General features: G+C 36.4%; 2 protein-coding genes across 2 annotated transcripts; both read left to right on the top strand.

Moving 5' to 3' along the window:
* On the top strand, positions 23,045 to 23,971 carry LOC110256301 (olfactory receptor 5K3-like). Its single transcript, XM_021069480.1, has one exon. It carries the CDS (start codon positions 23,045 to 23,047, stop codon positions 23,969 to 23,971), a length of 927 nt encoding a protein of 308 aa, XP_020925139.1.
* Positions 46,494 to 58,163, top strand: LOC110256359 (olfactory receptor 5K1-like). The gene is made up of 4 exons (XM_021069838.1): positions 46,494 to 47,411; positions 55,165 to 55,232; positions 56,463 to 56,599; positions 57,970 to 58,163. The coding sequence occupies exons 1-4, from the start codon at positions 46,494 to 46,496 to the stop codon at positions 58,161 to 58,163; spliced, it is 1,317 nt and encodes a 438-aa protein (XP_020925497.1).

Raw genomic sequence — 72,089 nt, 5'->3', positions numbered from 1 at the left:
CTTTAACTAGCTGCTGCAAGATTTCTAGGGACACAGTAAATAAGCTAATTTCATAAAAATAGAATCATTACCACACTTCATTTGCTGTGAAGTGAATTCCTTGATCAGAAGCAATGCTGTATGAAATATCATGACAGTGGATGAAAATCTCTAGGTCCACAGATAGGTGTTTTGGGAAGCACTGCTGAAGGAAGGAAAATCTGTATCTAGGTGTCTATTCTCATAAGAAAAAACACTGATCCTTTCAGGATGGAAAATTGTCCAAAGTAATCAATCGTCACAAGATAGCAGGATAATCACCCAAGACTAGTGCATTATAAGAGATTAGTATTGCTTTCTGTGCTGGCAGATGGGCACTCAGAATGGCCTTGCAAAGCTGGCCATGCTGAATGAAGTCCATGTTGCTGAGCCCAAGCATAACTTCCATTTCTGCCATCAGCCCATTTCTTAACAGGCCATTTAAGAGGAGAGGGGTTCCTGAAGAATGATGTGATTGTTGTCAGAGAACTGAGTTATCCTAGCCATTTGATTTTTAAGGTCTTCTTTGCTGAAGTCACCCTTTAGTGAACATTCATGTGGGACAAAAATATCAAGGTTTTATGCATTTAGAAGAATCTATCCATTATATTTTTTCAAAGGTTTCCTTTGTATAATTTTCCAATATCATTCTTCAAAGTCCTTACATCCAGCTAAACCACTGGCTAAAGCCCATGATCATTATATCATCATAAATCTTCTCCCTCTAGGTAGAACACTCAAAGTTTTTGCCCAGTATGAGGATATTCCATCACGACAGTCCTACATGGATGTCACAGAGAATGTTGATAGTGCTGCAGTTGTCCACTCTCAAAAGGTGTTGGCATGTGGTACAGATTCATTGGAAAATCAGGTCCAGGTAATATATTTCTCTATCTATTATTACAGAGAACACTGTCCACACCATCATGAGGCCATAGTTCACCAGTAAGAGAAACTTACTGGTGCCCTCGGGCTTGCTCAGACCAGAGAGTGAACATACCACTTCCACTGATAAAGGAAAACCTTGTCCTGCCCATTTTGTAGCTTGGTGGGTCATATAACACCAAGTCATGAAATGCAGCTCTTATCCCATAGAAAACTTGTGGCCCATGGTTAAGCATTCGTCCTTAATAAAGCCCGTAGCAGACCAAGAGTTATTTCTCACACAGGGATAGTTATGGCAATGGATTGCCAGGGCTTTGCTCCAACATAAGTCTGTCTAGATTTTAACCTACAGACATCCCCAAGCTCCAAGCAGCATCGCTAGCTTGCACTTACCACTCTGAGCACCATTCTCTGTGCTGGGTCATGTGGCTCAAGTGCAGAACTGCTTGCACTGCAGCCCATTCTTTGGCAAATCCTTCTTCTATTTGAGCCCCACTAAAACCTAGCAGCTTTCTGGATACTTGGAAATTGTGGAATAGCACACCCAGAGGACACATGGTGTTGCTTCTAAAATCCACAGTGGTGGTCACGAGGTTTTTTTGCCTCTTTTTGGTTTTAAGACATAGCCAGATGCAAAATCTTATCCTTCTCTTAGAAGGTATATCTCCCCATGACCCAGACTAGTGACCCCTAGAAATGTCACTGAGTTAAATGGCCCAGATTTGATAGATGCATTTTTCACCATCTGATGCAAATGTCTGCTAATAAGTCTACAGAGTTGCTATTTCTGCCACTAGTTCCAAACAGCATGGTGAACCAGTGTTATATCTTCTGCCAGGGAAATAAATCAAGATCCTAGAGAAAATATTGCAAGTCATATTATTTCTATAAAAGCAGTATATCTAGGATATTTGCGAAAATTCTCAAAGTTATACAAAAACTTACAACTCCATTAAAAATGGGCAAAACCTTTGAACAGATTTCACAAAAAAAGATATATCACATAAGTCAAATAACAGAAAACTATGCTCAATATAATAATACCAGGGAAAGGCAAAGAAGAGCACATGTGACAACATGACCCACCTATTAAAATGACTATAATTGAAAAAGACTACATACTGAAAACAACAATGCAGACCTTTGTACTCATCCATAGGCAGGAAAATGAGGTTAAAAGATAATTACAAAAAACTGACAGGGATAGTAAATTTATGTCAGGTTTGGTTATGTCGAAGCTACTAATAGACATTCCTACTACACCACCCATCTGCTGAGGTTTCAGTCACTTGTCTTTGGTCTACAGAGTTTTTCATGCCTTTTTTAGTTTCACTAGACACTCTAAGTACACAGGATAATGAATTAATGAGCTACCAAAGTTGAATCCTTTGCTTTCCCCCATCGACATAGAGTCCAATACATATAAATATTTTCCAATTTTCAGAATCAAAAACAAACATTACCATTTTGTTATACTATTTTGACCCAAATAATGTCATTATATCTCTTAATATAAAGTTCAATGGCAAAGTCTCTGTTGATAGTTAAAGTCAAAAGGAACATGAGGCTACTATGTTTAACATCCCTCAATAGTTTTCCTTTAAGTTGGGATAAAGAACAAAGTCTCTGATTTGGCCTCTAGCTTTTCTGAGATCAACCATGTGGCCTTCATTGTCTATTCTTCTCCACTTTGCCTCTCTCTTTGCACACCAGCTGTACTTGCCATTTTTTGTTTTTGTTGTTATTGTTTTTTTCCTAATAATCTAGCTCTTACTAAGCTGGCTTGCAAATAAGGAAGATCCAGGGATGGCAAATGTCCAGAGGCATCATCTTGTTGGAAATGAAGAGCTTCACCCCACCTGACCTAGTGAAACAGAATGTGAATTTTAAGAAAATCACCAGGAGATTCACAGGAACTGAAGTCTGAGGAGCATTCATCTAGGCCACCTCCTATTTTTTCTTCCCTTGATGATAATAATATTCCTCAACAATTTCTGTGGAAATGAGTTAGTGTAAGTCTGGATGTGAGCTACAGTTTCCACGGGAGGACAACCTTCTTGGGGCTGGCTCCTGAGGAGAATTTAGAACTTTAATGTCATGAAAATCAAGCTGATTAGCTACCAGACCATCCTGAACAAAGCACTCAGAGTATCACAATTCATAGATAAATTTGGATTGCATAAACCTGTCAGAAATATCATCTGTGGTGGAAAGACTGGAATTTCACTTGTTAAAACTGGCCCTGTCAACAAGGATTGATGTTTATAATTTCAGAGTCTGTTGCTTTTATATAACCTGAATTCCTCCTAATGTCCAGGTGCATAATGCCCAGTAGAAAAGCTTAGTTTTTCCTAAAGGGAATCCTTAGGCATTATCAGGGGAATTTCAGTTCTCCTCTCTCCTGGCAAAAACAAACAGTTGTTACAACTGGATGACTTATTCAAAACAAATTCATATAAACAACATGTTCCTGAGCTTGGAAATAAAGCTTCCAAAACCAGTCAGTGTGTAGAATGTATGCTGCTTGTGTTATTGTCATTGCTGTGCCATTATACTATTTTCTACTTCAACACTGAACACTGAGAGGTCTCAACAATTTCTTAACAAACATTGGTAAGAGAGAATTATTCATAATATTCATTATTGTAATAGATAGAAATACTAGTAATGTGTAAAAAATTTGATTTGTTTTATATGATATGAAATAGCCAGTTGGAAATGGAAAATAATGAATAATTGCTATTTTATCATTATGAATAAAAATCTGGATAAGAAAAAAAACTCTAAGACTATACGTACTCTCCTGATATATAATTATCTCATTAGAATAATTAAAATGACTCCATAGGATACATTTTGGGTGAATTAGAATGTCAAAACAAAATTAAAATCTAGATTAGGTCATTATATTTCCTACATTAGAAATCTTCCTGATAATTGTCTTTGAAATCCTTATTCCATTGAGTTACTCACATTCTATGATAAAATTTTAAGTTAGTTTACTTAAATAGCACCCCTCTCTCTCATTTCACCCACTTCTGACAATAAGTCATTGAAAAAAATACCTATATGGAAAATATCAGAAAATGTTTCTCCAGTGCTCTTTTCACCATTATGACTTAGTAAAGTACTCACATATTGAAATGAAAAATTTGACTGTTTAGTTTTGGGAGTGCATGAAAGGAAGCCATTTCAAATAAATTTAAATTTACAATGCAATTATTGACATTGTTTATATACTGCTTGTATTCAGTTGCAGTTTGGCTCAATTATTTTCTGCTGTCAAAACTGCTGGAAAGGCAAAATCTGTCCAGTAAATTCAGCAGGATTTCTAGGGAGAGTCAGCTCTCACCACAGTAATAGCAAAGATAGGAGGCAGTGTGGTAGTATATTTAATAACAATACAAATTTATTAAGTAAAATTAAAATGAATGTCTCCATTTCATATAAAATCCATGGGAAAATAAATTGAGGATTTTGAATAAAAGAAAAAGAAAGGATTCCCAGTGTTGACAACCTTTTTTTCTTTTTTTTGTCTTTTTGTCTTTTAGGGACACATCTGTGGCATATGGAGGTTCCCAGGCAAGGGGTGTAATCAGAGCTATAGCTGCTGGCCAACATCACAGCCACAGCAATGCCAGATCCAATGAAAACCAGAGTTAAGATGAATATTTGAGCCCTACTTCTAAGTGTTTCCCCTTATTTCATCTAACCATTTCTCTGGTACTTCCTCTCTTCCTCTTCAATGCCTTCTCTTTCCTGCAAGTATCCATCAATGTCCTTTCACCTCTTCCTGCTTCTTGATTTCTCCCTTCCTCCCTCAATTTCCCATTTCACTGCTTATCCTCTCTCCTATCAACACCTGCCCCCGTCTCTTTTGACAACTTTCATGACATTGTTCCACAAGACAAGAAATTCACCTCTGTTCTCCACATCTCAGATGCTCTGTTTCATTCTCCACCCTGCTGTGCCACTTGCTTCCCATTCACTTTTCACTATTTGCTGACTCATCTCTAATACAAATTGGCAGCTGCTCTTACTGAAGCCACTAAAAGTCTCTTAAATCCTACATGTAGTGATCTCTGTTCACTCCTTACCCTGTCAGAGCATTTGTTTGCTTTAAGCATGGTATTCTCTTTGTCTTCAGATTATTTTCCTTTCTTTGAGTTCCCAACACGGAGACCTTCAATTCCCTCCCTCTTATCTGATCATTCTGCTCAGTACCTTTTCTCTGGTCTTTCTTCTTCTTTCTTTTTAAATAAAAAATTTTTTTCTCCTTTCTTTTTTCTCTTTCTTTCCCTCCCTCCCTCCTTCCTTCCTTCCTTCCATCCTTCCCCCTCCTTCTCTCTCTCCTTTTCTTCCTTCTTTCCTTCCTTCTTTCTTTCTTTCTTTCTTCTTTCTTCTTCTTTCTTTCTTCTCTTCTTTCTTCTTTCTTTCTTTCTTTCTTTCTTCTTCCTTTCCTCTCTTTTCTTTCTCTCTTTCTCTCTTCTTTCCTTCTTTCCTTCTTTCATGTGATCCTGGGTAGAAGTTTTCTGGGTAGAAGAGACAAAAAATTAACTGAATGAAATTCACTCTAAAAAATTAATACTAAAGGAGTTTTAGAAATTCTTTGGAGAAAATTACTGAAACACATACAAAAAACTATTTAAACCACCATCAACCAAAATCCTGTCCCAGCTTTGGCTCATTAAGAGTTTCTGTCATTGCTGCTAAACTTGAATGCTACAGCTTACACTGATCAGGCTACTTTTGTGGGCACAGTATGCATTTTGGTGTCATGATACTTCTTGCTTGCAACCAAAAATCTCTTATAACCAAAATCTCTTTGGTCCACATTTGACTTTTTTCTCCCCTCTTCATATTCCTAATCCAGGTAGGTAAGGTTGAGTGGCTAACCATAGATCTGGTCCCTCACTATAGGTTTAAGAGGAGTAAAATTCAGTTTTCAGAATTTTGGTTCTAGAGCGAAGACAGTGTATGTCTACCACCAAGAATTATGTGGCAGAAAAGAATAGCAGAAGTATCCATCTAAAAATGAAGTATACATTTTAAGTTAATATAACCCCTCACATTATTTTCATTATTTTTAACCTCCCGCACATTGTCCACTGGATAATCCATATTATGCTTTCAGACACTCAGTGACTTCCAAGCCATTATTTCTAGTAAGCATTTGTAAATCATATTGTAAGTTTATATCATTTTGATGTTTACAAGATGTTCTTTGCAAAAAGTGGCTGCTTTATCTGAGTTTTCAATCTCCATTTTCCAAGATCATCTACCCAGACACTGCGCGGGAGCCAAGAAGATACAAGGAGCTGAGGAAGGGGAGCTTGCCTGAACAGTGCCAATTCTGAGGGCAGGCTCCTAATCAGGATGAGGCCTGTCTGAATGATGCAATTCTGAGGCAGTTCCTAAACAATGGGATACCTTCCTGAACAGCGCAATTCTGAGGATAGGCCCTAAAAAGACAATAAGTCCAGCCCGCTGACATTAGCGGGGAACTGAGTTTTCCAGGAAACAATTTCCATTTTGTGTTGCTGTGTGGGATTGTTCCATGGATGACTTACTCCTTTCTTTCTTTACTTGTTATTCAGTTTTCCTCAGACTTTCCTGATTATTTTATTATTCTTATTTTCCATTCTTATTTTCCTGTAGTGGTTTGTGATTTAACGAAATTACAATAATAATATAGTAAACAATTTCCTTCTAAAGGACTTTCCCCTATTCAATTCTGACTTAATAAAAAACATAGTGTTTATCTACTAACTAGTTATACAGTAACTTTAGAGTAGATTTAAGAGGTTATAGAAGTTAGACATATATTATGATGATCAAGAGAAACCTAGTTATGAGTTTTGTCCTTGATTTTAGAAGCTTTTAGTGATAGCTGGCTAAGTTGATTTGTATATTCTCATACTGTCTCTCTGCCAAGGACACTTTGAAGATAGGCACTAGTCTGAAGACAATAATTGTTATATTGTTGGCCTCTTCAGCTTGTAAAAATTGGCTGGCCATGAGATGGTTTGTGCTGGTCTCCTCTTTCCCACATGATATGTTGTGCCTGTTTGCCTTGAATTGTACTCACTAAATTTAGTTAGTTGAAGATTTTAGAACATGATGTATTGCTGCTGTACCATGTGATTGAAAAACAAAATCTAAAAGTTGACTAATTACTTTTAACACTATGATGTAATCTGTAGTTAGAACTGTCTATATAATTAACCACTTATGCCAATAAATTTTGAGCAGTCCAGCACCCGGAAAGAAGAGGCTGTATCCATGTGCATTCACCGACGCCATCCCTCTCCTCTCAGGACATGCACTCCCTGCCGCTGGAGCTGAACTCCAGCAAGACACCAAGTGAATGTTTCACCTTTAGGAACCAACCCTTAAACATCTAAGATGTCATAAAAGGTCCCATGGGTTTATTTTTGCTCTTATTTCCCTTGCTTTGTGAGACTGACCTGAGAAAATATTCATGATGTTGATGTCAGCGAGTGTTTTGCCTATGTTTTCTTCTAGGAGTTTGATGGTGTCCTGTCGTATATTTAAGTCTTTCAGCCATTTGGAGTTTATTTTGGTGCATGGTGTGAGGGTGTGTTCTAGTTTCATTGCTTTGCATGCAGCTGTCCAGGTTTCCTAGCAATGCTTGCTGAATAGACTGTCTTTTTCCCATTTTATGTTCTTGCCTCCCTTGTCAAAGATTAATTGACCATAGGTGTCAGGGTTTATTTCCGGATTCTCTATTCTGTTCCATTGGTCTGTCTGTCTGTTTTGATACCAGTACCACACTGTTTTGATGACTGTGGCTTTGTAGTATTTCTTGAAGTCTGGGAGAGTTATGCCTCCTGCTTGGTTTTTGTTTTTCAGGATTGCTTTGGCGATTCTGGGTCTTTTTTGTTCCATATAAATGTTTGGATTGTTTGTTCTAGTTGTGTGAAAAATGTCATGGGTAATTTGATAGGGATTGCATTGAATCTGTAGATTGCTTAGGGTAGTCTGGCCATTTTTACAATATTGATTTTTCCAATCCAGGAACATGGAATATCTTTCCATTTCTTTACATCTTCTTTGATTTCTTTGATTAAAATTTATAGTTCTCGGCATATAGGTCCTTTACCTCTTTGGTCAGGTGTATTCCGAGGTATTTGATTTTGTGAGGTGCAATTTTAAAAGGTATTGTATTTTTGTATTCCTTCTCTAATATTTCATTGCTGGTATACAGAAATGCAACTGACTTCTGAATTTTAATCTTATAACCTGCTACTTTGCTGAATTTATTAATCACTTCAAGGAGTTTTGGGGTTGAGTCCTTAGGGTTTTCTATGTCATCTGCATACAGTGACAGTTTTATCTCTTCTCTTCCTAAATGGATGCCTTTAATTTCTTTTGTTTGTCTAATTGCTGTGGCAACTGACCATTAGCTTTTCTTGACTGCTCCTGCTTTTAAGCCTCCTTCCTTTCGCGATGAGCAACTGTTTGAATTTGCCATGTGGAACTCTGGGAAGGTCAGGAAAGTGGAATGAAGGCTGTTTTCAAGAAAAAGGAAACAGTGACACAGAAAGGATTGTAACCCAGGAAACCCACACAGAGATCTGCTTGGGTTTCAATCCCCTTTAATCTGATACTCCTTAATCCGTTCAAGGAACAGGAAAAATTGATATTTCTGGCCACTTCCTGCTGAGGTGGGGCAGAGTCCTGGCCTCAATTGGGGAATAGACATCAAAATTTGAAATATTCCTGATTTTCAAGTCTCGAATGCTGAGTTTTATATGGTTTATGACCTCCAATCTCTTGGTCCACCATTTTGGTGGGAACATACTCAGTTAGACAATGTGGAAGGAAATGACAACCGGGAATTTTAATAGATAAAATATAACTCATTCCTGAGGTATTCAGAAGAATAGTGATAGTCTGGTGTTACCTTCTTGGTTTTGGATCATGAGCATCTGATCTTCATCCAAATAGAAAACACAGATTAAAAAATGTAATGTTCAGAGAGAAAAGAAAGATATAACCACATTCATCAGGTTACTAGATTATTGATAAACCTATTACCAGTTTCATTAAATGTTTAAAATCTTCACCTAGATAGTATGGGATTTAAAAAGTATCAGAAACCTGTATTTTCTATGAATCTCAGGAGTGAGGCGTTTTGCAAAATATTGTGTAATTTTCCATGAATGACAAAAGAAATTTAAAGGCAAAGTTAAAGATCTGATTGCAATGTTTTTTGACAAAAGCTTAATCAAGTTGCTGTGAAATACAACATTTAAGATAACCAAAAATAGTATAATATATATTATATATAAATATAAATTACATATGTTCAGAACCAGTAAGGGAGTCAGTGGGTATGACACATATTTTTTTCTGGCAGACTGTATTTCCTGGTCCAATGCCATGTTACACACCATCATATCAGCCTCAAGCAAGTGATGTTCCTGAATCCTTGCAGACAGGAAAGGTAACCCATATCTGATCAATATTGATTCTAATAAAAAGAATTTCTGCCCCTTTCAGAGTAGAAGACATTCATAGTAAGCAAACTTGACAACCAATGGCTGATGATCTTCTTGAGGGATGATGCATAGTTGGGCAACAAATGTGTTTGACAAGTTAGATGCTGGAAGAAACAGCTCTAGATCAACCTAGTAAATTGGAGCCTAAGGTATTAGGCTATGGAGCCTGTATCTCAGTCCAGCCAATACAGCATTTTTATGTGCCCATTTGCAGCATGGGGTGGGAGATGAACAAAGTGGATGACCTCAACTGTCTGAGCTTTGTTGACGCTCTCCTATGGTAGATTCTCTCAGGGGACATTTTCATTGCAGTATTCCTACCTCTATGTTTTGTATACAATCAGTAGATTGAGCCAATTGCCTCTTGCTAAGATTTACTAATCCCTGATTTTTCATTTTTTCTTCCTACAGGCTAGTGACCATTATCTAAATAATTCGTCTCTACCTTGAATCTATAGCCTGGAGAATGTTTCTTCCTATGCAATGGAAATGGAGGAATCCTACCTCTGCTCTAAGGGAGGGTTCCTTCTTATTGATACCTTTCAAGTTCAACATGGGTGAAGCTATAATTGAGTAGCAGCAATATATTATGGCATCAATGTACCAAAATGACTGTTCAAGAACCAACTTGTTTTTGAGGTCAGAGATGTGGGATGAGGAAAAGGTGCCAGTGCAGTGGTGATGAATGACAAAGAGGTCTGAATACACTACTTGCTCAGCCTATCCTGTTTTCTGGCTTTGCTCAGTTCAGATCTTTAATGTAACACCTTCCACTTCCAATGAAACTCCTGGGCCAACTCAACCCTATACTTATTGGTATGACAAATTCCAGTTCATGAAGGCAATTTTAGCCTCTTGGTCACCTGACACTCCAAAGGCAGGAGTTCTTTCTCTAGCAGGGTTCTTACCACACTAGAATTTATTGATATTATTTATGAATAGCTTGTACTTCTCTGATGAAAAAGCATGGCTTTGCTCCCAGATCTTAAGGGTATATATTATGTTTATTCTATTAGAGAATTTCACAAACTTTTCATTAACTCCACATCTCCTCCCACCTCAGAAATCTCTAATACAATAGGTCTGCCAAGTCATCTGGCTCCAATATTAGAGTGTTTACTTCACACTTTAGACTTGCTCAGGAGTCCATTCTATTCTGTTATCCACTCAAACTTTTGAATTCTGTTTTTCTTTGGACAGATGAATCTGGGTACAGGGTCATTTCAACTGTGTTAAATATATCAAGACATGTTTGGAAAAATTTTTTTAAAAAGGGCTTGAATTGCAGTATCACATTCTATGTTAAGATTTTAAAATATATCTTATCACACTTTTAAGATAATTGTTTTATTAATAGTAGGTAGAATAAGATATGTTTAAAAACACCAATTTTGATTTTTATTTTTTTTTTTTTTTTTTTAATTATTTACCAAAAATGGTTTGGAATCTCTCATCTATTGAAGCCACCAGCAGATGGAAGATAGCTGAAATATATATTAGATGAGATAATCTGGGGAAACTCTAGAATGAAGAAGAGTAATGGCAAGTATAAACCCAAGGGGAGCACAACTTATTAAAGGTAGGAGAGAACATGACCCAGCAAAAAGACTGAGATGGAATAGTCAGGAAGATAGTCAAGCAGTGACTGTTATCACAGAAATGGTGAAGATTTTCAACAGAATCAGACACGGACTTGGAAAGACTTCTGGTTACCAAAGTGAAAAGTGGAGTAGGGAAAGGATGGCCAGGGGGTTTGGGACTGGCATGTGCACACTGATGTTTAAGGAATGATTGGTCCATGGGGACCTTCTGTATAGCACATAAAACTACCCAACATTTTAGAATGTATGTTTGTACATATATAACTGAAGCACTCTGTTGTACAGCAGAAATTATCACAGCATTGTAAATCAACTATACTTCAATAAAACCTTAAAATGTAAAAAAGAAAGCACTACAGCCTGGATAAGAAGATAAGATAATGAGATGAGGAGAGAGACAGGATTAAAATGGCAGAATAGAAGGACTGGAGCTCAACTTCTCTCCTAAAAACAACAAAATTCACAACTAAAGACTGAACACTCTTCATGCAAAAGGACTTGAAACCTTAAAAAAGATATCCTACTCCAGATGAAAAAGAGGAGGACACATCAAGAGGTAGGAGGGGCGATTTCATGATATAAATAACCCCATACCGCCTGAGTGGGAAGCTCCACAGACTGGAAACTAATTGGTTCCCAGAGACTCACCTACAGGAGTGAGAGTTCGAGCCCCACTCAAACTCTCACGTGTGGGCATTGGCTGGGGAGAAAGAGCCCGGAGCATCTAGCATGGGCCAGTGGGCTTGTGTGTGGGAGCTCCATGGACTGGGGGATGGAGACGCATTCTTAAAGGTGCACATAGACTTTCATGTGCACTGATCTCTAGGGCAAAGCAAAGTCTCCAAGGGAATCTGGGTCAAACCTGACCACAGCTCTTGGAGGACATCCTGGAAAACAGGGGTGAATGTGGCTTGTTGTGAGGGAAGGAAATTGAAAGCAAAGCTCTGGGGACTATTCAGCAGCCACTGCCTTTCTCTGGAGGTGGCCTTTTAGGGAAAATCTGGCCCCACCATCAGTCAGCTGCTGAGAAGCCCCAGGGCAAACAACAACCCAGGTGGGATCATAGCCCCACCCCTCAGTAAACAGGCTACCTAAAACCCCTCAGGCACACAGCTGCCTCTAATCCCATCCAGAGACTAAGACCCACCCTCAGAGGGATTACAATCAGCTCCACCTACCAGTGGGCAGGCATTAGCCCCTCCCATTAAGAAGCCCATAGCAAGCCCCCATACTGACTTCAGCCACAGGGGGGCAGACATCAGAAGTAAGAGAGGCTACAACTCTATTATCCGTAAGAAGATCACCACACCAAAAACCTATAAAATGAAAGACAGAGGACTATAACTAAGATGAGGGAGAAAGGAAAACCCCAGAAAAACAGCTAAGTGAGGAGGAGATTCTTAGCCTCCAGGAAAAAGATTTTAGACTTTTGATGCTGAAGATGATGCAAGACATTGGAAATAAACTGGAGGCAAAGATGGATAACTTACATGAAACACTGAGCAAAGAGATACAAGATATAAAACTTAAAGAAGAAGAGATGCAAAATACAATAACTGAAATAAAAAATTCAGTAGAAGCAGCTAACAGAAGAATACAGGAGGCAGAAGAATGAATAAGCGAGGTGGAGGGCAGATTAGTAGAAATTATGGATGCAGAACAGAAAAGAGAAAAAAAGATTGAAAACAAATGAAGAGAGTCTCAGAGCACTTTGGGACAACGTTAAACACACCAACATCCTTATTATAGGGGTGCCAGAAGGAAGAGAGAGAGAAGGAGAAAGAAAAAATATTCCAAGAGATAATAGCCAAAAAGTTCCCTAACATGGGAAAGGAACCACTCACTCAAATCCAGGAAGCACAATGAGTACCATATAAAATAAACCCAAGGAGGAACACCCTGAGACACATACTAATCAAACTGACCAAAATTAAAGACAAAGATAAAATCTTGAAAGCAGTTAGGGAAAAGAAACAAATAACATACAAGGGAACCCCGATAAGGTTATTAGCGGATTTTTCAACAGAAACTCTGAAGGCCAGAAAGGAGTGGCATGATATACTGAACATGATGAAAGGAAAAAACCTCCAACAAGATTACTCTACCCAGCAAGGCTCTCGTTCAGATTTGAAGGAGAAATCAAAACATTCACAGATAAGCAAAAGCTGAGAGAATTCAGCAATACTATACCAGCCTTACAACAAATACTAAAGGAACTTCTATAGGCAGAAAAGAACAAGAGAAGAAGGAAAGGAAAAAGAGCAGCAAAAACAAATCCAACGTAATTAACAAAATGGCAATAAGAACATACTTATCAATAGTTACCTTAAATGTTAATGGACTAAACGCCCCAACCAAAAGACATAGACTGGCTGAATGGATACAAAAACAAGACCCATACATATGCTGTCTTCAAGAGACCCACTTCACCTTCTAGGGACACATACAAATTGAAAGTGAGAGGATGGGAGAAAATATTTCATGCAAACAGGGATCAAAAGAAAGCTGGAGTAGCAATACTCATATCACACAAAAGAGACTTTAAAATGAAGAATATTTTAAGGGACAAAGAAGGACACTACATAATGATCAAAGGATCAATCCAAGAAGATGATACAACAATTTTAAATATCTACGCACCCAACACAGGTTCACCACAATATATAAGGCAACTGCTTACAACCTTAAAAGGAGAAATCGACAATAACACATTCATAGTGGGGGACTTTAACACCCCACTTACAGCAATGGACAGGTCAACCAGACAGAAAATCAATAAGGAAACACAGGTCCTGAATGATGCATTAAACCAGATGGAATTAATAGATATTTATAGGACATTCCATTCAAAAGCAACAGAATACACATTCTTCTCAAGTGCACATGGAACATTCTCTAAGATTGATCACATCCTGATCTATAAATCCAACCTCGTAACTTTAAGAAAATTGAAATCATATCAAGCATCTTTTCCGACCACAACAATATACAACTGGAAATCAAAAACAAGAAAAAACCTGCAAAAAACACAAACACGTGGAGACTAAACAACATGTTACTAAACAACCAATGGATCACTGAAGAAATCAAAGAGGAAATTAAAAAATACCTGGCAGCAAATGATAACAAAGATACGACATTCCAAAACTTATGGGATGAAGGAAAAGCTGTTCTAAGAGGAAAGTTTATAGCAATACAAGCCCACCTCAGGAAACAAGAAAAAGCTCAAATAAACAAGCTAGCTTTACATCTAAAGAAGCTCAAGAGAGAACAGACAAGACCTAAAGTTAGTAGAAGGAAAGATATCAAAGGTAAGAGCAGAAATCAATGAAATAGAAGCAAAGAAAACCATAGAAAAGATCAAGGAAATGAAGAGATGGTTCTTTGAAAAGATCAACAAAATTGATAAACCCCTAGCCAGACTTATCAAGCAAAAAAGAGAGAGAACTCAAATCAATAAAATTAGAAATGAAAAAGGAGAAGTAACAATGGACATCGCAGAAATACAAAGGATCATAAGATACTACTATATGCAACTATAAGCCAATAAAATGGAAAACCTAGAAGAAATGGACAAATTCTTAGAAAAGTACAATCTTCCAAGACTAAATAAAGATGAAATAGAAAAGATGAACCGACCAATCATAAGTAATGAAATTGAAACTGTGATTTAAAAACTTCTAACAAACAAAAGTCCAGGACCAGTTGTCTTCGCAGGAAAATTCTATCAAACATTTGGAGAAGAGCTAACACCTCTCCTTCTGAAACTATTTCAAAAAATTGCAGAGGAAGGGATACTCCCAAACTCATTCTATGAGGCCACCATCACCCTGGTACCAAAACCAGACAAAGATTCCACAAAAAAAGAAAACTACAGGACAATTTCACTGATGAACATCAATGCAAATATCCTCAACAAAATACAAGCAAACCATATCCAACAATACATTAAAAGGATTGTCCATCATGATCAATTGGGATTTATCCCAGGGATACAAGGGTTCTGCAAATCCGTCAGTGTGATACACCACATTAACAAACTGAAGAATAAAAACCATATGATCCTCTCAATAGTCACACACAAAAAAGCCTTTGACAAAATCCAACACCCATTTCTGAAAAAAACCTTTCAGAAAGTGGGCATAACGGGAACCTACCTCAACATGGTAAAGGCCATATATGACAAACCCACAGCTAACATCAATCTCAATGGGGAAAAGCTGAAAGAATTCCCGCTGAGATCAGGAACAAGACAAGGATGTCCGCTCTCACCACTACTCTTCAACAGTTCTGGAAGTCCTAGCCACAGCAATCAGAAAAGTAAAAGAAACAAAAGGAATCCCAATTGAAAAGGAAGAAGTAAAACTATCCCTATTTGCAGATGACATGATACCATAACTAGAGAATCCTAAAGATTCTATCAGAAAATTGTTAGAGCTCATCCACGAATTTGGCAAAGATGCAGGATACAAAATCAATACACAGAAATGGACAGCATTACTATATACTAACAATGACAGAGCAGTAAAGGAAATTAAAGAAGCAATCCCGTTTACCATTGCATCCAAAAGAATAATATACCTAGGACTATATACTAACAATGACAGAGCAGAAAAGGAAATTAAAGAAGCAATCCCGTGTACAGTTGCATCCAAAAGAATAATATACCTAGGAGTAAACCTACCTAAAGAAACAAAAGACCTGTACAAGCCACTGATGAAAGAAATCAAAGATGACACAAACATATGGAAAGATATACCATGCTCGTGTATTGGAAGAGTTAATATTATCAAAATGACTATACTACCTAAGGCAATCTACAGATTCAATGCAATCCCTATCAAATTACCAAGGACATTTTTCACAGAACTCAAACAAAATATTTTAAAGTTTGTTTGGAAGCACAAAAGACACAGAATAGCCAAAGACATCCTGAAAAAGAAAAATGGAGCTGGAGGAATCAGGCTCCCGGACTTCAGACTATACTACAAAGCAACAACCATCAAAACCATATGGTACTGGCACAGAGACAAAAATATAGATCAGTGGAACAGGATAGAAAGCCCAGAATTCAACCCAAGCACTTACAGCAAACTCATTTATGACAAAGGAGGCAAGAATATACAATGGAAAAAGGACAGCTTGTTCAATAAGTGGTGCTGGGAAAACTGGACAGTCATATGGAAATGAATGAAAGTAGAACACTCCCTAACACCATACAGAAAAATAAACTCCAAATGGATTAAAGACCTAAATATAAGACCAGATACTATAAAACTCCTAGAGGAAAACAGGCCAGATACTCTCTGACAGAAACAACAGCAACATCTTCTCAGATCCACCCATCACAGTATTGATAACAAAAACAAAAATAAACAAATGGGACCTACTCAAACTTCAAAGTTTTTGCACAGCAAATGAAACCCTAAACAACACAAAAAGACAACCCACAGAATGGGAGAAAATATTTGCAACTGAATCGACCGACAAGAGATTCATCTCCAAAATTTATAAACACCTTCTTCAGATCCATACCAAAAAAACAAACAACCCCATCAAAGAATGGGCAGAAGATCTAAACAGACAGTTCTCCAGAGAAGACATACAGATTGACGGCCAAGAAACACATGAAAAGATGTTCAACATCACTCATTATTAGAGAGATGCAAATCAAAACCACTCTGAGGTACTACCTTACACCAGCCAGAGTGGCCATCATCCAAAAATCTACAAGCAATAAGTGCTAGAGAGGGTGTGGAGAAAAAGGAATACTAGTACACTGTTGGTGGGATTGTAAATTGGTGCAACAAATGTGGAAAGCAGTATGGAGATTCCTCAGAAATAGAACTACCATTTGATCCAGCAATCCCACTCCTGGACATCTACCCAGAGAAAACCATGACTCGAAAAGACACATGTACTCCGATGTTCATTGCAGCATTATTTGCAATAGCCAAGACATGGAAACAACCTAAATGTCTATCAACAGAGGAGTGGATCAAGAAGAGGTGTTACATATACACAATGGAATATTACTCAGCCATTAAAAAGAATGAAATACCAGCATTTCTGGCAACATGGATGGACCTGAAACTATCATGCTAAGTGAGGTCAGCCATACAATGAGACACCAACATCCAATGCTTTTACTGAGATGTGGAATCTGAAAAAAGAACATACTGAAATTCTTTGCAGAACAGAGGCCGACTCAGACATTGAAAAACTTTTGGTCTCCGGAGGAGACAGTTTGGGGGGTTGGGGGATGTGCCTGGGCTGTGGGATAGAAATCCTGTGAAATCAGATTGTTATGATCATTTTACAACTACAGATGTGATAAACTCATTTGAGTAATAAAAAATTAAAAAAAAAAGGATAATGAGATGAACCTTCGAGCTATAATTCAGAGTTGGTTATGACTTTACTGAGAGGGGTTGTGAACTGGCAGGTGTAGAATAAATAAATGTGAAGGAATTCAAAAGAGAACTATTTCCAATTTAACTCACCATTTCATTTGTATTACCTTTAAGTGTCTCTTTATATCATGTAAGAGGAATCATCTGCCACACTATTTGCTACTCATTTTAAAATTAGATTTGCTCTTTCAAGCTTCCAGGCTTTGATCATGTGATTCCCTCCTACTCTTTCTTTCCTCATGTGCTTTGCTTATTAAAATCCCAATTTATCTGCAAGGTTCATCTGAAATGACACTTTCATTTAGAAAGCTTTCTTTTTTACCTGCAAGTCACTATTCATTCCCTTCATTATATTTTAATACAGCACATCTAGTCTTTTTGCATCACAACCTGAATTGCCTGCTAATTGGCAATGGGTCTCTCTTCACTAGATTATGAGCTCCTTTTCAGGAGCATTTCTAAGACCTAAGAAGGTTTTACCCTCCACATTCACATCCTGTGCTCACTCTACCCACTGTCTTTTCTAATATCTCATCTTTTGCAAGCATTGGATTAAGGGTAAACAGAACTGAAATTTTAAAGACCACAGTGCCCATATTGAGGATCTAGATCAGTTTGTTGGCAAGGTCCCCAATACATATGACATAATCCGTGACTTGATGACTTGAGGATATTTCACCAAGACTTTTCCATCAAGACACATGGTAGTCATGCTTGATAAGGTAGCAAATGCATTATAAGACAGCTACGTATCATGTAGATCAGGAAAGGGAACAATCAATTTAATTTAAAGGATCCAGCGAAGACCTCATGGAGGAGATCTGATTGGAGATCAAGAAGAAATAGGACTGAGAGGAAAAAAGTGTTTTAGGTAAGGGAAACATGAGTAAATTAATTCAGTAGGTGTACAAAGGAACATTGGAGTGGTGAACATGGCCTAGTGCCCTGAGCTGAGCGGAAGAAAGCAATGTGAGATATAAGAGACAGTGGAGCACCTGGAATACCAAAATAAGGAAAATGGATTTGGTTTGATATTAATTGAAGAGCATTTCAAATTCTTGACCAGGCAAGTGTATTTTTCCAGTCATTGCTGAGCACTACAAAGTGTCACATTTTGTTCAAGGTGTTAGAAATATGAACATAACAGAGAAATCCCTTCCCTCTTAAGCCCATATGCTAATGGTGGTTGGTGCATGGAGTAACTGATTATAAATGTACTAACAAATTTATATATGAAATACTGAAGTGTGGAATGAAGGAAATAAAAATAGGGTAAATTAGATAAAGGAAACTGGGCTAAACTAAAGTGAAAGGAGAACCATCACAGTAATTCATACATGAGACTAAACTATAATATCAGAGATTTCCTTCCTTTCTTTCTTTCTTTTCTTTCTTTCTTTCTTTCTTTCTTTCTTTCTTTCTTTCTTTCTTTCTTTCTTTCTTTCTTTCTTTCTTTCTTTCCTTCCTTCCTTCCTTCCTTCCTTCCTTCCTTCCTTCCTTCCTTCCTTCCTTCTTTCTTTCTTTCTTTCTTTCTTTCTTTCTTTCTTTCTTTCTTTCTTTCTTTCTTTTTCTTTTTGTTTTTTTAGGGCTGCACCCAGGGCATATGGAGGATCCCAGGCTAGGGGTCTAATCAGAGCTGTTTCTGCCTACCTTTGCCACAGCCACAGCAATGCCAGATGTGAGCCTCATCTGCAACCTATACCAGAGCTCATGGCAATGCTGGATCTTTAACCCACTGAGTGGGGCCAGGGATCAAACATGCAACCTCATGGTTCTTAGTTGGATTCATTTCTGTTCTGCCAAGACAGGAACTCCCGGAGTTTTCTTTTTTTTTTCTTTTTCTTTTTTTTTTTTTTTCATTGCTGTACCCATGGCATATGGAGGTTCCCAGGCTAGGGGTCTAATTGGAGCTGTAGCTGCCAGCCTACACCACAGCCAGAGCAACGCAGGATCTGAGCCTCATCTGTGACCTACACCACAGCTCATGGCAATGCTGAATCTTTAATCCACTGAGTGAGGCCTGGGATCTATCCCACAACCTCATGGATACTAGTCAAGTTCGTTAACCACTGAGCCACATGGCAGCTCCTAATATCAGAATTTTCAATAAGGTTTTTGCCAGATGTTGTGATGAATACAACTCAGAGTAAAGTTGATGATCTGGTATCAAGCTACTACAACTTTTAGTTTCCTCTGAAATGCTAATCATCCCTCATAAACCATATTAGTCCCTCCACTAAAACATCAAGCGAACATGTGACTCTTTTGAGCTCATTTTAAATTTATGAAGATAGAAATTTAAACTGTGGTCAGGTACATAATAAGCAGCAAGGTGATCATCCCAATGACCTTAGCAACCTTAGTGGAGGCAATTTGCTGTAACCTCCTTGTCTCACAGGGCATCTTTAAACGTGTTGAGCCTTGAATCTCCCCACAGAAATATACTGATGCCAGTGCAGGGCAATCCCTCAGGATGTGATGGAAATTTTTGCTTTGTCTTGTAAGGGATGTAACTATTGACCCTATTTGTATTCTCCCAGGTTTTCATTCTTTTAATCCTAAGTGTTTTAGAGACCAAGGTTCATACTCTGAAATTCTAAGACCTAAGGCCAAGAAGCAAACAGGAGGTGCTACAAAACATTTCTCAGTGAAAACTAGGTAAGGGAAATATTCTAATCAAGTTTTACCTTAACTATTAGCATCCATTAATATAAATTTATCTGATTCCTCAGGCATCTTTTTGTTGTTGCTTGACCTCAGCGACTTAGTTATATTTCTAGTTCTTCTCAAAACTGAAGGCCATGTGAAACTAGGATGAGATTCAAACTGCAATTCATGGTAACCTTTTCTGATACAGGAAGAACTTCAACATACATGAGTTAGGATACAAAGTGAATTGTTAACTAATTCAGGCACTTACATTGAATGTTTTTCTAACTTAGCTGAATAATTCAATTGGTTCTACTTAATATTTTCAAACAAGTAAATGAAAAATTCGTCAAGGCCTGTATTTCAAACATTTTGATTCTGGAAAAATAAAACTATTTGACTATAGAATTTATATGATTAGACATATCAGTAACCAGTCCTACTGGATCAGAAAATAATCTAAGATGGCCTTTGAAAGCAAAGCAAAATTTGTTCTCAAAAATTGTATTAAGATTTAAAAAGTTTTCTCTTTCTTAAGTATTAGAAAAAGCAAAGCATGAAGGCAAGCTTACTTTTATTTATTTGCCTTTAATATACTGTGATATACTTCTACAAATATTACTTAATTTTCTTAAAATAAAAAAAATTAGATGAGTCAGTTCAGATGAAAGAAGGATACATAATTTTTGAAATTAATAAGAACCTACTATACAGCACAGGGAAATCTAGTCAACAGTTTTTGGTAACCTATATGAGAAAAAAGAATGGATGTATCTATATTTACAAATGATTTGCCTTGCTGTACACCTGAAACAAATACAGTATTTTAAGACAAATACACTCCAATAAAATAAATCAAATGTATTGTATACATATATATACATATATGTAGTATTATTTATCATAAAACACTAAAAGTTTAACATGTTAACATGTTGATTTGATAATTTATATATGACATGATTGTCATTAAAATTGTCATTTGAAAGAATTCTATCATGTCACATAATTGTCATTTTTTTTCATTGTGGGAACAATTAAGATGATTATAATAAAATGTATGTTTACATTCATTATACTGTGTTTTCTATTCCCAGAATTATTTGTCTATTAGTTACAGGTTTGTACCCTTAAGCAACATCTCTTCTATTCTCCCACTCCCTATTCCCTGGAAACTACCATTTTAATCTTCTTTTATATGTTTGGATTTTTCATTACCAAACCATATTATACAGTATTTATCTTCCTCAGTCTGACTTATCACAATTAGCATAATGTGCCCAAGTTCCATCTATATTGTCACAAATGCTGAGCTATCATTCTTTCTCATGGCTGAGGAACACTCATTTGTGTGTGTATATATACACATATACACACACTATACCTTCTTGGTCCATCAATCCTATGATGGGCATATAGATGTTTCTGTATCATGGCTATTGTAGATAATGCTGCAATAAACATTGGAGTACAGACATACCTTTGAGAACTTGTTTGTAATTCCTTGGAGTATTATATACCCAGAACTGGATCTGAGGGATCTCATGGTAGTTCTGTTCTTAACTTTTGGAGGGACCTCCATATTACCCATAGTGCTTGAAGCAACTTCCATTCATACCAACAGTGGGAATCTTTTGCCAATGATTGTTATTCCTTTCCTTCTTGAGGATACATATTCTGATAGGTGTGAGGTGAAATCTCATTGTGGTTTTGGGTTTGCATTTTCCTAATGATTAGTGAAGTTCAATATCTTTTCACTTGCCTATTGACCATTTGAATGTCTTCTGGAAAAATTTCATTTTAGTTGTTCTGTCCATTATAAAATCAGATTGTTTATACTTTAACTGCTGATTTGTATGAGTTCTGACATATTTTGAATATTAAGTATTAATTTTTAATGATAAATTTTGAATAATTTTCTTTGTAGATTCTTTTGCAAGATTTGCAGAAGAGGTCACTAATGAACATTGGTAGGAAAACAAAAACAAGTTCACTCCTCACAGGTCATCGGTCTGGAGGTAAGACCGGAATCAATACCCATAGCATTTTATTGTTATTATAAGAAGTTTAGGTCAGAGTTAAACTCAAAATGCCTATAGTATAATAAGGAAATTTTGCATTCACAGATTAAAAAAAAGCAATGTAGGTTATGCATAAGGCATCCTAAAATTTGTTGAGTACATAAGACATGCTTGAGTGTAGAGAAATTTGAGATCAGTGAGGTTTGGGGCATTTAGTTGAAATGTTTTTAAGGAGAATTATATAAAAATTGTGCTTTACATAAAGGAGGAAATGATTTAGATATATGGACAAAAATAAACAATCATAGAGAGTCAATGTTTATGAAAATGGGTATGACACTGGAAAAAAGAATAAAAGAGGTAATAATAAATGGATATTTTTTCCTTAGCTATCCAAGATTTCTGTCCTTAAAACTGAATAGACATCTCCTTAATCTTAGTGTTCTTTATACAATTCTAAACTATAATATTAACATACCTATTATATGCTTTTTTAAAACAAGCCCTTTAGTGGAAGCATATAAGACACTTTTAAACATTGGATAGACATACTTAAATTTATTTTTTAAACCTTTAATATAAATCTTGACAATAAGATTCTTTGAGAGTACTGAAGAGAATATGGGTACCCTAGATTTGTTCACTATACTTGTATAACTTCATAAAGGCAAATCATTTCCTCTGTAGACCTTCTTCACGTAATTAGAAAAATAGTCTCCTGAATCCTAAGTTTCAGATTTGAGGTCACAGAGGCTGACATCTTAGAAGAATGTCTGTCCCCTAAGAAGGCTGTGCACCTGTATCACAGAGACGGAGAAGCTGGAGAAGCTCCTCCTTGTGATGTAAAATGAAAAATTTGAAGAGAAAATTATGCACATTCTAAATTAGAGTTTTCTATCGCCATAATTCCTGTCTCAGCAGGTAACACAGAGATGACTGAGGACAACTGCTCCTTGACAACCGAGTTTATCCTCACAGGATTTACCGATCACCCAGAGCTGAAGACCCTTCTGTTTCTGGTGTTCCTTACTATCTATCTGATCACTATGGTGGGAAACCTTGGTCTGGTGGCACTGATCTTTACAGAGCATCGTCTTCACAAACCAATGTACATCTTTCTGGGTAACCTCGCTCTGATGGATTCCTGTTGTTCCAGTGCCATCACCCCTAAGATGCTACAGAACTTCTTCTCTAAGGACAGAATGATTTCCTTGTATGAATGCATGGCACAATTTTATTTTCTCTGCCTAGCTGAAAGTGCAGATTCCTTTCTCCTTGCAGGAATGGCCTATGATCGCTATGTAGCCATCTGCAACCCACTGCAGTACCACACCATGATGTCAAAGAAACACTGCATTCAGATAATCACAGGGGTCTATGTAGCTGGATACCTGCATCCTATGATTCATGTTGGGCTTCTGTTTAGGTTAACATTCCGTGGGTCTCATCAAATCAACCACTTCTTTTGTGATGTGCTTCCATTATACCGGCTCTCCTGTGTTGACCCTTATATCAATGAACTGATGATATTTATCTTTGGAGGGTTAGTTCAAATTTTCACTGTTCTCATTGTAATAATTTCTTACCTTTTCATCCTTTTGACAATTTTCAAAATGAAATCCAACAAGGGCAGAGGGAAAGCCTTATCTACTTGTGCATCCCACTTTCTCTCTGTCTCGATATTCTATGGTTCTCTTCTCTTCATGTACATTCGACCAAATCCAGTTAAAAAAGAAGATGAAGATATACCCATTGCTATTTTCTATACTTTAGTGGTTCCTTTATTAAACCCTTTTATCTATAGTTTAAGAAATAAGGAAGTAATAAATGTCATGAAAAAAATTATGAAGATGTCATAATGTTCTGAAACAATTATCAAGACCTGTGGATAACTGACTTTAATCTGATAAAACATTTTTCCAAAATAACGTAACAACGAGAAGTGGGAAATGGCCACTTTGTATATAAAATATGAAATTACTAGTGTATGAGTCATGCTTAGTGTATGAGTCCAATAAATATGTTAAGAAGGGAGATATTCTGTTAAAATATATTCCAAAATCCAACCCACAAGATTTTATCAGGAATTAACTTGATGGTTAGTCTTGAGGTCACAGAATGTTTCAGCTATAATTGGTTCCACCACAAACCGTTTCTTTTAGAGTATAATTAGTTACAATTTTCAGCAAATCCAACAAACTGTAGGAATACAATTCATTGTGTACAAAGTCACCTCATTGAATATTGTTACAAAGTTTCTGGATCCTAAGTCATAATCTAAAAATGTCCCCCACATCTTAAATTCTCAGAAATTAATTTCTCCTTAAGCCACACTGTGTGACAGGAGTAAACGATATATTTCCATCTGAATCTCAGTTCTGAATTTGTACAAGAGACTGTGTTTGAATATGGATTCATGCATTATACGTATTCTCTAATCAATAAACAATTTCTTCTTTGTTAGTCAATTGTTGATTAAGTTTATTAAAATAGTGTGTCTGAATACATTCATGATTTATCAGTCTATAGTGAACATGGTGCTACTTATATTGCCATCACTATGTATTTGGTACTTTCATGTACTTTGCTTTTGATTGGTAGTCTACCATATATGACAGGGTAATTCCTGAATATATGAATTAAATAAAGCTTTTACCCCTCTCTGATACTATTAATTGACCTGTTTGTTATTAGGAATACCACTAACCTGGACTGATCCAAATAAATTATGGAAATATGCATAGAATGAGCCAAAAGGTGGAAGGGCTGTTCAAGTGTAAATGAGGTAAAACTATTAAAAAATTTAAACATATAAGGAAAAATATTTATTCATCATTACATGTGTAAAAAATGAAAGAAAAGTAATTTACTGAGAACCTACTATGTGCAACGCACTATACATTTTATGTATATTACCTACACAATAACTAGACATGATTTATCATGTTTTACCTCAGTAAAAATCTCATACTACAAAATATTAAGGATCTTGCCCAAGTTCATCCTTGTTGCCACACTGAGCTAGAATTCAAATTAATACTCTCTTTTCTGGCACATGCTTGGCAGTTTAAAAATGGAGATCCTTGTAAATTTGGAAATTTAGTCTTAAGTAGCATCAGAAGCAAACTGTGCCTTTAAAATGGGGACATATTTTTATTCTTGAAGGAAAACAGGAATGGGTGTGAACAGGGTCCATATTTATGGAAATGAGTATGGTACTGGGAATCAGGATGAGGAAGGAGAACCATGGGCTAGAACCAGAAAGCTGACAGAACTACTGGTGAGAGTTGGTGCTGTATACAGAAAAAGGTAAAAGTGGATCCAGTTACTGAGAATTTTTATTATTAGCAGTATTACTATTTTGCTGTTTAGGGCCACAGCAACTGCATATGGAAGTTCCAAGGCTGGAGGGGTCTAATCAGAGCTACAGCTGCCAGCCTATGCCACAGCCACAGCAATGCAGGATCCAAGCCATGTCTGCAACCTACACCACAGCTCAAGGCAACTCCATATCCCCAACCCACTTAGCAAGGTCAGGGATCAAAGCCACATTCTCATGTATACTAGCTAGACTTTTTTCAGCTGTGCAACAATGGGAACCCCAAGGTATGTACTGAGACTTTAAATACCACCCTAAGGAATCTGAATTGATCTTAGAGCCATCAAGCACAGACATCTTGCTGGAGCAGAGTAATATGATCTTGTCTTTCAAAAACCTGTCCTTGCAAATGACTGGAAAGAGAGCCAAAGAAAGGAGACTAACTTCAATAATTCATATATCAGATGAGGAGAAGTGAAAACACAGAACACTCTAGAAGGAAAGGACGCTACAAGTATGAGCAAAACTTTAGGGAAAAAAAGTAAGTTGTAGCTGTTGGATAATAAAATGAAGGCCTATCTTCTTCTAGTAAATTTCAAACATGTCATAACTGATTTCATGTAATCAATACTTAAAAGGTACCTAATACATCTGGTCATTCAATACACATTTCCTTCAGTAGTTTTCAATATAGTTATGTAAGTACATATATAACAGTCTTACTATTTTTTATTGTGAATGAATTAGAATTGAACAAATCTTAATTTCTTGATTTTTAATTTCTAATATTATAAATGCTGAAAGGCATAACCCATATAAACAGGGCACTTCAGGGTCCTACCACATTTTACATCAGGAAGGCATGTAGATACAAAATTTTAAGAAGCTCTGAGTGAAATGGATGTATATCATGTACCCATTTCCTGTTAATGGATATTTTTTAGTTATCTGATGTGCATGTACTATTCTAAGGGAAACGTTTTCCACAATTTCTGTTCTGTATTTCTGCACCACCACCCATAACCCTTTGCAACACTGAATCCCAGATGTCTGTTAATGGAACATTATGTGGCTTATTTGGGGACAATTCAAAAAAGAGGTGATTTTCTGGAAGTTTCTAAGGTGTATGTGTAGTTTACCTAAAAAAAAAAAATCCATGAAATACTCCTTTATGAGGAAACATTAGTCTCTTTATTTCAGATCTTCTTAGTCCTTCATAACATAGATGTGTATAAATAGAAATTTCTCTCTCAGCACTGCTTTAGCTCCATCCCATAAATTCATGTATGTTTTGTCTTTATTTCCATTTATCTCAAAGTATTTTCTACGTTCCCCATGATTTTTCCTTGGAATCACTGATTATTTAGAAGTATTTATGTAAGTTTCACATACTTGTGAGCTTCTCAAATTTTTGAGTAGTTTTGATTATAAACAGATATTGGAATTTTTAAAATGATATAATTTTCTATGTTCATATGGTATGATCATGTTTTTTTTTACCCTGATGATGTGAAGGATTACATTTGGTTTTCTGTGGTTAATTCATATAGTACAAGGAAGAAGTAGAGTTTCAGCTGGATACAAAATTAATTTGGAACCTCAAGAATTTTTAGTTTTTCAATGATCATAACTTCTCCTTACTATACCAAAATATTCTAAAATTATATGGAAGAAAACTGCTTTATGAATTTTAAATATACTGCAGTGATTGAAAATAAAGCAATATGGCAAAATGCAAAATGTATAGAGATATAGTAAACTAAATATAGATGAAGAAATAAACCAAAACTACCTAAAAGTGAGAATATGACAAAAGGGTAGTTTCAAATCAATAGAGAAATGATGGTGTTTGGAAAATAATCCTGTCACTGAAAAATAAGATTGGATCTCTATTATTTTATACCAAATTATATTTCAGATTAACAAAAAATGTAAGAATCAATAATGAATATGAAGAGTACAAAAAATATTCTTGAGAAAGGAAAGAGTTTATTACCAAGAGACTTAATCTACAGGTCATAAACAGATGAATGGCTTATGTGGTTCTCCTGATCATTTGAATTTTTTTCCCTCAAACCATTTCCCAATTTCCCCTTCTGTGTCCTGTTCTATAACCAATGACCAATGTAAATGCTGTTTCCCACAGTCACTCTCTTTTCAAATGGCTTCTCCCTAGATTTGGACAGTGGGAAGCACCGATAAGAAACTAAAGAATGTGTCCATGTGGGGGACAACACTATTTCTCCCCCTTTCTTCTGCTGTAGAAAATATATCCTACACAAGCTGCATCTTCTCACTGCGTCTGCCTCCTACAGGAAAACTGTTCATGTGGCTGAAATCATGGGTTCTGTCAACACCACTCAGCTCCCTTTAGGAGCTTCCTACCCTTAGTAATCTTTGAACCGCATTACTGTTCCATGGCTGACTATTTTTGTGTTTATAATACTTTGGAAATTTTACTAAATTAAAATTTCTTTCCTTAAGTAGTGGGCAAGGGCTTAGTTTTTTCGAGTTAATCCTCTTACAGTAACTACACAAAATGCAAAAACTTTCACATAATTAAAAAGAAAGCAGTGGGCATTGGAGAGAAGATGGTTGACTAACTTCCTGTCATGAAATCTCCAAAATCACAATTACGTGCTGAAGAACCATAGACAAAAGACTAGAACCTACCAAAAAAGACCTTCTACATCCAAAGACAAAGAAGAAGCCACAGTGACAGTAGGAGGGGCTCATTCACAATACCATCAAAACTCATTCTGCCAGGTGGGCAACCCACAAACTAAAAAATAGTTATACCGCAGAGGTTCTCCCACAGGAGTGAGAGTTCTAACCCCACACAAGGCTCCCTAGGCTGGGGGTCTGGCAGCAGGAAGAGGGGACTCCAGAGCATTTGGCCTTGAGGGCCTGTAGGACTTGATTGCAGAAGGTCCACAGGACAGGGAGAAATAGAAACTATACTCTTGGAGGGTGCCCACAAGGTCCTGTGCACACCAGGACCCAGAGAAAGAGAGGGACTTCATAGGAACTAGGTCCAGACCTACCTTCTGGTCTTGCTGGGTCTCTTGGGGAGGCGGGGGGGGGCAGCTGAGGCTCACTGTGGGGACAAGGACACTGGTGATGGTGGTACACGGGAGGGCTCATCAGTGTGAGGTCTCCTGGAGGCTGCTATTTTGATACAAAAACCTGGCCACACCCAGCAGCCCGTAGGCTCCAGTGCTGGGACACTTCAGGCCAAACAGCCAGGAGGGTAGGAACACAGTCCCATCCATCATCAGGTAGGCTGCTTACAGTCCTCCTGAACCCACAGCTGACTTTAAACATAACCCTTGGCCTGGCCCTGCCCATCAGAGGGACAAGACCTAGTTCCACCCACCAGTGGGCAGGCACCAGCTCCTACCACCAGGAAGCCAACACAAAGCCACTGGGCCAACCTCACCTGCTAGGGGGAAGACACCAGAAGGAAGCATAACTAATCATGCAGCTTGCAGAACATGGACCACAAACACAGACAGTGAGACACAATGAATCTGCAGAGCAATATGGTCCAGACAAAAGAACAAGATCAAACCTCAGAAAAACAACTAAGTAGGGGTAGGCAACCTACCTGAAAAATGATTCATCGTAATGATAGTACAAATGATCTAAGATCTGAGGAAAAGAACGGAGGCACAGAAACAGAAGATACAAGAAATGTTTAGTAAGGAGCTAGAAGATATAAGGGACAAACAAGTAGAGTTGAATAATACAATAACTGAAATGAAAATGCCCTAGGAGGGAACAAGAGCAGAATGAATGAAGCAGAAGCATGAATAAGTGAGCTGGGACGCCTAATGGTAGAAATCACTGTTTCAGAACAGAATAAAGAAAAAGGAACCAAAAGAAATGAGGATAGCCCAAGGGACTTCTGGGATATTAAATGTATGAACGTTTGCATTATGGTGGCCCCAGAAGGAGAAAAGAGAGAGAAAGGGCCTGAGGAAATATCTGAAGAGACAATATCTGGAAACTTTCATAACATGGGGAAGGAAAGAGTCACCCATATCCCTAATTACAGAGAGTCCTATACAGGGTAAACCAAGGATGAACACCCCGAGAGACATAGTGGTCAAACTGACAAAAATTAAGGAGAAAGAGAAAACATGAAGATCAATAATGGAAAAACAGCAAATAACGCACAAGGGAATCCTCATAAGATTATCAGCTACTTTTTGTTTTGTTTTGTTTTGTTTTGTTTTGTTTTGTTTTGTTTTTTAGCAGAAACCCCAAACCCTGCAGGTCATAAGGGAGTGGCACAATACATTTGAAGTGATGAAAGGGGAAAAAGTACAACCAAGAATACTCTCCCCACAAGGCTAATGTTCAGATTCAACAGAAAAATCAAAAGCTTTACAGACAAGCCAAAGCTAAGAGAATTCAGCACCACCAAACCAGCCTTACTATTCTAAATATGTAGCTATGAAATATATATAAAATTGAAATGAATCTGACAGCACAGATATCTCAAAGGTACCTCACCAGTTACCAATCTTGTAGAGTTCAGGGAGATTACTTGTCCTGGGATGGCTGCTGCCTGTCAGTTCAACTTTGCAATTCTTTTAGGACAATCGCAGGTACACTACGCCTAAGGCAAATTAATCTTACTCTTTTTATCATGAGGATTAGATCTTGGGATATATCAGGAGAAGCCCTTTAGCTCAAAGTTTGGATTACAGTATTTACAGCAAATGTCATTACTATGTATTTCTGGAGGTATAGGTCACAGGTTTAGACCTGGTCTACTGACTCCTTTTTTTCCCCTGATGTATACTGCCAAGCATCAGAAAGGGAGTGAATGGGTCACAAACCAGGCGCCTCTATTATCATTCACTAAGGAATCCATGTTATTGCATATGTCCCTATTTTGATAATTTTTTCCTTGTTTATCCACTCATGTCCTAAATACTATATTTCTAATACAAGCAAGCAGTATTTATTTCTTTGGAAATCATAAATTGTTCCTCTAATTAGCCTTTTGTTTGAATGAAAATGTTCATATCAAGCATGAGAATCTAAGCATGGTGTGCACATATCAAGTCTTTAAGTTGGTTTGGTATAAAATCGTCATACATAATGCATAAAAATATTCTATATATTTATTTGAAAAAACCTATGAAATTGTATATGTATTATTTAATGGTATGTAGATGTGAAAGATAGTATCACAATGCTACATTCTTCTATTTTTTCTGAACAATGCTGATGTTAATGGAACCACCAACTGAAACAGTAATAACATAAAAGCAGTGTATTTACTATAAAGGTGTATAGATTTTCTTAACATGGAGATTGAAAAGTATTCATAGTTCCTCTCTCTTTATGTACATAGATAAACATTTTTATCATTATTTTACAATACCTCTTGCTGTTTAAAATTTGCTGACATTATACTAGACTGTGTTCAAGGAATAATACTCTTAGAAATTAGGTGCAAGGAAACACCACCAAATCTAAACAATATTTCTCAGTCCGAGTTTTGAATTATATAGGGAACAATCTTAATAGTATTCAGATTAGGTATGTGTGATACCTTTGTAGTCCAGGTTTTCTTTTTAAACGTCTTTCTTTTTATGTAGCAGTTCTCGAAATTTAGTGGGCCTCAGAATTAGCTGACAAGCTTGTGGAAACACAAGTTGATGGACTCCATCACAAGATATCCTCTTTCAAATGCTACTACTCTCAGATTAGAACCATTCTAAAATTATTAAACCATTTGAAAATCAAGATAATGGAGAACAGTCAAAAACAGAGTTTCCCCACCTATTCTATTCCCCATTGAACATCACTATGTAAATATTCTAAAGATTTCCACTCTCAGATTTATACTTTCTTCCTCATTTGGCAGTTGGATCAGGTTTAATGGGGGCATCTTTTACAAAGGATGAAGTACAATTGACTATTAATTTTTTTTCTTGTTAAATGTGGACTAACAATGATATAACCATTTAAAATCCCGTTATGTTGTGTCAATAATGTGAAGGAGAGATACACTTGTTTCATTAGAAGAAATTAGTGGTCAAGCTAGATCAAATTTTAGACCATTATTTTCAAAGGAATTTCATACACAGGTTATTCCTTGTTCTGCAATAATGTGATGATACCTAGTTTGAGAAGCACCTTCTAAGTGAGTGTCATTTGGTGGTTACAGCCACCAATTGCATAATGATAGTTCTGTTTATTTTTCAATATGAAGAATGAGGTTCCCCTAAACGTACAGTGTTTATATTAGTGAGGATTGTTCAGGATATTACCAATAGGATATACACACAGATACACAGACACAGACACACACACAAATCAATCTATATCTGTTATTAGATTTGCCTCACCTTATTATGGCAGATGAGAAGACCGAAGATCTGCTATCTGTAAGGGAGAGATCTAGGAAAGTTCATGGTCGTTCTAAGGCCTGAGGAAAGCAGAGTTGCTGGTATCAATTCCAGTCTATGTCTGAAAATCTGAAAACAATAACATTGATGGCAAAATAAAATTGTTGCTCCTGATCAATCATTTTCCACCATCTTTCTGTTTCATTCAAGCACACAATGGATGAGATGTCATCCACCCACAAAGGGTGGTACCATCGACTTTCCTCAGTCCACTAATTCAATACTAATCTCTTCTAGAATCACCCTCATAGACACAGAGAAATAATATTGGGAGTTCCCATTGTGGCTCAGTGGTAATGAACCTGGCTAGTATCCATGAGTATGTTGTTTTGATCTCTAGCCTCACCAAGTGGATAAAGGATCTGGCATTACCATGAGCTGTAGTGTAGGTTGCAGACATGGCTCAGACCAAGTGTTGCTGTGGCTGTGGTGTAGGCTGGTGGCTGAAACTCTGGTTTGACCCCTAGCCCAGGAACTTCCACGTGCTGCATGTGTGGCTCTAAAAAACAAAATGAAACAAAAAAGTAAACAAAAACAAAAACAAAACAAAAACAGAGAAACAAGAAAACCCCACAAACAAAACAAAACCCCAAAATGATATTAACTGGGTATCTGGACATTCCTGGGCCATGTCAACTGGACACAAATTCAACCATCACAAGTCCAGCTGTTGGTCAATGTTGCAACCATATAGAATTTATTAAACTGTACTTAAACTTCAAATAAAGACAAAAGTACCAGGACCAAGATGGCAGAGTAGAAAGACCTGAGCTCGCTTCCTCTCACCAAGACATCAAAATTACAACTATTTATAGAAAATGATGAGGACAACCAGAATCTATCAGAAAATATCTACTACAGCTGAAGGTATAAAGAGGGAACCACACTGATACAGGGAGCAGAGGCAGAGTTACAGTATATTAAGGCTTACACTCCTGGATGGGTGATCCGCAAATGGGAGAATAATTAAACTTACAGATGTTCTCTCCAAGGAGTGAAAGATCTGGATTCCACATTGGACTCTTGAGCTGAGGTGGGGGGTTCCTGAACCAGGAAGTCCAGCCCATAACTTTGAAGGCCAGAGGTACTTTCTTTCATGAGACCCAGAGTACTGTGGAAAATAGATGTTCCGTGCTTGAAGGACATGTACTAAGGACATGTACTAAGGTCGCATGCTCTGAGACCAAGGATAGAAACCATAATTTGAAAGGAGCCTCTGTCAGACTGACCTGCTTATCTTGAAGACACAGCTAGAGAGGCAGGAGCAACTGGAGCTCATGCTGGCGATGAAGACACTGGTCGCAGCCATTTTTGGGTGCTTATTCTACCATGTGGACACTGGTGCTGGCAAGTGCTTTTTTTGAATCCTCCCTCTAGCTTGCTAGCCTTGCAACCCAGCCCTCCTCTGGCCCACCAGTATGAGGCTATCACCTTACACCTGACAGAATGACTACCATCAAAGTCCACAAAAAGCGAATGCTGGCAGAGATGTGGAGAACAGGGAGCCTTAGGGTAGGAATGAAAATTGGTACAGCCACAATGGCATATAGTACACAGGTTCCTCAAAACTGAAAAATTAGACTACTAAATTATCCAGCAATTCAACTGCTGGGTATATAGCTAATGAAAATGAAGGCACTAATTCAAAAAGATACAGGAATCCCGTTGTTCTTAGGATAATTATTTACAATAGGCAAGGTATAGAAGTAACCTGAAAGTCCATGAACACATGAATGGATCATAAATATATCATATGTGTGCATATATACACCCAGTGGAATATTAATCAGCCATAAGTAGAATGCTATTGTGTCATTCGCAACAACATGGATGACCCTGATGAATATTATGCTTAGTGAAATAAGTCAGACTAAGACAAATATTGTAAAATATCATTTATCTGTGGATCCTCAAAAATGAAACAAATGAATATTACAAACCTGAAACAGATATACAGATATATAGGAAAAAACTAGTAGTTACCAATGGGTAGAAGAAAGGGGAAAGCCAGGATAGGCATAAAAGAGGTACATTCTAGTATGATTAAAGTTTAGGTAATATATTGCACAGCACAGGGTATATATCCAACGTTTCATCATAACTTTAAGTAGAGTATTATATACAATATTCTTCTTTTTAAAAATAAAGTATTGTTGAGTTACAATGTTGTGCCAATTTCTGCTGTACAGCAAAGTGACTCACTCAATACTAATAGGTAAATTTTTGAATCACTATGTTGAACATATGAAACAAATATAATATTGGAAATCAGCTGTATCTAACTAATATTGAAGAGATAATTTTTGGATTGTTTGTTTTAGTTCTGGGGAAAATGTCATGGGTAATTTGATAGGGATTGCATTGAATCTGTATATTGCTTTGCATAGTATTGCCTTTTTAACAATTTTATTTCTTCAAATTCAGGAGCAAGGGATATCTTTCCATTTCTTTGAATCCTTTCAAGTTTCCTTGTTTAATGTTTTATAGTTCTTAACATATAAGTCTTTCACCTCCTTGGTCAGGTTTATTTGTAATAATTTAATGTTTGCAGTATGATTTTAAAAAGTATGATATTTTTCTGTTTTTAAATTTATTTATTTATTTATTTATTTTTCCACTGTAAAGCATGGGGACCAAGTTACACATACATGTATACATAGTTTTTCCTCCCATTGTTGTGTTGCAATGTAAGTATCTAGACATAGTTCTCAATGTAAATCCATTCCAAGAACAATAGTTTGCACCCATTAACCCCAATTCATTTTCTAATATTTCATTGTTAGCATACAGAAACACAACCAAGTTATGAATGTTAGTCTTGTATTCGGCTATTTAGCTGAATTCATTGATCAGTTTGAGCGGTTTTTGTCTGGAGTCCTGGAGATTTTTCTCTATATAGTATCATGTCATATGCACAGAGTGACAATTTTAGCTCTTCTCTTCCATTTTGGATACTTTTTATTTCTTTTGTTTATTTGATTGCTAGGACTTCCAATCCTATGTTGAATAAAAGTGGAAAGATTGGGTGTCCTTGTCTTCCAGATTTTAGTGGGAAGTCTTTCAGCTTCTCTCTGTTGAGTGCTATATTGGCTGTGGATCTGCCATAAATGGATTTGAACATATTCAGGTATGTTCCCTATGTACCCACTTTGGTAAAAGTTTTTTTTTTTTTATCATGAATGGATGTGGATTTTTAAAATGCTTTTATGCATCTATTGAGATGATCACATGTTTTCTTCTTTTGTTTGGTTAATGTGGTGTACAGTGTTGATTGACTTGTGCATGGTGAACCATCCTTGTGAACCTGAGACGAATCCCACTTGCCTGTGCTGTATGATCTTTTTTATATGTTGTTAGATTCCACTGGCTAAAATTTTGTTGATAGTTTTTAAGTCTATATTCATCAGAGATATTGGCCTTTAATTTTCTTTGTTTGGTAGTATCTTTGTCTGGTTTTGGTGTTAGTGTGATGGTGACTTCATAGAATGTCTTTGGGAATGTTCCTTCTTCTTCAGCCTTTTGGGAAACTTTAAAAAGAATGTTTATAATTTCTTTGTATGTTTGGTAGAATTTGCCTGTGTAGCCAACTGGTCCTATACTTTTGTTTGTAGGAAGTGTTTTTTTTTTTTTTATCACATATTCAATTTTATTTCTAGTGACCAGTCTGTTCAATTGACCTCTTTCTTCTTGATTCAGTTTTCATGGGTTATAAAGTTTCAAATCTAGAAAGTTTTCCATTTCTTCTAGGTTGTCAAACTTGTTGGCATATAATTACGTATAGTACGCTCTCTCTAGTTTTTGTATTTCTGCAGTATCTATTGAGATTTCTGCTTTTTCATTTCTTATTTTGTTTATTTGAGGAAGGCCTGTATTGTTGTGAACTTCCCTCTAAGCACTGCTTTGGTATCATCCCACAGATTTTGAATGGTTTTGTTTTCATTATAATTTGTCATGAGGTAATTTTTAATTTCCCCTGTGATTTCCTTGTTGACCCACTGGTTTTTTAATAGCATGTATCGTATTTTGTCTGAGTATTTCAACTCCTTATTTCCTCTCTTTTTCATTTGCATGAAATATTGTGTTCAATCCCCTCACTTTCAATTTATTTGTGTCCTTTGTTCTAAGTTGAGTCTCTTATAGGCAGCATATTACAGGCTATTATTTAATACAGCCTGCAACTCTATGTATTTTAATCAGAGCATTCAGTCCATTGGCATTAAGGTAATTATTGATAAATATGTATTTATTGCCATTTCAAACCCTACCAAATCAATCCTGAGGAACAAAAAACCAAGCAGGAGGCATAACCTTCCCACATTTCAGACAGTATTACAAAGTTACAGTAACCAAGACAGTTTGGTACTGGTACCAAAACAGACAAACAGACCAATGGAACAGACTAGAGAACCCAGAAATAAACTCAGAAACCTGTGGTCTATTAATCTTTGACAAAGGAGGCAAAAATGTAAAATGGGAATAGGACAGTCTCTTCAGCACGTGGTACTGGGAAAACTGGACAGCTGCTTGTAAATCAATAAAAATAGAACACACCTTCACACCATGTAAAAAATAAACATGACAAGAAACCATCAAACTCTTGTAAGAGAACGTGGGTGAAACATTCTCTGACATCAAACTAACAAATGTTTTCTCAGGTCAGTCTCCCAAAGAAATAGAAATAAAAACAAAAATAAACCAATGGGACATAATCAAACTTAAAAGCTTTTGCACATCAAAGAAACCATAAAAAAGACAACCTATGGAATGGGGAAAATTGTTACAAATGATGCAATTGAAAAGGGCTTAATCTCAAAAATATACAAACAGCTTATGCAACTCTACAGGATAAAAACCAACAATGCAAATGAAAGATGGGCAGAAGACCTGAAAAGACATTGCTTCAAAGAAGATATACAGATGGACAACAGGCACATGGACAAATGCTCAACATCACCAATTATTAGAGAAATGCAAATCAAAACTACAATGAAGTACCAACTCTCACCTGTCAGAATGGCCATCATTAACAAGTCAACAAATAAATGCTGGAGAGGGTGTGAAGAAAAGTGAACCCTCGTTAACTATTGGTGGGAATGTAAATTGTTACAACCACTATGGAAAACAGTATGGAGGTACCAAGGAAAAGTAAATATAGAACTACTATGTGACCCAGCAATCTACTCTTGGGCATATATCTGGAAAAATCCTTCAGTGAAAAAGATACATGCACCTCTATATTCGTTGCAGCACTATTCACAGTAGCTAAGACAGGGAAACAACCTAAATGTCCATCAACAGATGAATGGATTAGGAAGATGTGGTATATATACACAATGGAATACTACTCAGCCATAAAAAGAACAGAATAATGCCATATGCAGCACATGGATGGAACTAGAGACTCTCATACTAAGTGAAGTAGATCAGAAAGACAAAGACAAATACCACATGATATCACTTATATGCAGTATCTGTTATGCAGCACAAATGAACCTATCTATAGAAAAGAAACAAACTCATAGACTTGGAGAACAGACTTGTGGTTGTCAGGCAGGAGGGAGAGGGAGTGGGATGGAATGGGAGTTTGGGGTTAGTAGATGCAAACCATTGCATTTGAAATGGATAAGCAATTTGATCTTGTTGTGTAGTAAGGGAACTATAACTAGTCACTGTGATGGAACATAATGACTGAGTCATTATGCTGTACAGCAGAAATTGACAGAACACTGAAAATCAACTATATTGGAAAAAATCATAAGAAATAAAAGTTATCAGAAACCTGTTTTTTCTATGAATATTCTGGAATATGAAGCAGTTTTTGCAAAATAATGGTTTAACTGTCTATGAATAACAAAAAAATCTTTAAAAGGCAAGATTAAAGATCTGATTACAATGTTTCTGACAAAAAAGCTTAACCAAGTTTCTATGAAATACAACATTATATGATAACTAAAATTAAAATATATATAATACCTAATATAAATATAAATTAAAATATATATAATACCTAGTATAAATATATATATATATACATATATATATATATATATATATACATATATATATATACATATATATATCCAGAACCAGTAAGGCTGTCAGTGGTATGACACATATTTTACTGCAAACAGTATTTCTTGGTCCAATGCCATGTTATGTACTTTATATCAGCCTCAGATAGTTATGTTTCCTGAGGCCTTGCAGACAGTCAAGATAACCCATACCTGATCAGTATTGATTCTAGTCAAAATGAATTTCTGCCCCTTTCAGAGTAGGAGACATTCATAGTAGCAAACTTGACACCAAGTGGCTGACTGATCATCTTGAGGGATGCTGCCATATTTGGGCAACAAATGTGTCTGACAAGTTAGATGCTTGGAAGAAACAGCATCTAGATCAACCTAGAAAAGTTGGAGCCTGCGGTATTAGGCCTACACATGCCTGCATCCCAGCCAATACAGCATTTTTAATGTGCCCATTTTGCCAGCACTGGGGTGGGAGATGAACAAATCTGGATGACCTCAACTGTCTGAGTCAGTCTGTCCACTTTGTTGACAGCTCTCCTATGGTAGATGCTCTCAGGTGGACATGTATACGTAATATAGCTACTGCTATGCTTAGTATCCCCTTTCGAAGATCCAGTCATATGCTTCTTCCTAAGATTTCCTAATCCCTAATTATTTCCTTTTTCTCTCTACAGGCTACTGACCATTATCCAAACAATTTGCCTCTACCTTGAATCTATAGCCTGGACAACTTCTCTTCTTATGCAATGGAAATGGAGGAACCTACCTCTCCTCTAAGGGAGGGTTCCTTCTTATTGATACCTTTCAAGTTCACCATGGGTGAAACTATAGTGGAACAGCAGTGATATATTATGGCATCAGTGTACCAAAATGACTGTTCAAGAACCAACTTGTCTTTTGAGGTCAGACATGTGGGATGAGGAAAAGATGCCAGTGCAGTGGCGATGAATGACAAAGAGGTCTGAACCAACTACTTGCTCAGCCTATCATGCTCTCTGGCTTTGCTCAGTTAAGATCTTTAATGTAACACCTTCCACTTCCAATGAACTGCTCCTGGACCAACTCAACCCTATACTTATTGGTATGACAAATTCCAGTTCATGAAGGAAATTTTAGCCTCTTGGTCACCTGACACTCCAAAGGCAGGAGTGCTTTCTCTAGGCAGGGTTCTTACCACACTAGAAGTTATTGATATTATTTTTGAATAGCTTGTACTTCTCTGATGAAAAATCATGGCCTTGCTCCCACATCTTAAGGATTATGATTAAGATTATGATTCTCCTATTAGAGAATTTCATAAACTTTCCATTAACTCCACATCTCCTCCCACCTCAGAAATCTCTAATACAATAGGTCTGCCAAGTCATCTGGCCCCACTGTCAGGGTGTTTTCTTCACAGTTTAGACTTTCTGAAAAGTCCATTCTATTCTGGGACCCATTCAAACTTGAATTCTGTTTTTCTCTGGACAGATGAATCTGGGTACAGGATCATTTCAACTGTGATAAACATATTATGACATTATTGGAAACATATTTAAACAAGGGCTTGAAATGCTGTTTCACATTCTTATGCTAATATTTTAATAATATAACATATCACATTTTTTCTAAATATAAGATTATAATTGTTTAATTGAAAATAAATTTTTTGGGAGTAAACAAGGTTATTAATGTAATAAAAAATAAAATATGAACTTTTAATACCATTTCTATCTTTTGTATTATTGTTCTAATTTCCATTTTATATTTTATAATATACATAATTAGAATTGTGGTAAATCTATCAAATTTTCATGTAAAATATACATGTTTAGAATATACACCAAGTGATTTTACTCATATGAATATACAGCAAAAATGCTTTAGAATTTTTGCTCTGGTGAAGTAACCAGCAGAAGGAATATAGGTGAAATATATAATTAGATGAGAGGATCTTGGGGAAACTCTAGAGTGAAAGAAGAGATCAAGAAAAGAACCAAGAGGAGCACAATCATATTAAAAGAAAATAGAGAAACACTACCAATAATAAAAGACTTAGATGGAAAAGTCAGGAAGACAGTCATGCAGTGACTGTTATCACAGAAGAGGGAAGACTATCCATAGAATCAAATGCAGACTTTGAAAATCTATGGTTACCAAAAGCGACAGTTGGGAGTAGGGGAGGGATGGAAGGGGGTTTGGGATTGGCATCATGCACACTGACGTTTAAGGAGTTATGGGCCAAGAGAGACCTGCTGTATAGGCCAGAAAACCCTACTCAATATTTTGTAATAATCTATGTGGCATAAGGATCCAAAAGAGAATGGATGTTCATACATGTATAATTGAAGCACTCTGTTGTACAGCAGAAATTATCACAGCATTGTAAATCAACTATACTTCAATAAAGCCTTAAAACACGAAAAAAAAGGACTACAGCATGATTAACAAGGTAAGATAATGAGATGAACTTTGGAGCTAGAATTCAGAGTTAGTTATGACTTTACTGAGAGGGGTTGTGAACTGGCAGGTGTAGAATAAATAAATGTGAAGGAATTCAAAAGAGAACTATTTCCAATTTAACTCACCATTTCATTTGTATTACCTTTAAGTGTCTCTTTATATCATGTAAGAGGAATCATCTGCCACACTATTTGCTATTCATTTTAAAATTAGATTTGCTCCTTCAAGCTTCCAGGCTTTGATCATGTGATTCCCTCCTACTCTTTCTTTCCTCATGTGCTTTGCTTATTAAAATCCCAATTTATCTGCAAGGTTCATCTGAAATGACACTTTCATTTAGAAAGCTTTCTTTTTTACCTGCAAGTCACTATTCACTCCCTTCATTATATTTTAATACAGCACATCTAGTCTTTTTACATCACAGCCTGAATTGCCTGCTAATTGGCAATGGGTCTCTCTTCACTAGATTATGAGCTCCTTTTCAGGAGCATTTCTAAGACCTAAGAAGGTTTTACCCTCCACATTCACATCCTGTGCTCACTCTACCCACTGTCTTTTCTAATATCTCATCTTTTGAAAGCATTGGATTAAGGATAAATAGAACTGAAATTTTAAAGACCACAGTGCCCATATTGAGGATCTAGATCAGTTTGTTGGCAAGGTCCCCAATACATATGACATAATCCGTGACTTGGTGACTTAAGGATATTTCACTAAGATTTTTCCATCAAGACACATGGTAGTCATGCTTGATAAGGTAGCAAATGCATTATAAGACAGCTACATATCATGTAGATCAGGAAAGGGAACAATCAATTTAATTTAAAGGATCCAGCGAAGACCTCATGGAGGAGATCTGACTGGAGATCAAGAATAAATAGGACTGAGAGGAAAAAAGTGTTTTAGGTAAGGGAAACATGAGTAAATTAATTCAGTAGGTGTACAAAGGAACATTGGAGTGGTGAACATGGCCTAGTGCCCTGAGCTGAGCGGAAGAAAGCAATGTGAGATATAAGAGACAGTGGAGCACCTGGAATACCAAAATAAGGAAAATGGATTTGGTTTGATATTAATTGAAGAGCATTTCAAATTCTTGACCAGGCAAGTGTATTTTTCCAGTCATTGCTGAGCACTACAAAGTGTCACATTTTGTTCAAGGTGTTAGAAATATGAACATAACAGAGAAATCCCTTCCCTCTTAAGCCCATATGCTAATGGTGGTTGGTGCATGGAGTAACTGATTATAAATGTACTAACAAATTTATATATGAAATACTGAAGTGTGGAATGAAGGAAATAAAAATAGGGTAAATTAGATAAAGGAAACTGGGCTAAACTAAAGTGAAAGGAGAACCATCACAGTAATTCATACATGAGACTAAACTATAATATCAGAGATTTCCTTCCTTTCTTTCTTTCTTTCTTTCTTTCTTTCTTTCTTTCTTTCTTTCTTTCTTTCTTTCTTTCTTTCTTTACTCTCTCTCTTTCTCTCTCTTCCTTCCTTCCTTTCCTTTCCCTTCTCCTTCCTTCCTTCCTTCCTTCCTTCCTTCCTTCCTTCCTTCCTTCCTTCCTTTCTTTCTTTCTTTCTTTCTTTCTTTCTTTCTTTCTTTCTTTTTCTTTTTGTTTTTTTAGGGCTGCACCCAGGGCATATGGAGGATCCCAGGCTAGGGGTCTAATCGGAGCTGTTTCTGCCTACCTTTGCCACAGCCACAGCAATGCCAGATGTGAGCCTCATCTGCAACCTATACCAGAGCTCATGGCAATGCTGGATCTTTAACCCACTGAGTGGGGCCAGGGATCAAACATGCAACCTCATGGTTCTTAGTTGGATTCATTTCTGTTCTGCCAAGACAGGAACTCCCGGAGTTTTCTTTTTTTTTTCTTTTTCTTTTTTTTTTTCATTGCTGTACCCATGGCATATGGAGGTTCCCAGGCTAGGGGTCTAATTGGAGCTGTAGCTGCCAGCCTACACCACAGCCAGAGCAACGCAGGATCTGAGCCTCATCTGTGACCTACACCACAGCTCATGGCAATGCTGAATCTTTAATCCACTGAGTGAGGCCTGGGATCTATCCCACAACCTCATGGATACTAGTCAAGTTCGTTAACCACTGAGCCACATGGCAGCTCCTAATATCAGAATTTTCAATAAGGTTTTTGCCAGATGTTGTGATGAATACAACTCAGAGTAAAGTTGATGATCTGGTATCAATCTACTACACCTTTTAGGTTCCTCTGAAATGCTAATCATCCATCATAAACCAAATTAGTCCCTCCGCTAAAACATCAAGCGAACATGTGACTCTTTTCAGCTCATTTTAAATTTATGAAGATAGAAATTTAAACTGTGGTCAGGTACATAATAAGCAGCAAGGTGATCATCCAATGACCTTAGCAACCTTAGTGGAGGCAATTTGCTGTAACCGCCTTGTCTCACAGGGCATCTTTAAACGTGTTGAGCCTTGAATATCCCCACAGAAATATACTGATGCCAGTGCAGGGCAATCCCTTAGGATTTGATCGAAAATTTTAACTTTGTATTATAAGTGATGTAACTATTGACCCTATTGGTAGTCATCCAGGTTTTCATTCTTTTAATCCCAAATGTTTTAGAGACCAAGGTTCATACTCTGAAATTCTAAGACCTAAGGCCAAGAAGCAAACAGGAGGTGCTACAAAACATTTCTCAGTGAAACCTAGGTAAGGGAAATATTCTAATTAATTTTACTTTTACTATTAGCAGCCATTAATGTATATTTATCTGAATTGTTAAGCATCTTTTTATTGTAGCTCGACTTCAGCTATTTAGTTATATTTCTAGTTCTTCTCAAAACTGAAGGCTATGTGAAACTAGGATGAGATTCAAACTGTAATTCATGCTAACCTTTTCTGATAAAGGTAGAATTTCAAAATACACAAATAACTGTACAAAGTAACTCTGTTAAATAATTCAGGCACTTACACTGAATATTTTTCTAACTAGGCTGAATAATTCAATGGGTTCTATTTAATATTTTAAAACAAGGAAATAAAATTGTAATCAAGGCCTTATTTTGATGTTTTTATTCTGGAAAAATAGAACTATTTTGTCCATAGAATTTATATGACTAGACATATCAGCCATTAGTCTTAGTGGATCACCAAATGATCTAAGAAGATAGCCTTTTAAAGGAAAAGAAAATTTGTTCTCAAAAATTGTATTAAGATTTAAAAGGTTTTCTCTTTTTTAAGTATTAGAAAAAGTTTTAAGGCATGAAGGCAAGATTACTTTTATTTATTAGCCTTTTCTGTGATATACTTCAAAATATATCACCTAATTGTCATAGAATCAAAAAAATTGTAGATGAGTCAGGTCAGATGAAAGGAGGATACGTCACTTTGAATATTAACAAGAACCTACTATATAGCACAGGGAAGTCTACAGAAGAGCTTTTAATAACTGATATGGGAAAAAAATGGATTGATGTTTATGTATACATGATTCGCTTTTCTGTACACCTGAAACAATACATTTTATGTCAACTTATTCTCCAACAAAAATAAATAAAATTATATATACATATATCTTATTTATCATGAAACACTAAAAGTTTAACATATGTAACACATTGATTTGATAATTTGTATATGGTAATATGATTGTCATTAAAACCTTAGAAAGCACTCTATCATGTCATATAATTGTTTTTCGTGGTGGGAATAATTAAGAAGATTATAATAAAATGTACGTCTACATTCATTATACTGTGCTTTTTATTCCCAGACTTTTTTATCTATTAGTTACAGGTTTATATGCTTAAGCAACATCTCTCCAATTCTCCCACCCCCATCCCCTGGTAACCACTATTTCGCTCTGATTTTACAAGTTTGGCTTTTTTGGAACCACCTGTGATTTATACTATACAGTATTTATCTTCCTCAATCTGACTTATCACAATTAGCATAATTTGTTCAAGTTCCATCTATTTATTGTCACAAATGGTGAACTATCATTCTTTCATATGTATATATACGTGTATATATATGAAATGGATGGACAAAGAAGGTGGTATATATGTGTGTGTATATAGGTTACACACACACACACACACACACACACCTATGAGGAACAATAGGTATTTCTTTATCCTTGCTATTGTGGACAATTCTGCAATAAACATTGGAGTGCAGACATACTTTGATAACTTGTTTCTACTTCGAGTATTATACACCCATAAGTGTATCTAAGGGATAATATGATGGTTCTATTTTTAATGTTTTGAGGGACCTCCATATTATTCATAGTGGCTGAATCAAGTTCCATTCCCACCAATAGTGTACCAGTGTTCCCTTTTCTTCACATCTTTAGCAATGTTTTTTATTTCTTGCTTTCTTGAGGATATGCATTCTGATAGGTGTGAGGTGATATCTCATTGTGGTTTGATTTGTATTTTCCTAATAATATTGAACATCTTTTCATGTTCCTATTGATCATTTGAATGTCTTTTTAAAAATGTCATTTTAGTCGCTCTGTCCATTTGATTATTTATATACTATTATTATTATTTTTTGTCATTTGCCTTTTTAGGGCCACACTTGTGGCATATGGAGGTTCTAAGGCTAGGGGTCTAGTTGGAGCTGGAGCTACTGGCCTACACCACAGCTACAGCAATGCCAGATCCGAGCCGTGTCTTTGACCTACACCACAGCTCATGGCAATGCTGGATCCTTAACCTACTGAGCGAGGCCAGGGATTGAACATGCATCCTCATGGTTCCTAGTCAGATTTGTTTCTGCTGAGCCATGATGGGAACTCCCCCTCTGTCCATTTTAAAAATCAGATTGTGTGTACTTTTAATGCTGATTTGTATGAGTTCCTGACATATTTTGGATATTAACTATTAATTTATTAATGACGAATTTTGAATAATTTTCTTTGTAGATTCTTCTTCAAAATTTGTTGAAGGGGAAACTAATGAACATTGGTAGGAAAAAAAAACAATTTCATCCATCACAGGTCATTGGACTGGAGGTAAGGTTGCAATCAATAGTCTTCCCCATAGAATTTTATGGCCATTAAAAGAAGTTTAAGTCACAGCTAACCTCAAAATGCCTATAATTTAATAAAGAAATTTTTCATTCACAAATAAAAAAAGCAATGTAGGTTATGTCTAAGGCATTCTAAAATGTGTTGAATATACAAGATATATACTCAACACTCAAGGGCATAGAGAAAATGGAGATCAGTGTGGTTTGGGGCATTTAGTACAAACTTTATTAAGTAGCATTATATTTAAATTACACTTTACATAAAGGAAGAAATGATTTAGATATATGAACAAAAATAAACAGACAATCAGAGAGAGACTTAGTGTTTACGGAAATGTGTATGACACTGGGAAAAGGAATAAAAGATGTGGAAATCAAAGGATATTTAATTCCTTATCTATCCAAGATTTCTGTCTTTAAAAGCAAGAAATCTGAAGTTGAAAATATATGGCAGCAAGTACAAATAAACAGAAAACAATTGGGATAATAAAATCGGATAAGGCTGAATTCAAGGCAAACATCTTAAAATGGATTTCTAATGATTTTATGATTATTTTATACTGATAAAGAATAAAATTCACAGTGATGTCATCAAAAAACCAAACCAAACCAAACCAAAACTGAACAGACCTCTCCTTAATCTAGGCATTCTTCATGCAATTCTAAAGTATAATATTAACATACCTATTATATGCTTTTTTAAAACAAGCCCTTAAGTGGAAGCATATAAGACACTTTTAAACATTGGATAGACATACTTAAATTTATTTTTTAAATCTTTAATATAAATCTTGACAATAAGATTCTTTGAGAGTACTGAAGAGAATATGGGTACCCTAGATTTGTTCACTATACTTGTATAAATTCATAAAGACAAACCTTTTCCTCTGTAGACCTTCTCCACGTAATTAGAAAAATAGTCTCCTGAATCCTAAGTTTCAGATTTGAGGTCACAGAGGCTGACATCTTAGAAGAATGTCTGTCCCCTAAGAAGGCTGTGCACCTGTATCACAGAGACGGAGAAGCTGGAGAAGCTCCTCCTTGTGATGTAAAATGAAAAATTTGAAGAGAAAATTATGCACATTCTAAATTAGAGTTTTCTATCGCCATAATTCCTGTCTCAGCAGGTAACACAGAGATGACTGAGGACAACTGCTCCTTGACAACCGAGTTTATCCTCACAGGATTTACCGATCACCCAGAGCTGAAGACCCTTCTGTTTCTGGTGTTCCTTACTATCTATCTGATCACTATGGTGGGAAACCTTGGTCTGGTGGCACTGATCTTTACAGAGCATCGTCTTCACAAACCAATGTACATCTTTCTGGGTAACCTCGCTCTGATGGATTCCTGTTGTTCCAGTGCCATCACCCCTAAGATGCTACAGAACTTCTTCTCTAAGGACAGAATGATTTCCTTGTATGAATGCATGGCACAATTTTATTTTCTCTGCCTAGCTGAAAGTGCAGATTCCTTTCTCCTTGCAGGAATGGCCTATGATCGCTATGTAGCCATCTGCAACCCACTGCAGTACCACACCATGATGTCAAAGAAACACTGCATTCAGATAATCACAGGGGTCTATGTAGCTGGATACCTGCATCCTATGATTCATGTTGGGCTTCTGTTTAGGTTAACATTCCGTGGGTCTCATCAAATCAACCACTTCTTTTGTGATGTGCTTCCATTATACCGGCTCTCCTGTGTTGACCCTTATATCAATGAACTGATGATATTTATCTTTGGAGGGTTAGTTCAAATTTTCACTGTTCTCATTGTAATAATTTCTTACCTTTTCATCCTTTTGACAATTTTCAAAATGAAATCCAACAAGGGCAGAGGGAAAGCCTTATCTACTTGTGCATCCCACTTTCTCTCTGTCTCGATATTCTATGGTTCTCTTCTCTTCATGTACATTCGACCAAATCCAGTTAAAAAAGAAGATGAAGATATACCCATTGCTATTTTCTATACTTTAGTGGTTCCTTTATTAAACCCTTTTATCTATAGTTTAAGAAATAAGGAAGTAATAAATGTCATGAAAAAAATTATGAAGATGACATAATGTTCTGAAACAATTTATCAGACTTTAATCTGATAAAACATTTTTCCAAAATAACGTAACAACGAGAAATGGGAAATGGCCACTTTGTATATAAAATATGAAATTACTAAAACAAGATTGATGTGTGAGTCAAATAACTTAAGAAGGGAGAGATTCTGTTAAAATGTATCCTAAAATGCAAGCTACCAGGTTTCTTCAGAGTAGAACTAAATATTCTTGAGGTCACAAGTTCTGTAAGGGTGTAATTAATTCCACCACAAACTGTTTCTTTTAGAGTATAATTACTTACAATTTTCAACAAATCCAACAAACACTAGGAATGGAAGAAATTATGTACAAAGATCACTTCCATTTAATGTTGTCAGCAAATTTCTGGATCCCAAGTCATAATCTAACAAACTCCTTCACATCTCATATTTTCAGAAATTAATTTCTCCTTAAGCAACACTTCGTGACAGGAGTAAACTATACATTTACATCTGAATCTCAGTTCTGAATTTGTTTAAGAGATTATATTTGAATATCAATTCATGAACAATATGTATTTTCTAATCAATAAACAATTTCTTCTTTATTGTTAGTCAATTTTATATCTATTGTTCTAAAATAGAGTGTCTTAATATGTTGGTTATTTAAAAATATATAGTTGAACCTGTTGCTAATTAACTGCAATCTCTATGTATTTGATATTTTCATGCATTTTGATTTTAATTTTTGATTGTTAGTCCACCATGTATGATGTAATTCCTGAATATATTAATTAAATTACATGAATTCAATTTATAATATTTCCCCTCTCCAATATTATTATTTGACTTGCTTCTTATGTATACCACTAACCTGGATTAATCCAAATATATTATGGAAACAGGCATAGTATTGACAAAAAGTTGGAGGGACTTTTCAAGCAGAAATGAGGTAGAAAATATTGAATAATTTAAATATTTAAATAAAAATATTTACTGATCCTTACATTTGCAAATATGAAAGAGAGAACTATTTTACTGAGAATCCACTGTCTGCAACACAATAAACTAGACCTTTCATATATATTACCTACCAAATATTTAGACCTGATTTTTCATGTTTTTCCTCAGTAAAAACCTTATACTTTGAAATACAGAGGAGCTTGCTCAAGTTCTTCCAGGTCGCCGAACTGAGGTAGAATTTGAATTAATACTGTCTTTTCCCCCACATGCTTAGGAGATTAGAAATGGATATACTTGTACACTGTGGCATTTAGTCTTAAGTAGCATTAGAAGTAAACTGTGCCTTTAAAATGGGCAACATTTTTTTTTCTTGGAGGAAAACAGGAATGGGTGTGACCAGAGTCCACATTTATGAAAATGAGTATGGCACTGGGAATCAGGATGAGGTAGGTAAACCATGGAATAGAATCAGAAAGCTGAAAGAACTACTGGTGAGAGCTTGTGGTATATATAGAAAAAGGATAGAAGTGGATCAAGTTACTGAGATTTTATTGTTATTATTAATTATTTCTGCTTTTAGGGACACACAGACTACATATGGAAGTTCCCAGGCTAGGGATCTAGTCAGAGCCATGACTGCCTGCCTATACCATGTCCACAGCAATGCAAGACCTGAGCCACATCTGCAACCTACACCATAGCTCATAGCAACAACAGATCCCTGACACATTGGGCAAGGCCAGGGATCAAAAGCACATCCTCAGGGATACTAGCTTGATTTTTTTCCACTGTGCCACAGTGGGAACTCCAAATTACTGAGACTTTAAAAACCACCCTAAAAATATGAATATATCTTAGAGGCATCAGGCACTGACGCTTTCCTTCAGCAGAGTAATATGATCACATCTTTCAGAAACCTGACCTTGCAAATGGTTGGAAAGAGAGCCAAAGAAAGGAGACTGACTTCAATAATTCATACATTAGATGAGCATAAGTGAAAATACTGAACTCTCTAAAAGGAAAGGACTGTATATATACGAGCAACCCTTTTGAAAAAAAAAGTAAGTTGTAACTGTTGGATAATAAAATGAAGGCTTATCTCCTTCTAGTGAATTTCAAACATGTCATAACCAATTTGACATCACCACTATTTAAAAGGTGCTTAATACATCTGGCCATTCAATAAACATTTCCCTCCATACATTTTCAATATAATTACATAAGTATATATGTAACAGACTTATTATTTTTAAATTTTGAATGAAATAGAATCAAACAAATTGAAATTTCTTGATTTTTAATTTCTAACATTGTAAATACTGAAAGGTATAATCCTTATAAACAAAGCTCTTTAGGTTCCTAACACATTTTAAAGCAGAAAGGAATGTTTATATAAAATTTTGAGAAGCTCTGAGTTAAAGGTTTTTACATCATGAACCCATTCCCTATTTGTGGATATTTTTTTTATCTGATGTGCATGCAATGATTTCATTTCCTTTTCACAAGGTAAATTTTCTCCACCACCTACCCCCAACACTTGGTAACAATGAATCCCAGATGTCTGTTAATGGAATACAATGTGGCTTATTTGGGGCCAATAAGAAAGAGGTGACTTTCTGGAAATTTCTAGGAAGTATGTATCCATTATTTAAAGAAAAAAAGAGATCCATGAAATACTCCTTTACGTGGAAAAGTTAGGCCCTTTATTTCAGATCTTTTTATCTCTTTATAACATAGGTGTTTACAAGTATAAATTTCTCTCTCAGCACTGCTTTATTTCCATTGTATAAATTTATGTATGTTGTGCCTTTATATCCATTTATATCAAAGTATTTTTTACTTTCCCTGTGATTTTTCTTTTGAAACATGGATTATTCAGAAGTACTTTGGGTAAGTTCCACATATTTGTGAGCTTCGCACATTTTTTAATAGCTTTGATTATAAATGGATGTTGGAATTTTTAAAATGATATAATTTTCTATCTTCATATGGTATGATCATATTTTTATTTGCCCTGCTGATGTGAAAGAATACATTTGTTCTTCTATGGTTAATTTAAATAGTATAACTCAGAAGTAGAGTTTCAGTTGGATACACACAAGTATTTCTAGTTTTTTAATGATCATAACTTTTCCTTACTATACAAAATATCCAAAAATTATATTGAAGAATAAAGCTTTATGAATTTTAACTATATTGCAGAGTGAGTGAAAATAAAGCAATATGAGAATATGCAAAAATGTATACAGAGACATAAGAAACTAAAAATAGGGGCAGAAATAAACCAAATATCAGAATATGACAAAAGGGTAGTTTCAGATCAATAGAGAAATGATGGTGTTTGGAAAATAATCCTGTCACTGAAAAATAAGATTGGATCTCTATTATTTTATACCAAATTATATTTCAGATTAACAAAAATGTAAGAATCAATAATGAATATGAAGAGTACAAAAAATATTCTTGAGAAAGGAAAGAGATTATTACCAAGAGACTTAATCTACAGGTCATAAACAGATGAATGGCTTATGTGGTTCTCCTGATCATTTGAATTTTTTTCCCTCAAACCATTTCCCAATTTCCCCTTCTGTGTCCTGTTCTATAACCAATGACCAATGTAAATGCTGTTTCCCACAGTCACTCTCTTTTCAAATGGCTTCTCCCTAGATTTGGACAGTGGGAAGCACCGATGAGAAACTAAAGAATGTGTCCATGTGGGGACAACACTATTTCTCCCCCTTTCTTCTGCTGTAGAAAATATATCCTACACAAGCTGCATCTTCTCACTGCGTCTGCCTCCTACAGGAAAACTGTTCATGTGGCTGAAATCATGGGTTCTGTCAACACCACTCAGCTCCCTTTAGGAGCTTCCTACCCTTAGTAATCTTTGAACCGCATTACTGTTCCATGGCTGACTATTTTTGTGTTTATAATACTTTGGAAATTTTACTAAATTAAAATTTCTTTCCTTAAGTAGTGGGCAAGGGCTTAGTTTTTTCGAGTTAATCCTCTTACAGTAACTACACAAAATGCAAAAACTTTCACATAATTAAAAAGAAAGCAGTGGGCATTGGAGAGAAGATGGTTGACTAACTTCCTGTCATGAAATCTCCAAAATCACAATTACGTGCTGAAGAACCATAGACAAAAAGACTAGAACCTACCAAAAAAGACCTTCTACATCCAAAGACAAAGAAGAAGCCACAGTGACAGTAGGAGGGGCTCATTCACTATACCATCAAAACTCATTCTGCCAGGTGGGCAACCCACAAACTAAAAAATAGTTATACCGCAGAGGTTCTCCCACAGGAGTGAGAGTTCTAACCCCACACAAGGCTCCCTAGGCTGGGGGTCTGGCAGCAGGAAGAGGGGACTCCAGAGCATTTGGCCTTGAGGGCCTGTAGGACTTGATTGCAGAAGGTCCACAGGACAGGGAGAAATAGAAACTATACTCTTGGAGGGTGCCCACAAGGTCCTGTGCACACCAGGACCCAGAGAAAGAGAGGGACTTCATAGGAACTAGGTCCAGACCTACCTTCTGGTCTTGCTGGGTCTCTTGGGGAGGCGGGGGGGGGCAGCTGAGGCTCACTGTGGGGACAAGGACATGATGGTGGTACACGGGAGGGCTCATCAGTGTGAGGTCTCCTGGAGGCTGCTATTTTGATACAAAAACCTGGCCACACCCAGCAGCCCGTAGGCTCCAGTGCTGGGACACTTCAGGCCAAACAGCCAGGAGGGTAGGAACACAGTCCCATCCATCATCAGGTAGGCTGCTTACAGTCCTCCTGAACCCACAGCTGACTTTAAACATAACCCTTGGCCTGGCCCTGCCCATCAGAGGGACAAGACCTAGTTCCACCCACCAGTGGGCAGGCACCAGCTCCTACCACCAGGAAGCCAACACAAAGCCACTGGGCCAACCTCACCTGCTAGGGGGAAGACATCAGAAGGAAGCATAAGTATAATCATGCAGCTTGCAGAACATGGACCACAAACACAGACAATGAGACACAATGAGTCTGCAGAGCAATATGGTCCAGACAAAAGAACAAGATCAAACCTCAGAAAAACAACTAAGTAGGGGTAGGCAACCTACCTGAAAAATGATTCATCATAATGATAGTACAAATGATCTAAGATCTGAGGAAAAGAACGGAGGCACAGAAACAGAAGATACAAGAAATGTTTAGCAAGGAGCTAGAAGATATAAGGGACAAACAAGTAGAGTTGAATAATACAATAACTGAAATGAAAATGTCCTAGGAGGGAACAAGAGCAGAATGAATGAAGCAGAAGCATGAATAAGTGAGCTGGGACGCCTAATGGTAGAAATCACTGTTTCAGAACAGAATAAAGAAAAAGGAACCAAAAGAAATGAGGATAGCCCAAGGGACTTCTGGGATATTAAATGTATGAACATTTGCATTATGGTGGCCCCAGAAGGAGAAAAGAGAGAGAAAGGGCCTGAGGAAATATCTGAAGAGACAATATCTGGAAACTTTCATAACATGGGGAAGGAAAGAGTCACCCATATCCCTAATTACAGAGAGTCCTATACAGGGTAAACCAAGGATGAACACCCCGAGAGACATAGTGGTCAAACTGACAAAAAATTAAGGAGAAAGAGAAAACATGAAGATCAATAATGGAAAAACAGCAAATAACGCACAAGGGAATCCTCATAAGATTATCAGCTATTTTTTTTTTTTTTTTTTTTAGCAGAAACCCCAAACCCTGCAGGTCATAAGGGAGTGGCACAATACATTTGAAGTGATGAAAGGGGAAAAAGTACAACCAAGAATACTCTCCCCACAAGGCTAATGTTCAGATTCAACAGAGAAATCAAAAGCTTTACAGACAAGCCAAAGCTAAGAGAATTCAGCACCACCAAACCGGCCTTACTATTCTAAATATGTAGCTATGAAATATATATAAAATTGAAATGAATCTGACAGCACAGATATCTCAAAGGAAGTAATAGTACCTCACCAGTTACCAATCTTGTAGAGTTCAGGGAGATTACTTGTCCTGGGATGGCTGCTGCCTGTCAGTTCAACTTTGCAATTCTTTTAGGACAATCGCAGGTACACTACGCCTAAGGCAAATTAATCTTACTCTTTTTATCATGAGGATTAGATCTTGGGATATATCAGGAGAAGCCCTTTAGCTCAAAGTTTGGATTACAGTATTTACAGCAAATGTCATTACTATGTATTTCTGGAGGTATAGGTCACAGGTTTAGACCTGGTCTACTGACTCCTTTTTTTCCCCTGATGGATACTGCCAAGCATCAGAAAAGGAGTGAATGGGTCCCAATCCACATGCTTCAATTATTCTCCAATGAGAAATCATGTTATTGCATATGACCTTAATTTGTTAATTTTTATGATTGTACAATATTCCCATTGTTCTGATTATATTCTGTAAGTATTCTAAATTTTTCCCCCTTTATCCACTCTTATAACCTAAATACTACCTTTCTAATGTAAGAAGTCAGTATGTATTTCTTTGAAAATCATAAATTCTGTTTGTCTAATTAGTCTTTTATTTGAATGAAAAGGTTCACATCAAGGCATGAGTATACAAAATGGTGTTACCTGTCAAGTCCTTTTTTAGGTTGGGTTGGTATAAAATAGGCATTTTCAATATATAAAGATATTCTATAGATTTATTTTAAAAACCTAGGAATTTATATACATATTATTTCATTATATGTAGATGTAAAAGATAATATCACAATGCTAAGTTCATCCATTTTTCTTGAACACTGCTGCTTTGGATGGAACCACCACTGAAATACTAACACAAAAAGAGTAGTATATTTATGATAAATGTGTATAGATTTTCTTAATTTAGAGACTGAAAAGAATTCTTAGTTCCTCTCTCTTTTATGTAAATAGATAAACATTTTTAATCATCATTTTACAATATCTTGTGCTACTGAGAAGTTTCTGACAACATCATCCTAGACTGTGTTCAAAGATTCCACACAGTTAGGAGTTAGCTGCAATGAAACACCATGGGATATAGATATTTTTTCTCAGTCTGAGTTTTGAAGTAGATAGGGCACAATCTTAATAGTATTTATACTGGGTATGTGTGAACACCTTTGTAGTCCAAGTTTTCTTTTTTAACATTGATTTCTTTTAATATAGCAGTTCTCAAGATTTAGTGGTCCTCTTAATTACTGAAAAGCTTGTGGAGGCACAAATTGTTGGATTCTGTCAGATGAATTCCTGTTTCAAATGCTGTTGCTGTTGGTTGAGGACCATTATATATAACTAGTATTTTAATAATAAATTAAGTAAATATTTTAAAATTGAGAGCAGTCAAAATGGAGTTTCTACACTTTTCTAATCTCTACTTGAACAGTACTAGGTAAATATTCTAAAGATTTCCACTCTCAGTTTGGATGAAGTACCATGGACTTTTTAAAATACTTTTTTTCTTGTGAAAAATGGACTAACAGTGATGATAACCAATCAAAATCCTCTTAGGTCAATAATGTGAAGGAGAGATACGTTGGTTTCATTAGAAAAAAATAGTTGACAAGCTGGATCAAGTTTTGGACAACTATTTTCAAAGGAATTTCATATACAAGTTATTCTTTGTGCTATAATACTGTGATGATTCCCAGTTTGGTAAGGCACCTTCTATGTCAGTATCATTTGGTGGTTACAGCTACCAACTGCATCATGATAGTTCTATTTATTTTTCAATATAAAGAAAGAGTCTTTCTAAATATACAGTGTTTGTATTAGCTAGGATAATTCAGGATAGTACCAATAGGATATACACACAGATAAAACACACACACACACACATATCAATTAATATCTGCATCTCTATCTAAAGCATTTCTTATTAGATTTGCTTCACATTGGTATGGAAGATGAGAACACCGAAAATCTGCTATCTGTAAGGGAGAGATCTTGGAAAGCTGATGGTAATTTTAAGGCTTGAGAACAGGAACGCTGATATTATAGATTCCAGTTCATGTCTGAAAGTCTGAGAACAAGAACATTGAGGAAACATAAAATTGATGTTCCTGATCAATCATTTTCCACTGCTTTTCTGTTCCATTCAAGCCAACAATTGATGAGATGACATCCACCAATGTCATCCTTGGTGCCATCCACTTCACTCAGTTCATGACTTCAATACTAATCTCTTCTAGAATCACCCTCATAGACACAGAGAAATAATATTGGGAGTTCCCATTGTGGCTAGTGGTAATGAACCTGACTAGTATCCAGGAGGATGTGGTTTTGATCCCTAGCCTCGCCCAGTGGATAAAGGATCTGGCATTGCCATGAGCTGTAGTGTAGGTTGCAGACATGGCTCAGATCAAGTGTTGCTGTGGCTGTGGTGTAGGCCAGCAGCTGAAGCTCTGGTTTGACCCTAGCCTGGGAACTTCCATATGCCACATGTGTGGTTCTAAAAAGCAAACATCAACCACAACCAAAAACAGAAAAACAAACAAAGCCCCCCCACCCAAGTCCCCAAAAATACTGTTAAGTAGATATCTGGGCATTCCTAGGCCATGTCAACTGGACACAAATTAAACCATCACAGGTCCAGCTGTTGTCAATGTGGCCACCATATAGAATTTCTTAAACTGTACTTAAACTTCAGATAAAAACAATAGGATACCTGGGCCAAGATGGCAGAGTAGAAAGACCTGAGCTCACTTCCTATCACTGAGATATCAAAATTATATTTATTTACAGAACATAATGAGAAAGACCAGATTCTATCAGAAAGTATCTACTACAGCTGAAGGTGTAAAGAGGGAATCACACTGATACAGGGAGCAGAGGCAGAGTTACAGTATATTAAGGCTTACACTCCTGGACGGGTGATCCGCAAATGGGAGAATTATTAAACTTACAGATGTTCTCTCCAAGGAGTGAAAGATCTGGACTCCACATTGGACTCTTGAGCTGAGGTGGGGGGTTCCTGAACCAGGAAGTCCAGCCCATAACTTTGAAGGCCAGAGGTACTTTCTTTCATGAGACCCAGAGTACTGTGGAAAATAGATGCTCCATGCTTGAAGGACGTGTACTAAATCTCACATGCTCTGAGACCAAGGATAGAAGCCATAATTTGAAAGGAGCCTCTGTCAGACTGACCTGCTTATCTTGAAGACACAGCTAGAGAGGCAGGAGCGAATGGAGCTCATGCTGGCGATGAAGACACTGTTGGCAGCCATTTTTGGGAGCTCATTCTACCATGTGGACACTGGTGCTGGCAAGTGCTTTTTTTGAATCCTCCCTCTAGCTTGTTAGCCTTGTGACCCAGCCCTCCTTTTGCCCACCAGTATGAGGCTATCACTTTACATCTGACAGAATGACTACCATCAAAGTCCACAAAGAGTGAATGCTGGCAAAGATGTGGAGAACAGGGAGCCTTAGGGTAGAAATGAAAATTGGTGCAGCCACAGTGGACTATAGTACACAGGTTCCTCAAAACCAAAAAAATAGACTACTTAATTATCCAGAAATTCTACTGCTGGTATATAGCTAAGGAAAATGAAGGTACTAATTCAAAAAGAATCCCATTGTCCTTAGGATAATTATTTACAATAGGCAAGGTATAGAAGTAACCTGAAAGTCCATGAACACATGACTGGATCATAAATATATCATGTATGTGCATATATACACCCAATGGAATATTACTCAGCCATAAATAAAATGTCATTGTGTCATTTGAAACAACATGGATGAACCTGATGAATATTATGCTTAGTGAAATGTCAGACTAAGACAGATGTTATAAAATTCCACTTATATGTGGAAGCTAAAAAATGAAACAAGTGAATGAAAATTGGAAATCTGAAGCAGATATAGGGATATATAGAAAAACTAGTAGTTACCAGTGGGGAGAAGAAAGGAGAAAGGCAAGATGGTGTAGGACAGGCACATTCTACTATGAATAAAAGCTATGAAATATTGCACAGCACAGGGACTATAGACAATTTTCATTATAACTTTAAGTAGAGTATAATATATAATTTTTTCCTTTTTAAAAATACTGTTAAGTTACAATGTTGTGCCAATTTCTGCTGTACAGCAATATGACAGTCCTACTAATATATAAAATTTTGAATCACTATGTTGCACAGCTGAAACTAATATAATATTGTAAATCAGCTATATCTGAAAAATAAAGAAAAGACACTATCATGGTTATAATTCCACCTAACATGATATGATGTGCTCTGTTCTATGAATGCACTAAACCATTCCACAGAGAGGGCAAAATATGTACTCTTCTTTTTAATATATGATAGCTTAAATACTATGATATTTAATTTTCAAGGCATAATTATACATATTTAGTCACTATATTTTATAAGGGAATGATGGTATAAAGAAAAAATATCTGCTACACACACACACACGCACACACACACACAAATGTATTCTTACCAAACTAAAGAAGAAATACTCGGGGCCTTTCTGTAACTGATCATATGGCACTTATGATTACTTTCTTCAACTACCCAATCCATATTCCCATCATCAAGCACTGCCCTTAGTTATATCCTGTCATCATTTCCAGATATTATTTCCTCCTCTTATTGTGGAATGGTGGTCCATCTTCTCTATTTTCAGGATCAGTCACCTCAGCCAGCACAGTTACTCACTTCTTTGATGATTCGGGGGAAAGAGGAGCCCAAAGTGGCCGTCTTAACTCCCACCTCAATGGAATCATTGTGTGTTCTGTGGAACCATTCCTCCTACTGGCTCTAAGTCCTCTAGGCCATCAGAGCATAACATCTGGGAAAATGAAGCTAAAATTATGCTAGTGGATCACTAGGTGTAACAGTGACTGTTGCCACTTCCATTTCTACCATTGATTGCCATACCCATGATCTTAGCTATATGAAAAAGAGTACTATGTATTGGATGTTGAATCAAACAGCACATAGCCTTCTGAAGAACTTTGATCCTCAAAGGTTTTGTCTTCTAGGAAGTGCTGTAACTGAGTTGTAGAAGATCAGTCCAGTCCATTATTCTCTCAAACCAGCTGCTTCATAATTTAGGAAACAGGGTAAGACAGTTAATTTCATAATGATAGGGCCATTTCTGTATTTCATTTGCTGTGAAGTGAATTCCTTGGGCAGAAGCAGTGCTATGTCGAATACTATGAAGGTGAATAACAAATTCTCTAAGTCCATAGATGGTTTTTTTTTGTCAGAAGGAGCACTTGCAGGGAAGACAAATCCGTATCTATGGTAAAGCCTATTCTATTAAAATCAAACACTGTAAATCAACCATATCTCAACAAAACTTTAAAAAAACCGTCCTGGCCATTGATCTGTGATTTAATGTCTGGTCATTTATCCTAGGAAGTAAAATTTACAAGCAGACTTTTTTTTTCCTTTTTTTTCACTTATAATGATTTTTATTTTTTTTCCATTTTACCTGGTTTACAGTGTTCTGTCAATTTTCTACTGTACAGCAAGGTGACTTAGTCACACATACATATATAATTCTTTTTCTGACATTATCATGCTCCATCATAAGTGACTGGACATAGTTCCTAGTGCTATACAGCAAAATCTCATTGCTTATCCATTCCAAAGGCAATATTTTGCACCTATTAACCCCAAATTCCCAATTCATCCCACTCCCTCCCCATCCTCCATGGCAACAACAAGTCTATTCTGCAAGTCCATGATTTTCTTTTCTGTGGAAAGATTCCTTTGTGCCATATATTAGACACCAGATATAAGTGATATTATATGGTATTTGTCTTTCTCTTTCTGACTTACTTCACTTAGCATGAATCTCTAGTTCCATCCCTGTTGCTGCAAATGGCATTAATTTGTGGTTTTTTTTTTTGGCTGAGTAGTATCCCATTGTGTATATATAACGTATCTTCTTAATCCAGTCATATGTTGATGGACATTTAGGTTGTTTCCATGTCTTGGCTATTGTGAATAGAGCTGCAATGAACATGCAGGTGCATGTGTCTTTTTTAAGGAATGTTTTATCTGGATATATACCCAAGAATGGGATTGCTGGTTCATATGTTAGTCCTATGTATAGTTTTATAAGGTACCTCCATACTGTTCTCCATAGTGGTTGTACCAATTTACATTCTAACCAACAGTATAGGAGGGTTCCCTTTTCTCCACACCCACTCTAGCATTTGTTATTTGTGGACTTATTAATGATGGTCATTCTGACTGATGTGAGGTGGCACCTCATGGTAGGTTTCATTTGTGTTTCTCTAATAATCAGGGATGTTGAGCATTTTTTCGTGTGCTTGTTGGCCATCTGTGTATCTTCTTTGGAGAAATATATATTCAGGTCTTTTGCCCATTTTTCCATTGGGTTTTTGGCATTTTTTTTTTTTTTTGCTGTTGAGTTATATAAGTTTGTATATTTTAGACATTAAACCCTGGTCTGTTGCATCATCTGAAATTTTTTCACCCATTCTGTAAGTTGTCTTTTTTTTTTAATGCTTTCCTTTGCTGTGCAAAAGCATTATCAGTTTGATTAGGTCCCATTGGTTTATTTTTGCTTTTATTTCTGTTGCTTTGGGAGACTGACCTGAGAAAATATTCATGAGGGTGATGTCAGAGAATGTTTCCCAGTGTTCTCTTCCAGGAGTTTAATGGTGTCTTGTCTTACGTTTAAGTCTTTCAGACAATTTTGAGTTTATTTTTGTGCATGGTGTGAGTGTGTCCTCTAGTTTCATCGATTTGCATGCAGCTGTTGAGGTATCCCCACACCACTTGCTGAAAGGACTGTCTTCTCCGCATTTTATGTTCTTGTCTCCTTTGTCAAAGATTAATTGCCTATAGGTGTCTGCGTTTATTTCTAGGTTCTCTACTCTGTTCCATTCGTCTGTCTGTCTGTTTTGGTACCAGTACCACACTGTCTTGATGACTGTGGCTTTGCAATATTACCTCAAGTCTGGGAGAGTTATGCCTCCTGCTTGTTTTTTTTTTTTTTTCCCTCAGAATTGCGTTGGCAATGTAGGTCTTTCATGGTTCCATATAAATTTTTGGATGATTTGTTCTGGTTCTGTGAGAAATGTCATGGGTAATTTGATAGGGTGTGCATTGAATCTGTAGCTTGCTTAGGGTAGTCTGGCCATTTTTACAATACTAATTTTTCCAATCCAGTAACATGGAATATCTTTCCATTTCTTTGAATCCTCTTTAATTTCCTTGATTAATGTTTTATACTTCTTAGCATATATGTCCTTCATATCCTTGGTCAGGTTTAGTGCCAGGTATTTGATTTTTTTTGGGTTCAATTCTAAGAGGTATTGTATTTCCATATTACTTTTCTAATATTTCATTGTTAGTATACAGAAATGTGACTGATTTCTGAATGTTAATCTTATATCCTGCTACTTTACTGAGTTTCTTGATCAGTTCAAGTTATTTTGGGGTTGAGTCCTTAGGGTTTTCTACATACAGGATCTTGCAATCTTCATACAGGGATAGTGTTACCCCTTCTCTTCCTTTGTGGTTGCCTTTTATTTCTTTTGTTTGTCTGATTGCTGTGGCTAGGACTTCCAATACTATGTTGAATATCATGGTGTGAGTGGACATCTTTGTCTTGTTCCAGTATTTAGTGGGAACTCTTTCAGCCATTTTCCATTGAGTATTATATTTGCTGTGGGTTTGTCAGAAATGGCTTTAATTATGTTAAGGTATGTTTCCTATATATACCTACTTTGGTGAGAGTTTTGATCATGAATGAATGTAAGACTTTTTCAAATACTTTTGCTGCATCTATTGAGTTGATTATGTGGTTTTTGACTGTTCTTTTGTTAATGTGGTGTATGATGTTGATTAATTTCCATTATGTTGAATCATCCTTGTGATCTTGGGATGAGTCCCACCTGGTCATGCTGTATGATCTTTTCTTATAAGTTGTTGGATTCGGTTGGCTAAAATTTTGTTGAGAATTTTTGTGTCTTGGGGAGTTCCCGTCGTGGCGCAGTGGTTAATGAATCCGACTAGGAACCATGAGGTTGCGGGTTCGGTCCTGGCCTTGCTCAGTGGGTTAATGATCCGGCATTGCCGTGAGCTGTGGTGTAGGTTGCAGACACGGCTCGGATCCCGCGTTGCTGTGGCTCTGGCATAGGTCAGGGGCTATAGCTCCAATTCGACCCCTAGCCTAGGAACCTCCATATGCCATGGGAGCGGCCCAAAGAAATAGCAAAAGGATAAAAAAAACCAGAATTTTTGTGTCTATATTCATCACAGATATTGGCTTTTGCAGAATACCATAGATTCGGAGTGGTTGTGTCTTCATTATCATTTGTCTTGAGGTATTTTTAAATTTCCTTCTTGATTTCCTATTGACCCATTGGTTTTTTAGTAGCAGGTTGTTTAGTTTCCATGTAGTAGGTTTTTTCTCATTTCTTTTCCTGTGGTTGATTTCTAGTTTCGTGCCATTGTGGTCAGAGAGATACTTGAAATAATTGCTATACTCTGAAATTTCTTGAGGTTAGCTTTGTGTCCCAATATGTGATCCATCCTTGAGAACGTTTGATGTGTACTTGAGAAGACTGTGTACTCAGATTTTTTTGGATGTAATGTCCTGAAAATGTCAATTAAGTCTAACTTGTCTATTGTATCCTTTATGATCTCTGTTGCCTGATTGATTTTCTGTCTAGAAGTGCTGTCCATTGATGTGAGTGGGGTTTTAACATCTCCTACTATGACTGTATTCCCATCAATTTCTCCTTTTATGTCTATTTCTATTTGTTTTATAGTATTTGTCTGTTAGTATATGGGTGCTCCTATGTTAGGGGCATATATATATATATATATTGACAATTGTAATATCCTCTTCTTGAATGGATCCTTTTACCATGGAATAGTGTCCTTCTTTGTCTTTCTTTATGGCCTTCATTTTAAAGTCTATTTTGTCTGATATTAGTATTTCAACTCACAGATTTGCAGGAAGATTTTATGTAGTGCTCTGCAATGCTCAGTACACAAATCCTTTGCTTGCAACACTCTCCTTCCCTGGGCTCCCTTCAGGTCTCCATTGAAATGTCACTTCCTTGCCATGATTTTCCCTCAGTATCCCATAGTGGTTGATACTCTTGGCCAGGTCTTACCATGATTCACTGTATCAGTTATAAATGTAGAGATATTTTTAATCTGGATAATTGCCCTTTTATTCTCTATACATATTGTAATCTCTTGGAGGCAGGGACTACACTTTTGTTCCTGCCTCTTCTTCCTGTGCTGAGGCAATGTTTCTAGCTCATTATGAGTAAATAGTCAATTTTTAAAATAAATTACTAAAATATTTCTTTCATATTTTATTTCAATAAAATATAGAAACTAATAAAAGTTCATAACTGTTAATATTTTTTAGGGGCCTCACCTGAAGCACATGGAAGTTCCCTAGCCAAGGGTTGAATCAGAGTTGAACCTGTTGGCCTATGCCCCTGCCATGGCAGCACCAGATGCAAGATTAACTTTTGTCTTATTGTAGGTTTATAGGAACATGACCAGTCCTAGGTGGACAGTTGCAAGAGCAAAGGATTCCTGCTCCAAGAAGTTTGCAAACGACCAGCCCCACCCCTTTCTCTTTTAGTATAAAAGAAGCCAGAATTCTTTCATAAGTAAGGTCCTTTGGAATACGAGTCCATTATCTTCTTGGTCTTCTGGTTTGCCAGATAAAGTTGCTATTCCTTGGCCTGACAATTCTTCTCTCAATTTATTGGTCTGTTTTACAGCAAGCAGTAGGATCTTGGACTCAGTAACATTCCCACTTGTGGTGGTTGTTGTTTTGCTATTGCAAATGATGCCATTAAAACCTTTGCTTTAAATACATATATATATTTAAACTGTATATATATATGTCTGTGCGTGTGTGTGTATATTTATACACACTGATCCTTCCATAATGGAAATTGTCCAGTATAATCAACCTGTCACCAGGTTGGTGGCAAATTATCCCAATGAATGGTTCAATATTAGGGACTCAATGTTGTTATCTGTGCCTTTGTGCTGAGAGACTGGCACTCAGAAATGGCCTTAACCAATCTGGGCATGGTGAGAGAAGCCCTTGTTGCTGAGCCCAAGCATAGCTTTCTGCTTCCATGGCTCTTTTTTCTCTTGAGGCTATTAGGTATGACAGTGTTACCTGGAGAAAGAGATGGACTATGGTATACAGAAGGGGTCATCCTATCCACTTCACTATTAATCCTCCACTGCTGAAGTTATCCTTCAGCTAGCATTCACATGGAACACAAATAACTTCAGGTTTATGTGTATTTAAAATGATCTATCCACATACTTCCACAAATTTCCTTGTCAACAATTTTCCGCTATTCTTGCTTCACTTTCCCTGACTATCCAGGTAAACCATTGGCTCAAGCTCATGAATCACTATATAATCATATGTCTGGCCATTTTTCCTTTGAGGAAAGTTAACTACCAGGTGGACTCCTCCAAGTTCTGCCCTTTGGGAGGATTTTTCCATCATCACTATCCTTCAGGGATGTCCCAGAAATGGAAGTGGTGACATACCTGTCCAGTTTTGGATGGTGTCATAAGGTGCTGTGCTTCTTTTTGGTTGTAAGAGGGGCCAGATGCAACAACTTAGATATACCTTATAAGTATATTCCCCCCCCATCCCACCAAAGTGACCTTCTAGAAATTTCACTGAGCTAAATGGGTCTTGAATTTTGGATAGATTTATTTATCACCTCTGTCTGCAAATGTCTACCAATAAGTCTATAGGCATTCCTATTACTGCTCACTAGGTCCAATCAGCATAATGTGGCCCTGTGATACCTTGTGGGGGAGGAAGAAATCAAGATCCTACAGAAAATGTTTGAGAATCATATATGTGACTAAAAGGTCTTATATCTGGGATATATGGAAAATTCTCAACATTCTATAATGAGAAAATAAAGCACTCAATAAGAAAAGAGAAAATTTGACAGACACTTCACTAAGAAATACATATGTCATATAAGGGCACACATATATGCTAAATATAAATTTTTATTGGGGAAATGCAAATTAAAAACACAATGAGATGTCATGACCTACTTATTGAAAAAACTAAAATTGAAAATAATGCCATTTGCTGCAACATGGGTGGAACTAGAGACTCTCATACTGAGTGAAGTAAGTCAGAAAGAGAAAGACCACTACCATATGATACCACTCACTCCCATCTGGTATCTAATATACAGCACAAATGAATCTTTCCACAGAAAAGAAAATCATGGGCTTGGAGAATAGACATATGCTTATCCAGGGGAAGGGGAGGGATTGGGATCTTTGGGTTAACGGATGCAAACTACTGCTTTTGGAATGGGTAAGTAATGAAATCCTGAAGTGTAGCACTGAAACTATGTCTAGATACTTACAACAGAGCGTGACAATGGGAGAAAAAATTATGTATACATATATATGTAACTGGGTCCCCACGCTGTACAGTGGGGAAAAAAAAGTATGTTGAGGTAAAAAACAATAAAAAAAGAAAATACTACTTATACTGGAAGCAACAATGTCATACACCACACTAAAAAAAGAAAAGTAAAAAACTACATGATCATCTCAATAGAGGCAGAAAAAGCATTTGGCAACATCCATCCATGATCAAATTCTTACCAAAGTGAGTATAGAGGAACAAACCTTAACATAATCAAAGCCATTTGTGACAAACACAGAGCAAATATAATATTCAATGGAGAAAAGCTGAAAGCCTCCCACTAAATACTGGAACAAGACAAGGATGTCCAGTCTCACCACGTTATTCAACATAGTATTGGAAGTCCTAGTCGCAGCAATTAGACAAACAAAAGAAATAAAAGGCATCAAAATAGGAAGAGAAGAGGTAACATAGTCACTGTATGCAGGCAACATGATACTATACATATAAAACCCTAAGGACTCAACCCCAAAACTACTTGAACTGATTAATAAATTCAGCAAAGTAGCAGGATATCAGACTAACACTCAGAAATCAGTCACGTTTTTGTATACCAAAATGAAATATTGGAAAAGGAATACAAAAATACAATACCTTTTAAAATTGCACCTTGAATACAGTAATACAAAAACCAGTCTAAACAAAACATGAGAGGACTTCTCTAAACCAAAAAGAAAAGAAGGAAAGAAAGAGAGGAAAAAAGAAAAAAAAAAGAGGAAGAACTAGGATTGAGGAAGCCATAATCAGAGAGCAGTCACTCAAGTAAGCCAGCATACAGATTTAATCATGAACATGTTTAAAACAAAATAAAATTAAAAAGAAAAAAAGAGTCATCAAAATCATAAAATGTGCAAGGTATGTTAGGAAATAAATAGACTTAAAATTTTTTTTTGTTTCTCTTCTTAATTTTAATATACTAATGAAGTATTTGAATATGCAGGACTATCAGGCTAAAACACACAATGATAGGAAGAGGTCAGCATACTTAAAAACAGGGGTCCCACAAACCAAAATCATACATTGCATTCACAAAAAATGAAAAAAAAAACACTCTAGCAGAAAATAATCAGAGACCATCCAACCAAAAAAGGAAAGGAAGAATGGAGAACCATAGAATCAACTGGAACACGAGGTTTAAAATGGCAATAAATAATCATCGATCAATTATCATCTTAAATGTCAATGGACTGAATGCTCCAATCAAAAGTCACAGAGGGGCTGAGTGGATAAAAAAGCAGAAACCTTCAATCTGCTGCTGACGAGAAACTCAGACAAAGGACACATAGACTGAATTTGAAGGGGTGGGAAAAAATATTTCATGCCAAAAGACATGACAGGAAAGCAGGAGTTGCAATGCTCATATCAGACAAAATAGACTTTAAAATGAAGGCCATAAAGAAAGACAAAGAAGGACACTAACGATTAAGAGATCCATCCAAGGAGAGGATGTAACTATCATCAACATATATGCCCCAAATACAGGAGCACCCAGATACATACAACAAATATTAACAGACATAAAGGGAGAAATTTATGGGAATATAGTCATAGTAGGAGACTTTAATACTCCACTCACACCAGTGGACAGATCCTATAGACAGAAAACCAATAAAGCAACAGAGATCCTAAAGGAAACAATAAAAAAGTTAGACTTCATTGACAGCTTCAGAACACTACATCCAAAACAATCAGAACACATTCTTTTCAAGTGAAGATGGAACATTCTCAAGAATCAACCAAATACTGGGACACAAAGCTAACCTCAATGAATTTAAGAGCATAGCAATTATTTCAACTATCTTCTCTGACCACAATGCCATGAAACTAGAAATCAGCCACAGGAAAACAGATGAGAAAAAATCTACCACATGGAGACTAAACAACACGCTACTAAAAAACCAATGGGTCAATGAGGAAATCAAGAAGGAAATTAAAAAATACCTTGAAACAAAGGATAATGAAGACACAACCTCTCAAAATCTATGGGATGCTGCAAAAGCAGTGCTCAGATGGAAATTCATAGTGATACAGGCCTTCCTCAAAAAAGAAGAAAGTTGCCAAATAGACAACTTAAACCTCTACCTAAATGAATTAGAAAAAGAAGAACAAAAAAGACCTAAGGTCAGCAGAATGAAGGAAATTATAAAGATCAAAGAAGAAATCAATAAAATAGAGACTCAAAAAACAATAGAGAAAATTAATAAAACCAAGAGCTGGTTCTTTGAAAAGGTAAACAAAATTGACAAACCCCTGTCTCGACTCACTAAGAGGAGAGAAAGAACTCAAACAAAATTATAAATAAAAAAGGAGAAATCACAACGGATACTGCAGAAATACAAAAAACCATAAGAGAATACTATGAACAACTATAGGGCAACAAGTTTGACAATCTGGAAGAAATGGACAATTTTCTAAACTCTTACATTCTGCCAAAATTGAATCAAGAGGAAACAGACCAACTGAACAAATCAATCACTAGAAATGAAATTGAAGATGTCAGAAAAACACTCCCTACAAATAAAACTCCAGGACCAGATGGCTTCACAGGCGAATTCTACCAAACATATAAAGAGGAATTGGTGCCCACCATCCTTAAACTTTTCCAAAAGGTTGAAGAAAAAGGAATACTCCCAAAGACATTCTATGATGCCACCATCACCCTACTTCCAAAACCAGACAGAGATAACACCAAAAAAGAAAACTATTGGCCAATATCTTTGATGAATATAGATGCAAAAATTCTCAACAAAATCTTAGCCAACCGAATCCAACAACATATCGAAAAGATCATACACCATGACCAGGTGGGATTCATCCCAATTTCACAAGGATGGTACAACATATGCAAATCAATCAACGCCACACACCACATTAACAAAAGAGAAGTCAAAAAACATATGATCCTCTCAATAGATGCAGAAAAAGCATTTGACAAAGTCCAACATCCATTTATGATCAAGACCCTCACCAAAGTGGGTATAGAGGGAACATTCCTTAACATAATCAAATCCATTATGACAAAACCACAGCAAATATAATACTCAATAGAGAAAAACTGAAAGCCTTCTCACTCAAATCTGGAACAAGACGGGATGCCCACTCTCACCATAGTATTGGAAATACTAGCCACTGCAATCAGAAAAACAAAAGAAATAAAAGGCATCCATATAGGAAGAGAAGAGACAAAACTGTCACTGTATGCAGACAACATGATACCATACATAGAAAACCGCAAGGACTCAACCCCAAAACTACTTGAACTGATTAATAAATTCAGCAAAGTAGCAGGATATCAGAATAATATTCAGAAATCAGTTGCATTTCTGTACACGACAATGAAATATTGGAAAAGGAATACAAAAATACAATACCTTTTAAAATTGCACCTCACAAAATCAAATACCTCGGAATACACCTGACCAAAGAGGTAAAGGGCCTATATGCCGAGAACCAGAAAACTTTAATCAAAGAAATCAAAGAAGATGTAAAGAAATGGAAAGATATTCCATGTTCATGGACTGGAAAAATCAATTTTGTAAAAATGGCCATGCTACCCAAAGCAATTGACAGATTTAATTCAACCCTATCCAATTACACATGACAATTTTCACAGAACTAGAAGAAACAATCTAAATATTTATATGGAACAACAAAAGAACCAGAATCGCCAAAGCATTCCTGAGAAACAAAAACCAAGTAGGGGGCATATCTCTCCCAGACTTGAAGCTATATTAAAAAGCCACAGTCATCAAAACAGTGTGGTACTGGTATCAAAACAGACAGACAGAACAAAGGAAATTAATAGAGAACATAGAAATAAACCCTGACACCTATGGTCAATTAATCTTTGACAAGGGAGGCAAGAACATATAATGGGAAAAAGAAAGTCTATTCAGCAAGCATTGCTGGGAAACCTGGACAGCTGCATGCAAAGCAAAGAAACTAGAACACACCCTCACACCATGCACAAAAATAAACTCCAAATGGCTGAAAGACTTAAATATACGACAGGACACCTTCAAACTCCTAGAAGAGAACATACGCAAAACAATCTCTGACATCAACATCATGAATATTTTCTCAGGTCAGTCTCCCAAAGCAAGGGAAATAAGAGCAAAAATAAACAAATGGGACCTCATCAAACTGAAAAGCTTTTGCACATCAAAGGAAACCAAAGAGAAAACCAAAAGATAACTTACAGAATGGGAGAAAGTAGTTTCAAATGATGCAATGTACAAGGGCTTAATCTCTAGAATATATAAACAACTTATACAACCCAACAGCAAAAAAGCCAATCACCCAATGGAAAAATGGGCAAAAGACCTGAATAGACTGTTCTCCAAAGAAGATATACAGATGGCCAGCAAACACATGAAAAAATGCTCAACATCACTGATTATAAGAGAAACGCAAATCAAAACTATCATGAGATACCACCTCACACCAGTCAGAATGGCCATCATTAACAAATTGACAAATAACAAGTGTTGGAGGGGCTGTGGAGAAAAGGGAACCCTCTTGTACTGTTGGAGGGAATGTCAACTGGTACAGCCACTATGGAGAACAGTTTGGAGATACCTTAGAAATCTATACATAGAACTTCCATATGACCCCACAATCCCACTCTTGGGTATCTATCTGGACAAAACTCTACTTAAAAGAGACACGTGCACCCGCATGTTCATTGCAGCACTATTCACAATAGCCAAGACATGGAAACAATCCAAATGTCCATCAACAGATGATTGGATTCGGAAGAGGTGGTATATATACACAATGGAATACTACTCAGCCATAAAAAAGGATGACATAATGCCATTTGCAGCAACATGGATGGAAGTAGAGAATCTCATCCTGAGTGAAATGAGCCAGAAAGACAAAGACAAATACCATATGATATCACTTATAACTGGAATCTAATATCCAGCACAAATGAACATCTCCTCAGAAAAGAAAATCATGGACTTGGAGAAAAGACTTGTGGCTGCCTGATGGGAGGGGGAAGGAGTGGGAGGTATTGGGAGCTTGGGCTTATCAGACACAACTTAGAATAGATTTACAAGGAGATCCTGCTGAATAGCATTGAGAAACTATGTCTAGATACTCATGCTGCAACAGAACAAAGGGTGGGGGAAATAATGTAATTGTAATGTATACATGTAAGGATAACCTGACCCCCTTGCTGTACAGTGGGAAAAAAAAAGAAATACAGACCCTCAGTCACCACCACTGAAACAGAATCTGCATTTTAAGAAAATCTCCAGGATATTCACAAAGATTAGAGTTTGAGAAGCAAAGATCTTCCCACAGTGGTCCTTCGTTTTCTTTTTTCCTTTTATCCTCCCCCTGAATTTTGCCTAAGATTTCTCATCACTTTTCAGCTTAAAGAGGGACATTAGGTGTAGGTTTCAAATGTGAGCTACAGTTTCCATGAGAAGGATAACTTTCTGGAAATTGGATTATGAAAAGAATTGAGGATGTTGGCCTTATTAGAATCATGCATGATTGGCTAAGACAAGACTATATTCATCAAAGAACTCAGAATATCAAGTTTGTAGATAAACCAGTGTTTGCATTAACAGTTCAGAAGTGCCTCTGATGGAAAGTGGTGGCTCCAATTGATAAACTGGAACTGTCTGCAATGACTTGATGTTTGTGATTTCGGTCTATACGGCCCTGTGAGACCTGGATTTCTATTTACAGGTCCAAGTCCACAAAGCCCAGTAGAACAGCTTAGGTTTGTCATAAAGGGAATCCTATCAGGGGAAGTACAGTTCTTCAGCCCTTCCCCTTTCAACAAATGTACCCAGTTGTAGAACGGGTTAATTCTGTGTTCAAAATGAAATTCATATAAACAGCATTTTCCTGAGCCTGAAGAATGAAGCCTCAGAAATGAACCAATGTGTAAAGAATTGCTACCTGGCTTTGTCATTCCAGTGCTCATATATTATTTTCTCTTTCAGAAAACCAAACACTGAAAGGATCTCAACAATTTTTTAACAGGTATTGGTAAGAGAGAATGATTTGTATAATGTTCATTATATTTTTACAGAAAGTTAAAATATTGTAATAAAATGTATAATAATTTTATTTGGTTTACAAGATGCTGAAATAGCTGGGTGAAAATGGAAACAAATAGTGAATAATCTGTATATTTTATTATTGTGAGTAAATTTAGACAAGAAAAAGAGCTTTGAGAGTGCACTGTAATTTTTATAATATTTAATTATCCATTTTTCATAATTATAATTACTCCAAAAGATGCATTTCTTTGTACTGGAAAAGTAAACAAATTAAAAGTAGGTTAAAGCATTTAGCTCAAAACATTATTGTGTAAGAAATCTTTTTGGTAATTGTGCTCAAAATATTTACTTCATTAAATTAACCACACTTTTCTATTTTTACATCCACATCTTAAGTTATTTCATTAAAAAACTATATGCCAAAATAGTGAAAATATCCATCCAGTGCTCTTTTCAGCTTTCTACCTAAAAAAGTACCACACAATGAACTGCAGATTTTTGATTATTTACTGTTTTGAGATTGCATGGAAGTAAAGCCCATTCTTAACAAATTCACATTTAACAACTGCACTTATTGGCATTGGATATTTATACTGCCTTATTAAGGTCCATATTTGGATCAATTTTATTCTGCAAAGGAAACTTGTAGAGAAGCAAATTCCATTAAAAATATTGGAAGGATTTGTAGAGAAAGTCAGCTCTAATCACAGTAAAAAAAAGGAGAGAAACATCCTTTAAATATGAATGAGGCAAGGCTAGTATATTTAAACACAATATAATTAATGTAAATTTAAAATTAAAGACTCTAATTCATACACCAATCCAATGCAAAAATAAACTTGAATTTTTAATAAAAGAAAAAGCAAGATTTCTCACTCTTGAAAACTTTTGGTGAAACCAGAGTTAAAACAAATATTTCCCTCCCCCCAAAACTCTGAGACTTTCCCCTTATTTCCACTTCAGCCTTTCTCTGATACTTCCTCTCTCTCTTACCTCCTAATCTTGGAAGAATTTAATGCATTTTCTTGTGTGCACAGCATATATGTAACATGTTAGATGGAGCTGTGAGCTTGCTATTGTCATTATTTGGAGATTAGCTCTGAATTAGGAATTGTGTATGGGTGTCAAGTTGACAAGGTTGGATTTATGATCATTCATTTTAATGTGTCAAATTTGGCTGGGGAAAAAACATGTCCAGATATCTTGAAAAACATCATCTCTGGGTCTATCGGTGAGGCTGTTTCCAGAAGTGACTAGCATGGAATGGGTAGACTG

The sequence above is a fragment of the Sus scrofa genome, chromosome 13 (genome assembly GCF_000003025.6).
Source record: "Sus scrofa isolate TJ Tabasco breed Duroc chromosome 13, Sscrofa11.1, whole genome shotgun sequence".
Taxonomy (NCBI): Eukaryota; Metazoa; Chordata; class Mammalia; order Artiodactyla; family Suidae; genus Sus; species Sus scrofa.
This window is presented reverse-complemented; position numbering and strand designations above follow the sequence as displayed.

Bases quoted from the DNA above. Each gene is read 5' to 3' on its own strand.
- LOC110256301 (XM_021069480.1), top strand. From the start codon at position 23,045: ATGACTGAGGACAACTGCTCCTTGACAACCGAGTTTATCCTCACAGGA.
- LOC110256359 (XM_021069838.1), top strand. From the start codon at position 46,494: ATGACTGAGGACAACTGCTCCTTGACAACCGAGTTTATCCTCACAGGA. The intron at 47,412-55,164 runs ATGACATAATGT...TAAAACACACAC, and splicing joins TCATGAAAAAAATTATGAAG to ACACACACATATCAATTAAT. The intron at 56,600-57,969 runs GCAAGTGCTTTT...CTCTATTTTCAG, and splicing joins CCATGTGGACACTGGTGCTG to GATCAGTCACCTCAGCCAGC.